This window comes from Heptranchias perlo, chromosome 25 (genome assembly GCF_035084215.1).
Source record: "Heptranchias perlo isolate sHepPer1 chromosome 25, sHepPer1.hap1, whole genome shotgun sequence".
In the NCBI taxonomy this organism is placed as follows: domain Eukaryota; kingdom Metazoa; phylum Chordata; class Chondrichthyes; order Hexanchiformes; family Hexanchidae; genus Heptranchias; species Heptranchias perlo.
In genome coordinates this window covers 30,848,673-30,920,761 of record NC_090349.1, presented here as the reverse complement: position 1 = coordinate 30,920,761, position 72,089 = coordinate 30,848,673, and the positions used below count along the sequence as shown (strand labels likewise).

Genomic DNA, 72,089 nt, shown 5'->3' with positions numbered 1-72,089 from the left:
GAGTTTGAACCCAGGATCCTCAGACTTAGAAGCAAGAGTGCTCCCACTGAGCCAAGGCTGTCAATAGCACAAGAAAGTTCCAATTTCACTTTTAGGTAACACTCACAGACATGCTTCCCCAGCGAGCACTTTTTTGGGTTGTGGAGGGTAAGGAAGAAGAGAGCAGATAAATCAAGGTGGGGAGGCAGAAACAATACCTTTTGGTCAATATGCCAGGACCAACTCATGACAGGAATCCCGAGACGCAATTGCCGGGTTCCCAGAGGTACTTGAATGGGAGGCTGCCTCAAACTTCCAACCGTACCGGGTTGCTTAGATACTGGGGTGGATTGAGAAAGAATGAAACAGGAGGAAAATATTAAATTAAGATTAAATAAACAAATGATTAAGGCCCACCACCCCGTGTATCAGTGTCTCCTGGTCCATTCTATCCCTTTGTCCTGTACTGACAGAGGTTAATTCTTCTAAGCTGCATTATATGACTGAAAATATTTTAATAGCAGGAAACACATGGGGGTTAAAAAGCTGGTTTCTCTCCGTCTGCTATTGAAATGAAAATGCAAATGAGCAGGTAACATTGACCTCTGCAGTGTACTCTGAATGTCAAATGTCAGTTTAACATTTTGATGTCAAAGTCTCCTCTGTCTCTGTGCCTGGTGCCCTGGTGCATCCTCGGAATATTTAAAGGAAGAATAGATAAGAATGGGAGACGACGGAGGCCTGGGCCCAACGGAAAGGAAAATACACAAACAAATTCACATTAAAACTGAGCGTGGCTGAAAAAAGTCTGATGCTCAGTGAAATGTTACTTGATGCGAAATTGTGGGTGCGTTTACTCTGCAGCTTTTGCGTCACTACGAAACGGTTGGCACCACTACATTTTCAGAATCAAGGAGAGAAGTACTGTATGACTCAGTGTCATGAGGTGTCAGACTCGGTTGCAAAAGAACCCAGGGGCCTCTTGGAGTTTGAGGGAATGTTTTAAACATAGCTGGAGTAAATTTTAAATGTAATAAAATGCAGATATTCCTACCACACTCTCCTAAACATTTAATTGTGAAAGGCAGGGTGAGGAGCTCTGTGCATGTGTGTAACCATGCATTCTCCTGGACAGGAGAACTGGAGTTCCAGCAGAAGTATAAACAAGGTATTATTGGATTGGAACTGATATTGCAGCTACCAGGCTGACACCAGTCGCTGCAGTATAAATGCAGCATAACATTTACAATATTGCAATTGGCAATCCTTCCGTTTGCCACTTTCATCCATTGCTTTCTGCCCTCTTAAGGTTCATTTTGCCTCATCTTTCTTCCATGCCCACCCAAGCCAGTTGCAGTTGTCCCATTTCTAGGTACGTGTTAGTTCCTCTAATGGCTATCAAGAGGGTTGGCACGATTCGAGTTGCTTTGACTCAGGACTGCAGTGTGGGAGAACAGCAAGAGTGAACCACTAACATATTGCTCTGAAGCATATTTGATCAATGTACTTATGTGCCACCAAGCCATCCCATGACAGTTTTTAACTATAATATACAAACAGCAGCGGTCCTGGGATTAATTCCTAATGTACACCGCTAGTTAAACTCTCTGGTCAGAACCATTAACCATTGATCACTTGCCTTTTGTTGCCTGTTATTTAAGGAGTTTATTATTCGATTTACAACACTTTTCATTTTCTGATGAGTTTTCACTTTAGTCACAAGCCTTGGAGAGAGACCTTGTCAAATTCTTTCTGAAAGTAAAGATAGCCACAATTTACCATATTGTCAGCATCCATCAATTCTGTTACACCCTCAAAGAATTAGTTAAATTTGTTAGGTGTGTAAGATCGCAGGTCAGTTTGGTGGGAGTATGTAATCACAATGTTAATTTGGGGTGTATGATAACACAGGATCAGTTTTGGGCATTGTATGAGGTGACAAAGAGCAATCTAATCTGCTGTAACTGTGGTGCCTCAATCTTTGAAATGGTCTTCTTGTGAGACTTACCATAGACTTAATTTTCTCAGCCGAATTGATTTGGCCCTGAAACAAGGTGACTCCATGTTTACATCTGTAGAATGAATTGCTGCTGACAGTACCCCTTTAATGATATCCTGACTCATTTTTTGGGTGTAATATTAAAAAAAAATTCCTTTGCATCTCTTTCAATATGATCTTCGAGATTAGCTTCAGATCTTGAAAGTCACCTCTTTGACTCTGCCTGAATGAATCAGTTTAAAACAGCAGCTCCCTGAAGCTCAATTACGGGCTCTCTGCAGAGCATTCTACCAATCCAATCAATACATTCATCTATGCACAACAGTTTCCAGTCTTTCAGACTGATATTTTCCTTTTCTTGCTGTTTTTTTAGGTTTCATTATTTTCCCCTCAGTGTACGGAAAAGATCTGCAGATGTTACAGTCTCAGAATGCCAGATTATGAAATGACGATCTGGAATTTCCTGAAAACTTGCGCCAAAACAACAGCGTAGGTATAGCGTAATGCTGATTTTCGACCTAAAAGACAAAGGAAATTCGGGCATAGTGTAAAAAGGTGAGATGAGGAGAAGTTCTTTTACGCAGCGAGTTATTATGATCTGGAATGCACTGCCTGAAAGGGTGGTGGAAGCAGATTCAATAGCAACTTTCTAAAGGGAATTGGATAAATACTTAAAGGGGAGAAAATGGGGTAACAGCAGGGGAATGGGACTAATTGGAAAGACCTCCTTCTGTGCTGTAAGATTCTATGATTCGATGATTCTATAAGTCACCAAACTTAAACTTTCATGCGTAAAGAAAGACTTGAAGAAAGACTGTGGTGTAAGTTCAACGCTGTCCTCACGTGGAAATTTTGTTGTTACTCGCTGGTTCCATTGCTTCAGGAAACTCTAGGCCGACATCTCAATCATGAGGATGAGCACATGGTGCTGAGGTAACAGGAGGACGGTAACAGTGAGATCACATCCAGCCAGTGGGCTCTATCTGTCCAATTCAGTGGATGCACATTCCAAGCAACATCAGGATAAAATGATTACCACTCAAGCTTGGTTTGTTGTGTCTGAGCTGCGTCCGCCGCAATAGCATCAGGATGGGTTACCAATGTTAATCATCCACTGGCAATCTTCTGATCGGCAAGAGAGGCAGTATTACTGGGAACTCAAAACAGCCCCGAGCCCCAACTGACAACGTCACTTCATCTATTATTTTCCCAATTGCCCCCTTCCTCATAAATGGGCACCAGCATGTCAACAACAACAACAACTTGCATTTAAATAGCACCTTTAACGTAGTAAAATGTCCCAAGTTCAGATAATAGGACTCAGATTGGGCCATTTTCCCTTTCTTGTTTTTGAGACTGCTTGCAGTCCATGCCTTGTCTCTGAGATAGATGTCATGCCACAAATGGCAGGCTTTGTGCATTTTTATAGGAACCAAACATATGGGGATTGAATTCCCTCTATGTGATGGTTTTACCAAATTGGTAAGCACCTTCATGTTAACCTCCTGTCTGTGCTGCTTTAACACAATTCTTAAGCTGTTTATTGTAAAGTGAAAGAAACAGAAAGTTAATATGAACTTGTTGCCCATGGCACCAAAAATAGTCCCCAAGGGATTAATTTGTTCCTGGTTCACCAGTTTGTTCTCCTATTTTGATGCAGTTGATAATTTATTAAAAATAAATGGGTTAATGATTTTATTAAAGGAATTTGACCCAACCATGTTAGCCAGTGCACTACCAGAGGATAATTAAACCCCTTTAATGTTGACAGTCAGAAATCAAAATATTCAAACTTAGTCCACTTCATCCCGACCGAAAAATAGCCAGGGCACAGATTCTGGCTTTTTATGTGGGGAGCAAGACTTCGTACACAAATCTTCACCCACCATACATGGAGAAAAGAGATGCTATCAGAAACCTTGAATCTTTTAATCTTAATTCATTCGGCTTTTTGCAGAGGTCTGATGGAAGTTTTGTTCAAATCAGTCAGGTTAACAGCCAGAACATTTCACTCGGTCTGATTTTTGTCCGCTGGTGTAAGTCATGTCTTAATAGTTACGAACTTGTATTCACCCCACCTGGATCGTAATGTGCTAATATTCACAGACCCAGACTTGGGCTGGTGTAGGGTGTGCACCCATGGTGGAATTGAAAAACTGTGTGTAAGTGAAATTTCAAGGGCTGGGGACAATTAAAAGGAAGTGTCAGAATGTGTGGGCAGGGGTTGCGGAGGAACTAAAATTCTGAAAGCCTTTAGAAAGGCCCAAAAGGCATCTCAATCCTTTGGCGGCTATTGCCAAGGCTGAAGCGATAGGGGATTAAGAAGTGATGGCCAAAAATGAAGGAAAAGGAAACCCCATGTTCAGGCTTGAGGCCACAGCTGACGGTTACAGTCACTGGTTGTGCCATCCCTATGGTGCATGTTACCAACAGGTGTCCTTACAGCAAATGTTACGGTTCTGCATCTGACTCAAACCCTGTGATACTTTCCCACTCATGTTGCCACTCATGAAAATGCCTGGAAATATGATTGGTAGCCTCTTGGTGAGTGTGGTCAATCAGGTTTTGCCGGCTGACGATCGCCCTGGCGTGCCTTCCATTTTGTAGTACCACGTAAAGTATGATATGTTGTGATTGGGATGTTTCTGAAGGACCATCCAGGATAACAGGTATTCAGGCCTTCTCACATATCTGTGCCATTGGACATGCTGTCACAGCCTATCTTCAGAGTTGGAGCCTCCACGTGCACTAATCTGCCAAAGTGAGTTTGGTCACCTCTGTCTGTAGATACGGTTGTGTAGCTACCAGTGAGTGGGCAGGGAGCACCTCACATGCAGCCCAACACGCGTGGCATCCTGTTCTTCTCACAAGCATCTCAGATAAAGCGATTCTTATTGGGAAACCCAATGATGCCAGTAATGGTGCTGGGGGCAAACAAAAAAGTTAATAAACAAATGGTACAAAAGCTCCTGAGCACCTAAATGTGAGGGGAATAAAACACAAAAAATAATTAAGAATAATGAGCCAGAGATGTCCTCAAAGTCATTGAACTACTTTTAATTTTGGCACTTTAAAGTTACTTTTCATGTATTCCTCAGTGCCGAGCAATCCTGAGCACCCATTTATATAGGTGTTCGGTAGAAGTGCTTTTCCCTGTGATCGCTATGATGAAGCAATCTGTTAGCAAGTTGAATCCTCAGGGTAATTTTTAACATCATCACCGTAATGTGATGGAGCAGATTGTGCACCCATTATAGAACATCCAATTTTCATCCCACTCTACCACATTACTGCCCAGGTGGTGAAACTACCCCCTCTGCTGGTTTAAACCATGTGCCAGTCCACAGGCCACGTTGAAAGTATTTGTTCAGGAGCAGTTTTTTAGATACTTCATTGAAACCAGTGGAATTGTTTTCGCTTTAAAGGTTAAACCTCTTGTGACCCCTGTCTGATTCTTTTACTGAGCCTATATATAAGTACACTGGTTATAGGAGAGCAGAAAGAACTATAGAGGGTTAGGTGGCATTATTAAGACATCAGAATTGGGCATCGCTCTTTACCATGGAAAACCTGGGTTCAAATTTAGGTCAGGAAAGAGCATTGAACCCATCGTTGATACTGGCACCACACAACACTTGTGTCTATAATTTGATGCTCTTAACTCCAAGACACCTTTGGTCCTGAGGATGGAGAAAGGAGCTGTGAGGCAGTTAGCCAGCTTCCTTTCATTAAGAATTTCAAGCTGAGCGGGTCGCTAACTTCAACAAAAGAATGGAAAGGTTGGATGAAAGTCCCATTTCTTTGGTGTTACTCGGACAGGTGGGGTGGGACAATTTGGAGGAACCTGTACCGCTGGATCACTGCCCGTCTGATCCTTCGTGATTGCTTCTGCTGGACACCGGAAGCATCCTTATTGAAATTAGGCTGTAATAACGGAGTGGCATCATGCATCATATTTTCTATCTATATCGCCTTAGGAAAACTAGGTGCTCATCACATCAGCAACTTAATGGTGTCCAGTGTTGCTAGGGCTGGAAGAGGGGGTTTAAAATTTAAATGTTCCACCTCTGACACTGAGCGACAAAAGGAACTGTCCCCCAACTTTGGATTTTGCCAGAAAATAAGGATTGCCCACGATTCTGTCTGTCTGTCTGACTCGTTGAAGCAGCTGTAGGTGCCAAACTCGTGTGGTGGCAGTGATTTACTGTCCCATTGTCAGGTCCCCTGGCACGGGCAGAAACACCGCCAGGCGACGGCCAAAATAATTTACATAAGGCTGACCCTGGGAAACTCACGAAGGAGGGGTCAGCACTGGATCAGATGATGGGCAGAAGTCCTGCTGGTGGCATTGCCACCATAACAGAGCTTCTTGGCTAACATCGTGCACCCCACACTGCCAGACCCCTGGACTCATGATCATTGCGTGCTGTTACTTCCCTCTTTAAACTTCAGCAGCTGAGGCACAAGATTCAGCTCAGGCAAGACGAACAAACATGCCGCTGCAAAGGGAACTCTTTCTTTGGCAGGGGTGTTGTGTTTTAGTACCTGACCCATGAGGACCTCAGGGCTCGGCTGTCTCACACGCAATAATGTCCTCGCATGTGGTTCTGATTTTACTCAAATCAACATGGAACATTCTCTCCCGTCTGAATCTGTGAACCTTTAACCCATTCACTGCATGCTGGCATGACCGCTACATGCCAGACTCAATATCCACCTTGTAGTGTTACATTGTTTTAGGTGGAAAGAAAGAACTTGCATTTATGTAGCGCCTTTCACGACCTCAGGATGTCCAAAAGCACATTACAGCCAATGAAATACTTTTGAAATGTAGTCACTGTTGTAATGTAGGAAACGTGGCAGCCAATTTGTATACAACAGACACTTACAAAGAGCAATGAGATAATGACCAGATAATCTGTTTTTGTGAATCCCTAGCACTAGATATGTGGAAAATGATCAAATAGCATAGTCATGGTGCAAAAGCAGGGTATTTTAGTAGATGATTAAATTGGAGCTTTTTGAGTTTATCATTGTCTTTGAAGACTGTGGTTCAGGCTGCTTCCTTTGAAGAATTTAATGGATCACAGCACAGCTTGAAAATGTGGAGTAATGGGCAGTGCAGTGGGTTAAACACTGGCCTTTTACTTCTGAGACCTAGGTTTCAATACAATCCATATTAATGGGTGATGTGTATGTATTCATCCTGGTTACACCATGCTACTCATTGCCTGCACTAACCCTTCTTCCATTGTTGAGCACTTCAGATGGCTTCTTTTCATTTCTGCTCTGTAGAATATTTGAAAATGTTTGAGCAAAGATGATTGCTAGACCTGGAGGTGAGTATTTGCCTGTCATGCATGTGAGCATTGAATTTATCTGATACGCTGTAAAAAAGAAAGCCACCAGTGTGTCAGCTTGGCTCAGATGTTAATGTTTTTGCATTTATCACAAAAGGTTGTTGATTCAAGCCGACACTAGCATTTAAGCACAAAATTTATCTGACAATCTGTTGCGGTATTGAGGAAGTGCTGCTTTGTCAGAGGTACTGTTGTCATCTCCCAAATCCATGCCCAATCAAGTTTTCTCCCCTGCCATAGCATTGAAACGGCCCTAATCAAAGTCACAAATGATACCCTCTGTGACTGTGACCATGGTGCACTATTCCTACTCATCTTTCTTGACCTCTCTGCAGACTTTGACATGGTTGATCATACCATCCTCCTCCAACCTCTCTCCTCCATTGTCCAGCTGAGTGGGACTGCTCTCGCTTGGTTCCACTCTTACCTATAGAGTCATAGCTAGAGAATCTCCTGCAATGGCTTCTCTCCCCACCTCTGCACCATTACCTCTGGAGTCCCCTAATGACCTATCCTTGGCCCCCTCCTATTTCTGATCTACATGCTGCCACTCAGTGACATCATCCGAAGACACAACATCAGGTTCCACATGTATGCTGACGACACACTGCTCTACCTCACCACTACCTCCCTCGACCCTTCCACTGCCTCTGTGTTGTCAGCCTGCTTGTTCGACATCCAGTCCTGGATGAGCTGTAATTTGCTCCAATTAAGCATTGAGAACAACGAAGCTATTCCTTTCGGCCCCCGCCACAAACTCTGTTTCCTCGCTACCGATTCCATCTCCCTCCTTGGCCACTGACTCAGGCTGAACCAAACCGTACGAAACCTCCTATTTGACTCTGAGCTGAGCTTCAGATCCCATATTCTCTCCATCACAAAGGCCGCCTACTTTCACCTCTGTAACATTGCCCGTCTCTGCCCCTGCCTCAGCCCAACTGCTGCTGAAACTCTCATTCGTGCCTTCAGCTGCCTATGCCCTAAGCTATGGAATTCCCTCCCTAAAACTCTCCCCCGCCTTATCTCTCCTTTAAGACCCTCCTTAAAACCTATCTCTTTGACCAAACTTTTGGTTACCTGTCCTAATATCTCCTTATGTGGCTCAGTGTCAAATTTTGTTTTGTAATCGCTCCTATGAAGCCACTTGGGACATTTTACGACATTAAAGGCGCTATATAAATGCAAGTTCTTCTTGTTGTTGTTGTTGTTTGTTACCTCCAGACTCGACTGTTCTAATGCTCTCCTGGCCGGCCTCCCATCTTCCACCTTCCATGAACTTAAGCTTGTCCAAAACTCTGCTGCCCGTATGCTAATCTGCACCAAGTCCCACTCACCCATCACCCCATTTAATATCTCCTCCTCTGGCCTGGTGTCAAGCACTTTAGGATGTTTTACTACTTTAAAGGCACTATTTAAATGCAAGTTGTTGTTGTTGCCATACTGCTCTTCAGATGAGATGTTATACTGAGGTCCTGTCTACCAGTTCAGGTGGAGGTTACAGATCCCACAACACTATTTGTAGAAGAGCACGGAGTTCTTCTGTTGTCTCAACCAAAATCCCTCCCTCGCCAATGCCACCAAATGACAGATTAACTAGTCAATCATCTCACTGCTGTTTTCGGAATGTTGCTGGCACAGAACGGCTGTTACATTTCTCTATATAACAGTCATTGTACTTCAAACTAATTCATTGTATATATGAGGTCCTTTGAGACATTTCAATGATGTGACATGGTTCTACATAAATGCCAGTGTTATTATATTATCTTGTAATTCAAAAAGTAATGTTATCAGCGCAATGGCAAGAAATTTTCCTCTTTTTTTAACGCCTGGTGGTTTTAGCATGTACAAGCTGACATACTGAGTGTTCACCTTTGACCCTGTCGGTTGCTATAGCGACAGTTGCATGCAGACAATTTTTTTCAGACAGAACAATGAGAAACAGGGAGAAGGGAGGCCACGCTTCCTCCACTGCTATAAATAGCACTTGTTTTGCAGTTATCTGTCCATCACACAGACTGAGGAAGAAAAAAGTGTCTGAGGATTTTTTTTTTGAAAGACTCGTACAGTGTGTATTGATCAAACAATGAGCCTGTAAAGCTGTTGGTTGGAAATCTGTGTGCAAATGTGATCAAAAAAAACTAACCAGAAGTGTGTGGAAACTGAATAAAAATTAGCTGTGTACTAGATATAGCCAATAAAGATCAGAGAAAGTAAATACCTTCAGTTGTGTTCCGTGTGAGAGGACTAAGAAATGTATATGATTTCTGTGTACGTGAATCAGATTTTTGAATGCACAGGGAGTGATCAGGAGCTCACAGCTTAATGCTGAACACTGAGTGAAACATTGATTCTCAAAATCAACTGCTCCTTAAAATATTGGCTTAGTGGGGAGAGGATCTGGCTGTTTGAGAGATGCAATGTGTGTGCCATGGAGAGGAGAGATGAAGGTTTGTGCCTGTGAGTCCCCACACAGCAAGTCTCCAATCTCAGCCATGTGCTCAGTAGTGGGTGGGTGGGTGGATTTACAGGTCGATGAGAGACATTGCTCACAGCCCTCCATCAATGCTACTCCACAATGAAATCCAGCTCAGAACACCAGAGAGGTGGCTACACTTCACTTTGTCTTCTCCCTGCCTGCTCGTTGCCCTCACTGTAGATAGCCTTCCCAGTGAAAATGCTCCCAGATGGAATGGGTTGTTCAGAGTGTTTAGTTGTTACAGTATTTCACAGCTCAGCACTAGGGTAATGTGTCCAACCTGGGACCGTGTTAACTAGGAAGCAAAGTCAACAGGTGGAGCAAGAGCAGAGGCACAGCCTAGGCTGTGAGAATTCAATGGCATGCTCTGAGCTACAAACTCCACAACACAACTGCACGCAACATTAAACACAAAGGGGGCACACCACCGTATTTGCAAGGATCAAACCATTAGTGCCGGCAATTTCCTCGGGTGGTCTCCCAATCAGCCACCCCAACTTCAGCGGAAGATCAGTAAAAACCCTGGACAGATGTGAAAGCGGGCTTTCCGCCCCATCCTTATGAACTTACGGCGAGAAATGTCGAGGGAATTTCTGGTGTAAATTTGTAAAGAGGACAGAGGTTTTCCAGATTTAATTTGAATTCAGGTTGAAAAACTTGGTTTTAGATAGCGCCTTATCTCATAGATGTCTCAAAGTGATTTACACACCTCATCAGTGACTCTTGTTATGTAGGAAAACAGCAGCCAGTTTGCACTTCGAAAGATTCCATGAACAGCAATGAGATGAATAGCCAATTTATTTGTTTTTGGTAGTATTAGTTGAGGGAGAAATGATGCCCAGGACCCCAGGAGAATTACCTGCTCTTCTTTGAATAGGGATGTAGGATCTTTAATATCCACCTGACGCACCAGAACAAGTAGATAGGGAGTTGATTGAATAGCTGTCTGAAGGAGGACACTGCCAACAGCAGGGCACCCCATCAGTACTGGACTGGAGTACCGAGGCAACCATGTGATAGGACCATCCACTTTTATTGTGTTTCTAGGCTCCCAAAATGCAGAGTGCATTTGATGGCACCCACATGCCTTTGCAAGCTCTTATGGTTAACTCTTCAAGGGTAAAGAAAGGGATACTTTCCAGTTCTCCTGAGTGCACGACTTCCATTTTACGCAGAAGTCACGCTACTGAACTGCCAAGGGATATTTAATTGAGTTGACCCGTGATTTGCGATGGGGCCAGAGCTGGTGGGGATTGTCAGTGGAAGTCCGGCCTCAGGTGTGTAACATCGGAGTGAATTGCACGGTGCAATTTTGGGTTTGTGATATATTTGAATCTCACCATCAACATCGTGTAAAGTAAGGTTTTTTAAAATTCAAATCTGTATTCTCTGTTACTTGGATTAACATATGAAATATTGGGCCGGAATTTGCTTTTAACATAACAGTGAGCCTAATAACACTCACAATGGTGAAATCGAAGAGCAAGTTCTGGCAAATGCACATGCACAGTCAATCGCCGAAATCCAGAACTTGTTCTTCCTGGTTCGCCGGTGATCTGCCAGCTTCACATTAAAGAGACCTCACCAGCTGTAATCAACAGACCAGCGCCAACTTGCTCTCCTGAACAGCTGGAAACAAATTAATCTCGTCACAAAACAGGTACACTAAGTTATTTAGGTCTAAACTAAGTTTTAACAGTGTGGTAAGTATTAGTGACTGCCAAACAACCTCTCTGGCACTAAAAATTAACTTTTAAAAATGTGGACTCTCATCACTCCTGATTTTAATAGTTTTTGGACATATTAAAAAAATTAAATTAAAAAATGAAAAAAATGTTTTCACTTTTTCAATCCATCTCTTTTATCTGAGTCTTTTAATCTTATCCTCTCTTTATTTTGCTTTCTCTAGCTAATGCTACAGTACATTTACTAATCTTTTCTGGCTCTTCCTAGTTCTTAGTTTGCGTGGTTTATAAATGAACTGCACTTCCTTGTTCTCACAGTCTGGCTTGCTTCAAGCTGATTGGTGGAGGGGACAAAGAGATCCTTTCTTCGTCTCACCACTCAGAGAAGCCCGGGATCGACTGCTGCAATTCTTGTAGCTCTCAATTAAAGCAAGTTGACGCCTAGAAGAGGGCGAAACGTTTGTGGGGTGTGTTAGTTACTTATCAGTGGTGGACGACATGTGTTCGCCACTCAGGGTAATTTCCGGCCCATTGTTCCATTTGATCTAAGGAACAATGAGGCCAAAGTTCCCTAAGAGTTCTGCTAGTCTCCCACCCTAACTCTGGTGGGAGATCAGCAAAACCCCCCTTGCCAAAAAAAAAGGACACCCGGTTACATTGGGTCTGAGAGTTGCCTATTTATTTTGTAAGTGGCAGAACCTCTGTCCAACCCTTACAAACCAAATGACAGCAAAGGGGTGGAGTCAAGGGCAGGGACTCCGTACGCCAGGAGTTCCAGCTCCTTTGCCTCTGTCGGTACCCAACGTATCAGTGGAGGCCAGTCCGCCAAGTGAGTTCAGGTGTACCGACCTCTAGAAGGATGAATATGAGCCTCACCCATGGGGTCCAGGTCAGGAAAATGGCCTCGCTTTTTCTGATTTCTTTTTTAACCTATCAGCCTCTGTTCACAATTGGCAGCGGAGACAATGGCTGGAGTTAGGGGGTGGGGGTCTGTGTATGCCCCCTCCACCCCAGGGCTGATGGGCACTGGAGTTTCTGGCCGCCATGGGTAGGCACCCACCAGCAATGCGCCTTAAATGCCACTTGCACCCTCTTGTCCAATGTTAATAAGGTGCCCTCTCACTGACCCCACCTACTCTGGTGGAGCAGCCCTGAAGGGCAGTGGCGGGATAAGGGCCCGTGGATTTTCAGCCCCAATAACAACAACTTGCATTTATATAATGTCTTTAACATAAAAAAACTTCTCAAGGTGCTTAGCAAGGGAGATACAAATGGATGCCAGGTAGGAAAATGACCAAAAGCAAGCAGGAATAGATATAAAGAGCGCCTTGAAGGTGAGAAGTTTCAGAGTGTACAGATGACCAGAAATGGAGAAATGGAGGGTACAGGATGGAAGATGTGGAGGGTTGAAGTCTGTGATTAGTCTTGTGGATGAGGGTTTTCAATTCAATGTATTGGGGGTGGGGAGCCAATTGATGGGGACAAAGGAAGACACAGTAGAGAGTGTTGTTTTGGCACCTGGGGCTGAAATTCCTCTTTTCACAAGAAATTCAGGAGATCATGAACCATTACAGAAGCACAGGAACACGTGACTTTCTAACGTGTGATTCCAGTGAAAATGGATTCATTAGCTATATCGAGCATCTCTCAGCCAATCTCAACACACCTGCATTAATGATCCTTTAACACTTCTCAAGCAGCTAATGAACCACTTAAACCAGTATAAATCTCCCAAATGTCAGTGTGCAGCTCTAGAATGCTAGAGGGAGTGGTGTCTACATTTGCAGATGATACAAAAATAGAAGGAGTGAATAATTCAGAGGATGAAAGGAATCTGCAAGGGGCAATTGATAAGATAGGGGGTAAAAATGTATGTTAATGCCTTTTGCTTAAAAAAATATACATTGAATTGGTGAAACTTGGGTGATATGGAAGAGCAGAGAGATTTGGGGGTTCAGGTTCAGAAGACATTAAAAGCAGCACCTCAAGTGTGTTAAGGCTATAAAAAAAGCTAATGGAATACTGCGTTTTATGGCAAGAGGTATTAGAATATAAATTTGTGATGTAATGGTGAATCCATGCAAATCCTTAGCAAGATCACAGGTTGAGTACTGTGTGCAGTTTTGGGCAGTATGGGGAAATACTAGTATTATAAAAGACTTGAAAAACTGTGGCTATTTTCATTAGAATAGAGATTATGGGGTGATCTGATAGAAGTGTTTAAAATTATGAGGGGATGGGAAAGAGTAAATAGAATCAGACTGTTTCCAGTGATTGAGGGATATAGAACACGATGACGCAGATACAAGATTAAATGTAAGAGAATTAGAACAGACAGTAGGAGAAGGGTTTTTACACAGAGGGCTGTGATGCTGTGGAATGCACAGGCAGAGTTAGTGATCAAAGCAGAGACATAAGAACATGAGTAGGCCATTCAGCCCCTCGAGCCTGTTCTGTTATTCTATTAGATCATGGCTGATCTGTAGCTCAACTCCATTTACCCGCCTTTATTCAATATCCCTTGATACCCTTACCTAACAAAATTCTATCACCTCAGTTTTGAACATTTCAAATGACTCAGCATTCCTTTTGGGAAAGAATGGTTCAGATTCCCATTATCTTTTGTGTGAAAAGTGCTTCCTGATTTCACTCCTGAATGGCCCAGCTCTAATTTTAAGATGATGCCTCTTTGTTCTTGATTCCCCTGCCAGAGGAAATAGTTTCTCTATATCTAATCATGTCAACATTTAAAAATAGGTTAGAAAGGTAGTTGAAGGAAAAAGGGAATAAAGGAGATGGAACTACTGCTCATGTGGAGGATAAAAACCAACACCTGTCTCCATGTTATAATTTCTATGAAATTCTATGTAAAAGAATTCTATTGAAATTACATAGAAAGCAATTATAAGAGAATAAATGCATTTCAGCAGAGGTCAGCATGTTTCATCTTTGAAACACTCCAAGCTCTAGTGGACAATATAATGGGGGCATTGTTACGACATACCTTGTGAGTCAAGAAGGGCCACAAATAAGCAGAAAATGAGGCATGCATTGAAGTACCTCACCTGGATGGCAAACACAGTCTCCAGAATGAAAGGAACCTGAAGCAAATAAGGAAATAACTGCAAGACTTATTGAATAGCATCAAGGTTAGACCTGAATATTACTGTAGCACAGAGATAATATGCATCTAATGGAAATGTGCACTTTTAAATGTATATATATATAGAACTCAAAAAAACTGCTGACACAAAAGAGCATAGTAAGGTCTAACAAGTTATAATAGCAAAAATGCAAATCACATTATACATGGTATGATGGGATAAGAACGTACTGCAGGAATTAATTTCCTTGGGCCAAATCACCATATCTCACTTCCACTGCTCTTACATTTAAAGACAGATCTGCCATTCAGTGGAAGAGAGCGAAGTGCAAAAGGTGGTGGAGCCCCTCAGGAGAAGCCTCTAATGCAATCTGAGGAGACTATAATTGGTCTGTTTGGTAGAATGTTTGGCAGGCATGCGTTCTTTGAAGGTTGAAGGAAAGTACAGAGCTCGTGGTATGTGATGTGTCGCAAAACTGAAATTTAGATATTCATCCAAATAAGGTTTAAAAGCAATTGACTGTTTTTGTTAATCGAAAATAAGTTTCTGGCCTTTGTTCTTTGATACCTAGTTTAGTTAGATAATTCAGTTGATGTGCTATGTTTAAATACCAGGCCCTGCGTTAACAGGATGGGACTCTGTAAATTGGTCAAATTTCATCATCATGTAACATCAGATTCAAATGTGGTTTGGCTGAGGTTGTGTGTTGAAACTGGCTAACTGGTTTTTGTGGAAAAGGTTGCTGTCTGTCCTAAAGTTACATTGTGATATTTTATTGTACTTTTCTTTGGCAATATTTTTTTTAAATCATATTTCGTTCTTCAGAAAAAATAAGCAATGTCTGCAAACTCAAATTCTTACTGAACTCAGAAGGGCATTCAGACAAAAAGGTTTGTGAGTGTGTGGCTCACAAATTTCACATGAAAGTTACCAATCCTAGATTTCTTGTACTCTGTTACTATTCCAATCCATAATATTTTATAATCTGCATTTATAAATAAATTAGATTTACTATTGAATCTCACGTCTTATGTATAATATTTTGCAACAAATCTGAGTGAGGGCAGGAGCTGGCATGAGATAATGCTTCACCCAGTAACAATTCTACAGTTGGAAAAGCTGTTAATTTCTGGGTTTGTGTGCTCTACAGAGCAGAAAGTGAGAAGATGTAGATTTCAGGTCATAAGGGACACGGGTCGTTTATAGAAACCGTCGTCAACCCATTGAACAAGAACAATGTGCAAAGGAACCTGGAAGTGAAACATATTATTCAGATGTTGTATAATTTGCACTATGTTAGGTGAATGGGTTCACATCTAGCGATTGTTGCATTAGTTCTCACCAGAGGAAAAGAAACCTCAAAGCATCAAAAGGTGCAGCAAGTAACAAAACCTTTGACAGGTACAAAAAAAATTAAAAAGGATAATTAAATGTTAGCCTTTATCTCAAGGGGGCTGAAATACAAAAGGGTGGAAGTCATGCAACGGTTGTATAAAGTTCTGGTTAGACCGCATCTGGAGTACTGCTCTCAGTTCTGGGCAACACACCTCAGGAAGGATATATTGGCCTTGGAGGAGGTGCAGACTCACCTGAATGATACCTGGGCTAAAAGGGTTAAATTATGAGGACAGGTTGCATAGAGTAGACTTGTATTCCCTTGAGTATAGCAGATTAATGAGTGATATAATTGAGATGTTTAGGATGATTAAAGGATTTGATAGGGTAGATAGAAACTGTTTCCCCTGGTGGGGGAGTCCAGAACAAGGGGGCATAATCTTAAAATTAGAGCTAGTCTGTTGAGGGGTGATGTCAGGAAGCACTTCTTCACACAAAGGGCAGTGGAAATCTAGAACTATCTCCCCCAAAAAGCTGATGAGGATAGGTCAATTGAAAATTTCAAAAACTGAGATTGATAGATTATTGTTAGGTGAGAGTATTAAGGGATATGGAACCAAGGTGGGTAAATGGAGTTAAGATACAGATTAACCATGATCTAATTGAATGGCGGAGCAGGTTTGAGAGGCTGAATAGCCTGCTCCCATATGTTCCAGACAATTTAATTGTATCAATGCTATACATACCTTGTGATATTTGTAAGTCATTGCACTTCATATTACTATTAGTTTGTAAATAATGTTATTATTAGCTATAGCCTGTAACCCTTTGGTATATATGGTAACATCCATCACTTCAAAGAATATTGGGCAAGGTACCATGAGACAATGTTAAATCCAGTAAACAGATTATTGCAAGTGGAGTAATTGCTAGCCTTTAGGTAGACACCTCTCTCAGGGCAAGGCATTGAACAGAGTACAGCTTCTTGATCGTAGAGCACAAAGATCCTCTTACAGAAAATGTGCTGTTCGACCATTGAGAAATGCAACAGTACTAAAACCCCGAAACTTTTACCATTCTCCACAATATCAAGTCGAATAAAACTCAGCTCCAACCTAATGCTTAATGCCTCCATAAACTGCAGAAGACATGCTGAAATGGCCTGGATTTTGCGCTGAGCGGCGAACAAACGGCACCCGTTGCTTGTTAGATTTAAACTTACCCACAAACTAGCCACAGATTTTTGGGCGTCAACTTCCTGCAACGGGGAACCGAGAAAAGTGCAGCGTCCCCTCCCGGGCATCTGTGAGCTGTGTGAGCGGGGAAAGGAACTGTGTATCCTCTCAACCAATCAGATTGAAGCACGTTAACAAGCCGCATAGACACAGAACCAGGAAGTGTTAGTTGAAAATAGTAAATTCAATGTAAAATCAGTTACAGAAAGCGAAATAAAGAGAGGGTAAGAAATATTGAATTAAAAGACAGAGAAAAAAAAACAGAAAGATAAAGTAAAAAAATTAAAATTTACATTTTTTTAAAAAATCCAACAACAGCAAAATTTTGAAGGAATGAGACGCCATACTTGTGAAAATAAATTTTCAGTGGCAGAGATGTTGTTTGGCAGTCATTAAGACTTACCATGCCGTTAAAATTTTGGTTAGACTAAAAAAAACTGGCCATACATTTTTCTGGCAAAAATAATTTGTTCCCAGCTGAGCAGGAGAGAAACTTCACACTGTTGCAGTCATTTGACCGGTGAGTCAGTTGGCGAAATCTCCTTCCCGTGAAGCTTCTGGAGGAGCAGGGCATCCGGTAGAGGAGCTTCTGGATTTCTGTGTTTGCACATGTGCGCTCGCTGGAAGTTGCTCTTCCATTTGTCCTGAAATAATGGTGAGCCTGTTAGCATCGCTGTTATTTTCAGGGCAAATTCTGCACAGTTCAGTAAATTTTCCCATCAACATCATTATGTGCCTGGTGTTTATAAGCTGTGGCTTTATTGTGGGGACTGTTTTTCAAGTGCAGCGCATTTTGAATAAAATGATTGTTTGGAAAACCTGCCTGAAAATTAAAAAGTAATTGGATGTGGGAAACTGTGCAAGTTAGTCTGTGAATGGGCCACTGTAAATATTTACCTGGGTCTGTGTGTGGCTTCATTTGGCTTCACTAATGACGAGGAGTTACAATAATAATCGTTATTAATTTAGTTACAAGCCAGTTCATATCAATCCAACCACATGGCTGTGTGTGGGCTCCGTAAGAATTAAAGGGGAGGCTTTAACTTGCTCCGCCCAGCAGAAACAGTACGGTAGCAAAATTAAAATCGAGGGGGTTGACTTACAGCCCCATTCCCACTCCACTGCCATTTTTTCTAGGGCCTTCAGCTGGGCAGCCCAGGCACCTGCCTGAATCAGGTGGGAGCCTCGTCAATCTATGCAAATTGGGGGCCTATCACGCACATGGAACTCTGATGCAACTTTAACAGTCCACTGGGTAGAGCGTACGCTGTGAATGCTCTGCTCTGTAAAACCTGACAGTGAAAGCCCGATCAGGTAAATGTTAACATTTTTGTAGGGCCATGAGGAGCAGGAGTGCTCCTTCAGGCTCCACAAGAATATCGTGGCTTGCTATTGCCTGGGCACATTCTCACAACCCTCCCCCAGACCTAATTTGCAGCTAGCCAGGTGGGCCTCTAGGCCATCTGATATTGCACTGGCCCTGAGCCGGTGAGCTGCAGCAGGATGCCCGTTTGGGGCGTGCAATTCTCCGGTGGTATGGTATTAGCCCGGCCTTCAAAATGGACCGTGCCTCCCACCAGAGGGATCAGCTCTGCCAGCCAACTGCCTGAAGGTTAAAATCTATCCTTAAATGTTATCAGCAATAGTTTGACTCTGAGTAGTGGCAGCGTTGGGTAAATAGAAGGGGGCTCACCACACAATCTCACTGCAGATCTTGATTCACCCCATTAAGTTTGTGCATATGGACATTGTATTGTGTTGTGTTGAGTGTCATTGGATGACATCACATGATATTATGCAGCAGGGTTGCACTGTATCACATGGTGTCATGTTGTTTGATTTTCCATGATATTTCAAAGCATTACATCTGGCAGGAACTTATATCAAGCTTGCACTTACCTAGATAACCTGTTTGGAAACCTTCCTTTTAAACTTTAGATTCCTCCAGTTTGTCATTATTTTGTCCCTTTCTGGCCCTTCCTTCAGAGCACCATTCCCAAATGGGACAATGAAAGTATCTTACTCCCAGGCCTATGCTGGCTCTGCACTTGATCTGACCAATTGGAAGTGTGTCAAGCATCTAAAGTTGGCTTGTCCTTGAGATTTCCCTCCTTTCAATATCTAGTCTGAACCAAAATTTCCAGATTGATGGCCAGATGCTCATTGACCTCCTGCCAGTTTAAGAGATAATGGGGTGTGGGTGACAGTGGGGCAAGCAAATAGGGTACTGTACTTGTCAGAATTGCACCCAAAAATTGATGCAAAATACTGGAAAATATCAAACAGATGGCAACATTGCCTGACTCCTGAATAGAATCTTTTATTCATTCCCTTGTTCAGCCAAAAGAACACAAAACCCTTGTCTCAGATCAAACTGATATTTCAGCTCAATTTTGGCACTTTTGAAGATATCCTTGAAATATGTTTTTTAACCTTGTGTGTCACCAGCCTTTCTACAGATCGCAGCACCTGAAATTTAAGGAAAGAGCAAAAAACCCGGAATAAGGTTTTCTGTGGACTCCAGGAGTGAAATATTAAAATCATTCCTTGGAGCCAGAGGGGTAGATTTTCAACTTTCTGCTTGGAGTGGCAGTTCAGTCGCCCATATAGAAACCACCTGATTGTCATTTCCATTGATTTCAATGCCTGAGAGACAAGTTGAAAATAAACCCCCAAAGATTTATTGCATATTGGGTAGACTGAAACCATTGCTTTTAATCTCCGCCAAAAACTCCTTGCCATTGGCTCCATTCCCCTCCTTAGCTGTTTATTCATGCCAAACCAGGCTGTGTGAAATCCAGAGCTGTGTTTCCGACTCCACATCCTATCCATCGCCAAAACTGCACACTTCTACTTTGCAACATCACCCACCTCTGCCCCATACCACATCCCCAGTACTGCTGAAACACATATCCAACATGTACTAGACCCAATTCCTCAACTACCCTATACACTGAGCTCCTCATAGTCACCGCGCACAAATTCCAACTTGTCCAAAACTCCACTGCCCCATCCTGTCCTGCACTGTTCCACTTACCTTACACCCTATCCTTGCTGGGTGCACTGACTCCTCACTTTCCTCTACAAACCACCCCCCCACCCCCCCCCCATGGCCTCTCCCCATCTTACCTCTGTGACCTTCTCCGCCCTTATGTTCTCTCCTGTGCCTTCCTCTAGCTCTGGCTTTCTACGCATTTTCCCCTCCCTCTGTTCCCCAGAGCCTTCAGCCATCTTAGCCCTACTCTGTGGAACTCCCTCACTAACCCCTTTGTTTCTCTATGCCTCTCATTGCCTTTAAAAACCTCTCAAAACCCATCTCTTTGACCAAGCCTTCAGTCACCTCTCTTAATTCCCCACAAAGGCAAGGCATCTATTCTTCTCATCCTATGTTCAGCACCTTGGTACGTTTTTCTACCTTAAAGGAGCTGTATAAATGCAAGTTGTTGTACTGTTCAGAATCCCAGTAGGCCTAACTATAACATCTTAATCGTGTAGAAATTCTAACTCAAGCATAAAGTTGTTGTAATTTTAAACTCATCCAATCCATTACCAGATTTCACTCAGAGTGCCTCTCCAGTACTTTAGTTCCTAGTATTTCTGCTGCTTTTATTTTAGTTGAATTATTAAATTGGCTGTGATATACAGATATGCCTGTTTTTAATCAGAGTTCGGAGAAATCAAGCAGAACATGAATTGGAGTTTGGTTGTAAGGAGATTGCCCCAGATGTTTTGAGTGAATGCTGTTCTCTTTACACATTTTTCAAATACACAGGTGTGCAAATCCTTAGATCGTCCCCAAAACTACAGAACCAATTTTGAAGAAAATATGCTTCTCTTCTCACAGCCCAGTGACCAAAGGTTGATGTGGGATGGGTGAGTTCAGTGCTACAGGTGGGAATCAGTGAGAGGCCGATCCAAAGAGACAAGAGGGTGAAAGATATACCATAAATGCAGTGCATTTTTAAGGTCTTTTATAGAGGTTCCTTGGAGATTTGTGATAAAACAAGTGGCCCCAAATCTGATCAGAGATCAGCACAAAAAACCATCAATGCCCCAATTGATGGGGTTCAATATGATGTAGCTGTTCACCAGCCAGCACCTCCAGAGCCTGAATGCTGAATCTTCTAAAATGTGCAGTGGGTGCCTGTGGAAGCCCTGTCCAGTTTACAAGGTGTTTCCAACATGGGAAGCACATTGGAGATGTGTCCACTGCCTGTCCCTTTTGTGCATGAGTTTTCTTATGTTATCCTCATACCTGCTGTTTAAACCAGTATCAGCTATTTCTCCTAACATGTCGTGCTTTGCATTGTGTAACTGCAGCATCTTTCCCATTATTGGCTTTTTCCAATCACCCACCTTCACATCAAGCAACAAAACTTAGTGAAAAACTTGGTATTGTGGATACATAAAGGGTAATCTTTTGAGAGATTCACAAACCACAAAACTGTAATTTAAATTTCAATCATGCTCGTAAAGGGATGCTGTGATAATCATCTGATTGATGACTATAGTGTAGATCTAGGCAGATTGTAAACTGCAATAGAGGTCCCAAGCTATTAAATACATTTGGCAAGGTTTTACAATTGTCTTTTTAGTTAGCTTAACCTTTGCATTTTGCATTCTGACAATTTTAGAAACATACAGAACTAGACACAAAGAAAGTTCACTGGAAATACTGAACAGTGTCAACCCACAAAGGCACTTCGAAATGTTAATAATTCCTCTCACCCTCCCACAAACTATACACAGAGGGTCACTACCAAAGTGGAAGAAAACTGTTGAGTAGGAGGAATGGCAGGATTGCTATCACCTCTGCATAGAATTCAAACAGATTTCAACAAATGGTGGCAATATCATACACAGCAATGCCTACTTTTAATGGGAGGCTTGGTGTTGGGGGGTGGGAGCGAGCAGGAATCACCATGATACACTTGTCCAGGCATCCATCTTTATACACCCCACCTAGAAGAAACTCCAAAAAGGTATAAAGGCACAAAGAAGGTGGAGCAGATTTTCCTGTCCCTGTATTTGGGCATATTGGATCATCTGGACAGTGCATAGATGAAAATCAGGCAGGGAGGATTGCACGTCCCTAATAGAGCCCGCCTGATTTTATGTCCATTAATTTAAATGGATAGATTATTAGGCTGGCTCCCTTATGGTGTGCAGCCCTCCCTGCCGGTTTTTCTGTATACGCTGCATCCAGGTGATACAATACATCCGGGTGATACAATACATCCGGGTGATACAATACAACTGGGTGATACAATACAACTGGGTGATACAATACATCCGGGTGATACAATACATCCTGGTGATACAATACAACTGGGTGATACAATACAACTGGGTGATACAATACACCCGGGTGATACAATACAACTGGGTGATACAATACATCCGGGTGATACAATACAACTGGGTGATACAATACAACTGGGTGATACAATACACCCGGGTGATACAATACAACTGGGTGATACAATACAACTGGGTGATACAATACACCCGGGTGATACAATACAACTGGGTGATACAATACAACTGGGTGATACAATACAACTGGGTGATACAATAAATCTGGACGATACAATACATCCGGGTGATACAATACACCCGGGTGATACAATACAACTGGTGATACAATACAACTGGGTGATACAATACACCCGGGTGATACAATACAACTGGGTGATACAATACAACTGGGTGATACAATACATCCAGGTGATACAATACAACTGGGTGATACAATACATCCGGGTGATACAATACAACTGGGTGATACAATACACCCGGGTGATACAATACAACTGGGTGATACAATACAACTGGGTGATACAATACACCCGGGTGATACAATACAACTGGGTGATACAATACATCCGGGTGATACAATAAATCTGGACGATACAATACATCCGGGTGATACAATACAACTGGGTGATACAATACACCCGGCTGATACAATACATCCGGGTGATACAATACATCCGGGTGATACAATACATCCGGGTGATACAATACATCTGGGTGATACAATAAATCTGGACGATACAATAAATCTGGACGATACAATACGTCAGGGTGTTACAACACGTCCAGGCGATTCAATACATCCGGGTGATACAATACGTCCGGGTGATACAATACGTCCGGGTGATACAATACGTCCGGGTGATACAATATGTCAGGGTGTTACAATACGTCAGGGTGTTACAATACGTCCAGGCGATACAATACATCCAGGCGATTCAATACATCCGGGTGATACAATATGTCAGGGTGTTACAATACGTCAGGGTGTTACAATACGTCCAGGCGATACAATACATCCAGGCGATTCAATACATCCGGGTGATACAATATGTCAGGGTGTTACAATACGTCCAGGCGATACAATACATCCAGGTGATACAATACGTCCGGGTGATACAATTCGTACAGGCGATACAATACACCTGGGCAATACAATATATCCGGACGTAGGAACAGGAATATCTTCCACTATGTTTGCAAGTTCACTGGAAATACCAAGCAGAGAAAATCTTCACAAACACTTTTACAGTGTGTCTACTCTCCACAATTGGGGAATTTTACCATAAAAGCTCTAAAAGTTAGCTTTGATCCCAAAGTATATATTACAGTTAATCAGTACTGCTACAGCATTCTCAACTCCACTCAGTGAAGCAATTGATGCTTGTTTTGTTACGATATTGAGGTTAATTTCTGGTTCTGTATGTTTCTTAAATTCTACTGTGAAATTGTTATTACAACATTTCTCTTTTGAAATCATTATCAAACCAGGTACATGAGTAGAAAGAGATGTATATTTTGAAAGCCACAATGCTCTTTGAGGATATGATGGGTTAACATATTTTGTGTGGTATTTGGTGAGGTGAGGCTGAATTAATATCATGAGACCTTCATTCCATAGTGCACCTCCATCTCACATTCTTCAGAACTTATTGCAGACAGCCAGTTCAGTGTAAACCCTGCAATAGTATCAGGCCAGCATGCAGAAGCCTTGCAAGTTGTTAATAGGAATGGGTGTAAAATAAATAGGTTATTGATTGGCACCAAGAGTAAGCAGACCCTGTGTTTTCTGCAGTGACCTTGCCATGCGCTCCTTGTTTCTGCAAAGTCCTCAGCCACTGCAGTTAACAACCTATTAGTAGTACACAGGGTGGCAGCTCCCTTCGGCAACCTGCTGCTGTTGAGGGAAATTAGTCTTAAATATTGTCCTGGAGGATCTGGGAGTGACTGATGGCTTGTTGCAATGTCAAGGCTGAGGCCATTAACGAACACTCTAGGTTCCTCATAATGACAAATATTCCAAGACTGTCCCCCACTGAGTGCTGTATTGGTGCTGATTCTGTTTCTGGGATATTCTTTATACAGCTCCTCAGTGGCTCATCCAGATATATTTCACATAGTCTGATTTTTGTATGTACTTCTGTTTTTTTCTATGACAGTCACATGTTGCTCTGATTTCACTGAATTTCCTGATCTTGTTGAGAATTTTTATTACTGACCTCACATCCCCAAGAAACATATCAGCATTCCACTGTTGAACCAGTCATTCTCTTCCCCCCTCCCCCTACTGTATTCCCTCCATTGCCTACCATCTCCCCTTCATTGTGATCTGACCAAGTCTCTCGTCCCCCCTGCCTCCCACCACCCTAACTCATTTTTTACCCATCCTACTCTCCATCAGGACCCCTTTTGGTCTCCTCTCATCCCTCCTAACCTAAATTTATAATCATCAGATTTTGCAGCACACAAGGAGGCCATTTGGCCCATTGCAACTATGGGACTCTCTGAAAGAGTTATCCACTTAGTGCCATTCCCCTAATCTACCCCTTTCTCATGCCCTTTTAAAGTTTTCCTTTTCAAATATGAATCCATTTCTTTTTTTAAAAGCTGGTTCTGCTAGGGCATTCTATGTCCAAACAAACCTCTGTGTAAAAAAAACAATTCTCCTAACCTAAATTTTCGGGGTGGTTGAATACTTGTATAGCAGGAATTAACCTTGGGAGCTGGACAATTAATAACCAGATTTATTGATCAGTAAAGTGGTGGAGCAGATCGATCGCCTGTTACAGAACCCGACCGAATTTTATTTCCATTTTATCCCCATAATCTTCCAAAAACAGATAGAGGTAATTCAACATTGGTCTGTGCCCCTGAAGAATGAGGTTGAGGTGATGTATGACAATGGCAGGAAATAACTGGGGAAATCTAGCAGGGATGGCAATGGGCTACAATGGAAACTTTTAAGGGCCCGGGACACAACAAGCTGAAAATATTTAGGAAAATCAGAATGCGACATATTTCTTTCCCAGGCTGCGAAAAGCACATCCAATTAGGGAAAGTGTTATAAAAGTGTTTGTAAAGTTATTTATAAATCACTGAACAGCGAGAACCTGCAGGGTTGGAAGCAAGAGGTTTGTGCCTGTAGTAATATTAGGACCTTCCCTGCACCCGACCTAGAAACATCTATCATCTTATAATGTTGTTGAAATTATTCTCAGTTTTCACTGTCATTGAGCAGTGCAAACACTGGACCAATCATAGGTGCTGGGGTACACATAGAGCTTCAGGCACCTTTGGGTCCAGGTGCCAGCTGCACACAGTTCACATACCAAAAAATACAGCCCCATAGAGCTGGGAGCAGGGCTGCATGAGGAAAGTAACTGAAGGAGATTCTGAAAAAAACACATGGGAAAAATATCAGACACCAGCACAGACCTGACAAAACTCGACTTTCTCATACCAGAGGGTCTGAAACAGTCAATCAGTAAACACAACACTGCTTAGAGTAGTGTTATTCTGCCATCTGCTGATCATTTTGCCATAAGCTGTGAGAAGATGTAATGTTAGTTATTGAATTTAACTTTTCACAGCTATTACTAATCTGACGTTATTCACAACACCTAATAGGGGAGTTCCACGTCCATTGAAATCCCACAGATTATTTTATCACCAAATTGCCCTCATTCTACTTTTAGTTATCTTCAACTTTTTTGTGATGAATTTTTGTGCTCAAGCTGAGGAAAAGGGAATAATCCACTTTTCAAAATGAATGTCAAGATACAGAGTAATGCTCCTTCTATAATGTCCCTCAAACATCCCTGGGTCAGGTACAGCACCCTGAGATGCAGAGAAAAGATCCCTATAAAACAACCATCAAACACTCTGAGGCCAGGCACATCATTGATGTCAGTCAGCGTATTTCCTTGACTAAGGCTGCCCATAATGCTAAATTAGATGTAATTTTGCTTGGTGTGCCTGCATCCATTTGGTATAGGTTTGAGACTGCCCCAGTAGAAGCCTTATAGCCAGCAGAGAAAAGTGATGTTCAGTCCATCAGCCTCAGCTAGATTCAACACCAGGACCCAGAATTGAAAGGTCAGTGTACATGAAATGTTCCACTAATGAACAGTAGTTCCTGCTCCCATAGTAAGGAGGAGATCTTCATCCCATTAGTTAAGCTCAGGTTGCCTTTATTATCCTCCTCCTTATGGAGGGCTTTGCAATAACTGCGGCTATCTGGTTCTCCTGCACACACTTCACATACCTTGAATAGTTCACCAACAACAAAAGCTAAAGAAATGACTAGCCAGATGATGCCATGAATCTAATCGGTGTAAAGGGCTGGGAGCTAAACAACCATCCACGCTACAACAGCCTACCAATGTCTATCAGTGGATACTGGTATTAGCCAAAGACACCGATTTTGTAGTTGTCTGGGTGAGGATCTCTATAACCTCTACGCAGTCACGGCCTGTAAGCTGCACCACTTCATCAAGTTTAAACACATCAAATCAAGGTAACTAGATGGCAGAGAAGCTCTTACAATTATTTTTGTACTTTTTTTGATTGTTCATATCTGCTAATAATGACCGTTATATTCAGAATGAGATGCAAAGAGTGGCCCAAGACCTGCTGTTATAATGGTAGGAACTATACCCAAAGACAACCAGGTAAAGATAGAATTTTATTTAGATAGTGTGGTGTTTTATACCATGGCCTAGATTTTCTTCCTGTTTACTGCTCATTTTCTGGTGGTTTCAGGGCGGCTGGAAAAGAAAAATTGGTTGGGGAGGCTTTGTCCCACCTGCCTAAGAACCCTCAAGGCCCACTGCAATCTTACCCGCTGCATTCAAATGATATTGGAATGCCCCAAAAAACGCTATAAACAGCTTTAGGAGTGACAATACCATCTTCCATTTCTAGGTCTGGCATGCCCATGCCCGTGGCCTCCATGTTGCAGTGCCCGTGATCTGTGGGTGCGGAAACCCCATGCCACCAATGACATTGCTGAAGTCCCTGTTGATAGGTCTCTCCATTGAGATAATGTGATCAGCAATGCTGTCCAATGAGGTGGCATTGAAGCAGATGGTTTGTATGGCAGCAGTCTGAATTTGGTGGGAGATGCATAGATTAATATAAAGGCATGAGATGCTGCACTACAGAGGACCATGGAACTGCCATTCACTCCAAGGCTGACTCCATTGGAATGATTCTCCTCTCCTTTGCATCCAGGAATGCTCAGTTCCTTGGAGCAAAACAGAGGAAAAACTTATACCAGGCTTCCGCCTCCTTTACATTCCCCAGGGATTCCCAGGGAATCTTGTCTGAGGGGGAGGCAGAGAAGTTATGCTCCAAGAACATGCAGCTATACTAATGAGGTGTAAAAGGGCATAACCGGCCCCATCGCCTTGTTCCCTATCATAATGCCAGAAGAGCACCATTTTGAGGGGCACCCAGAAGTGGGCCTGAGACTGTGTATCAACCCCTTTCCGACTGGAACATTGGAGAGCAATAGGCAACAAGAATGGAGGCCAGATAAAAGGTAAGTGCCTTTCTTTTACAGGTACTAGGCTCCGTGTTGGCAGCAGGAATCCTACCCCGAGCCCGCTGGGCATTAATAACGATTCTTGACCCAAGGAAGTAGGTCATAAATGGGGTGAATTTAGAACTGCGGGAGGAAGTCCCACCCTGCTGGAACTCTGCCCTGAAGATGATAATTTCGGCTAAGTTTTTAGTGATACTATAAACATAATAGGAACATTTCCTACGTAAATTATTTCTAGCAAATTGTAAAAACATTCTTTTCGTAAAGATTGGTTTACTCACTCCCTACAAAAAGTGACCAAAAAAAACAGTTCTACCATTGATAGGGCTGTATAGAGGGAGCTGTACTTTGCATCTAACCTATGCTACACCTGACCTGGAAGTACTTTATGATGCATTGTAAATGGAGCAATTCTTTGCATTGAATAATTCTTTATGTGAAACCAAGTACAGAACAGATTCCAAGGGTTAAGGATGAATGCATCGATTTTTATTATTAAACAAAGACCTTTAGCGTTTCTCTCACCAAGAAGCAAACATTCAGCTGGAGCCCTGACTATTGTCTGCCTTTTGGACTCTAACATCATCCGCGCTTTTTGGAAGTAATCTTCATGAACGTGTAGTCACCACAATGACACCTGCTGTACTACAGCTCATCTCGCGGAGATTTCAATGGGAAATGCTGGAATTCTTTTGGGACTTTCTCCCCCTTGGCTGATTTTTTGTAGAATCCCAATGATTCGAGAAGAGCAGAGAGCTCGTCGGCTGTCATATCCTTTACCAGGAACCTCTGCGGGAGGGAGAAGCAGAAATGGCTGAAAACATAATTCTCAACAGTGGACAACATTGCTGTGTCACAATGAATCGTTGGCTCAATACAACAGGCAGCTAATCAGAACAGTTATCTTCAATTGATGACAGCAGCTTTCGGTAAAATTACACTGAGCTTAAAAAAAAATCTAATTATTATTATCAAAGTCTAGAGAAGCTGGGATTGTTCTCCTTAGAGCAGAGAAGGTTAAGGGGAGATTTAATAGAGGTGTGCAAAATCATGAGGGGTTTTGTTAATGAGTAAATAGGGAGAAACTGTTTCCCCTGGCAGGAGGGTCAGTAACCAGAAGACACAGATTTCAGGAAACTGATGAAAGAACCAGAGGGGAAATGAGGGGAAATGTTTTTACGCAGTGAGTTCTTATGATCTGCAATGCACTGCCTGAAAGGGTAGTGGCAGCAGATTTAGTGATAACTTTCAAAAGGGAATTGAAGGGGAAGAGCTGTGGGGAAAATACTTGAAGGGGAAGAGCTATGGGGAAAGAGCAGGTGATTGGGACCAAATGGATAGCCCTTTCAAAGAGCTGGCACAGGCACGATGGGCCGAATGGCCTCCTTCTGTGCTGTATGATTTTATGATTCTATTATTTGTAACTGTTAGCTTTGTGGTCTGAGGAGTTAAAAGCCATCATCTCAATGAAGTACTGTTCAACAATCCTTTTTTCTTTACAAGGGGAAGAGACGTTCTAGGCTACAAGGGTCGGACACAGATGCTCCTGTATTAATCAACCTATCGACATCACCTTGAAAAGTGGGTTTCTACAGTGTCACAGGAACACCAGAGATCAGATCCCTAGCCCATCTCTGAGATCAACAAGAATTTCTTACCCTCTATTAAATTGTTCTGCTCCACATACTGACTGTAATCACTCACTGCAAGGCCTGTCCTTACACAAGGGTCAGTGTATCAGTGGCAAACTATTCAGCTCTGGCTCTCGCTCCCTTTTCTTTCTTAGGGATAATGTATGTAACACGTTCATCGACCTATACCCTTTGTGCATACTTCTCACTCTGTCTCTCTATTCATCTCTTTCCATATCTATATCTCCATCTTTGAGATATAGATACCCTGTTTCTCTCTCTTTTTCTTTTTATCTTTCTTTCCACATATCAATTTTTTATATCTATCTTTGTCTGTCTCTCTTCCCCTCCCTCAGTCTGTAATGTAGGATGTATATAACACTTTTACTTCCTGATCTATATTGTCTTGCTCCGTTTGCTACTATCTGAATAAACAGTTCAGAATAAAAAGAAAAACCCCCAAGCTTTCACTAGTTGTGACTCTAGATGCTATGTATAAATCCAAATATAAGCAGAAAGCGACCTTAACAACTTCATCCTTCAGGTTATAGAAGATGAGCTGAGGTTCTTTGTCATCCTGTAAGTCGTACTGCAGGTTATGACTGAAGGATGGATTTAAGGAAACTGGTTCAGCGAGCTACTGGCAGTGAACGTGGGACATTCTGAGGACTCATTGCAACTGAGGCTAACAGCCAGGGCTGACAGTGAAAGTAAGTGAAGTAGACCAGGCCAGGGAAGGCGGTGAGAGCTGGGAGGGCAAATAGCCGAGGCCTAGGGAGAATATGTGTTGGGAGTTAACAGTGCTGAATCTTTGGTGAGGCAGATAATACAGACACTCTGTTACAATGGTGTCACATGTTAGATAAGTTGGAAGGGAAAGGAAGGGGAGGGGAGGGAAGGATGGATGGATAAATAGATGAATGGATGGAAAATGGATAAATGAATGGATAAATTGATAAATGGATGAATAAATGGGTGGATGGATGAATAAATGGATATAAGGATACATGGATGGTTAAATGGGTGGATAAATGGAAAAATGGATGGATGGATTAATGGATAAATGAATGGATAAAGATACATGGATAAAGGGATGGATAAATGGAATGACGGATAAATGGATAGATAAATATATAATTGGAGGATGGATAAAGGGGTGGATGTATAAATGGATAAATTGATCGATTAGTGGATGGATGGATAAATGGATAATTGGATAGATGGATGGATGGATTAATGGATGGATGAATATATGGATGGATAAATGAATAAATGGATCAATGGATGGAAGGATAGATAAAACAATGGATAACTGGATAAATGGTTATATATGGGTGAACAAATATATAAATGGATAAATAAATAAATAGATCAATGAATAAATAAATGAGAGACAGCTTGTTTCTCCATTAAGGTAATACAAAAGGATACTATAATGCCAATCGGTCTAGGAGGAACTGGTACAGCTCTGGCATCTTCTTAATTGATCATCCAACCAAGCTAGGAGCCTGTAAAACAAAATCAAAAATTTAGGATTAACACAGTGCAGAGCTGGTGATTTGGTCTTAACCTGTTGTGGAGTTGGTCACAATCTGTTGTGGAGTTGGTCACGGTAACGGATGTGTATGGACAGGGCCCTTAGTGTTGCAGGATTCCACAGCTTTGCAATTCACCATGGATTTCGCCCCTGCCATTTTTTTATCCTTTGTAACAGCTTTCCCCATTATAGCTCTATTGGAACCAGTGCCTGAGGCATAAATATTCGGTTTGTATAATGGAACCAGTGGCTGGTCTACCAATATCCGATAACTGTACTGAAACCAATGTTGGATGTATCAATATCCGGTAACCATACTGGAACCAATGCCTGATCTACCAATATCTGATAACTGTACTGAAACCAATGCCAGGTGTACCAATACCTGGTAACCATACTGGAACTAATGCCTAATCTACCAATACCCAGTAACTGTACTGGAACCAATGCCTGTGTATCAATACCTGGTAACCATACAGGAACCAATACCTGGTGTGCCAATACCCAGTAACTGAACTGGAACCAATGCTCGGTGTACCAATACTCAGTAACTGTACTGGAACCAATGCTTGGTGTACCAATACTCAGTAACTGTACTGGAACCAATGCTTGGTGTACCAATACCCAGTAACTGTACTGGAACCAATGCTTGGTGTTCCAATACTCTGTAACTGTACTGGAACCAATGCCTGGTGTACCAATACCCAGTAACCATACTGGAACCAGTGCCTGGTGTACCATTAAACAAGGGGTGGATGCTGGGCTGCACCATCGCTTGCCTGCAGGTCTTATGCCTGAATCTTGGCTTTCTTTCTTTTAATTTTTGCCAGTCTCTTATGCGCCTGCCCCTTCTCCCTGGTAAAGGTAGTTAATGGGTTGCAATGCCTTCTGAGGCTCTGCAAAGGCAGTTAGAATTTTTGTCACCTAATTGTGATGCTTCCCTTTAATTGTCCCCATCCCTTTACGGCTGGTCTTCGCTCAATTTTCCTCTCCCACCACTAGTCTGTTGTTTAGAACTATTGAAACATTCATCAGAAGTTCTGCGAATGAGCTGATCCAGGAACATTGAGTGTAAACAGCTCTCTTCCATTTAGCGTGTTAAAAGAGGAAAATCTCAATTTTTTTTTAGATGCAGTTCTGTAGAGAAAAAAGATCAAGGGATATGGTACAAATGTGGTTTAGTCAGGTTAGGATCACATAATAGGTTTGAATGACCCGCAGGACCCCTGCCCCCTTATGGCATGGAGCTGTTTCTCAAATGAGCCCAGTGTTCTGGTCTCAACTTATCTCCTGGTAACCCGTTCCAGCTGTTGATCCATCTCTGCATAAGGAAATAGTTCCTAACATCTGTTCTAAACTCGCCCTTCGCAACTTGAAGCTATGCCCAGTTGTCCTGCTGCATGGTATATCTGAAAGCATTGTTCCAGGTTTGCTTCCATAAGGTGACCTCTGAGATGTCTCTTTTATTTTGAGTGAACAGTCCTAACTTATCAAGCCATTCCTTATAATTCTTCCCTCTGACACCAGGGATCAAATTTGTTGCTATCCTGTGCACTGCCTCCAGGGTTTGGATCGGCCCCTTCTGTCATAGCAGCCAGAACTGTGCGCAGAACTACAAGTGAGGCCTGACCAGAGCACTGGACAGCTTCGGCATGGCCTCGGGGGATTTGAACTCTAGAATAGTGCAGGACATGTTGAGAAGGCTGTTAAAAAAGCATATGGGATCCTAGGCTTTATTAATAGAGGCATAGAGCACAAAAGCAAAGAAGTTATGGTAAACCTTTATAAAACATTGGTTAGGCCTCAGCTGGAATATTGTGTTCAATTCTGGGCACCACACTTTAGGATGGATGTCAAGGTCTTAGAGACAGTGCAGAAGAGATTTACTAGAATGGTACCAGAGATGAGGGACTTCAGTTATGTTCAGAGATTGGAGAAGCTGGGGTTGTTCTCCTAAGAACAGAGAAGGTTAAGGGGAGATTTGATAGAGGTTTTCAAAATCATGAACGTTTTTGATGGAGTAAACAAGAAGAAACTGTTTCCAGTGGCAGAAGGGTCAGTAACCAGAAGACACAAATTTAAAGTGATCAGCAAAAGAGCCAGAGGTGACATGAGGAAACATTGTTTTCTGCAGTGAGTTGTAATGATGTGAAATGCACTGCATGAAAGGGTGGTGGAAGCAGATTCAGTAGTAACTTTCAAAAGGCAATTGGATAAATACATGAAGGGAAAAAATTTACAGGGCTATGGGGAAAGAGCGGGGGAATGGGACTAAATGGATAACTCTTACAAAGAGCTGGCACAGGCATGATGGGCCGAATTGCCTCCTCTTGTCCTGAACCTATTATGATACTATGAATATTACTTTAAATTAAATTGTAGGAGTAGGACAAGGGACATAGGTCCAAGCTAGTAAAGGGTAACTTTAGAATTGATATCAGGAAGTACTTCATATAGACAGTGATTAACACTTGGAATGGACTAGTGGAGGCAAAAACCCTAGATGCATTTAATAAAACTAGATATGCATTGATGGGACTTTCTGGATGGATGAATTAATATGAGCCAAATGGTCTTCCTCATGCATAATTATCTTGCAATCTTGCAAACTCCACTGGTTTGCCAATATAACTCAGTATCCTGTTCGTTTTCTTTATTACCACTTCATACTGTTTAGACATGATGAGCAACGAGTCAATTAACACCCGAAGGTCTCTTTCAACTTCTTCCAGCCAGCACTGGGATCTGATCAAAAACTTTGCTCATCAGGCTGGCCATGAATCACTTTTCATATCAGTATCTCCTGTGATGCTCATCAAGAAAGGCCACTGTGTAATAGATTGTGGGCAAGAAAAAGCTAGCCTGCTGTGTGATCTTTCTCTCACCTCCAGCCTTCAGCGTCTTATTCATCTTTGCTCTAGCTTTTCTTCTCTTGATTTTATCAATACTACTGTGGTCATCTGAACTTTCCCCTCTTCTTCCTTCTAACCACGAAATACACTGCTCTTTCTCCTCCCTGCATTCTCACTGTGGAAAAACCAAGACTTATCACACCATCTCAAACTTCAGCTCAATGTTCCCAGTATCTTGGGACTGTGGGATTCTTACCTCCTTCAGTCTCCCCTTCCTTCTGCAGTCTACAGGTTACTAAAGGGCAAACACCCTATCACTAGTTTATCAATGATAGAGCAGGTACTTACTACTAGTGTTCCTCGAGCAATTTCCATTTCTTCCTGATTCACCTCTTCTGCTGCGTTCTGTCCATTGATGTGGTGGATGGTCAGTGCCACAGCACACAACAGCAATGCCGGCACCATCTCTCCTAACTGTGGCAAGAGGTAGACTGAGAACCACGTGGCACTATCACACCTTATAAAAGGCTTGGGGCTATACCGTTGCCCATAGGGAGGAGACCCAGTTAGCACTGAATAAAATAAAGATTTACATTTATTTGTGGTAAATAGTACGTAGAAATAACTTTACTGCTTTACTGGGATTATTAATGAGTGCAGTTGGCCACAATCAGCCACTCGGTTTCAGCTTTGTCTGTGTTTGATGCAATTTACCTGTTGGGAGATGGTTTGTTCCTGTCCCACCTGAAACAGGTGTCTCTTCAATCTCTTTCTCAGGGAGGTATTAATGTTTAGTCAGTGCAACAACAACAACACGTCAGCAGTACAACTGATGGGCTATTGAGCTGCCAGTATAAAGACTGCTCCTAAAAGGCAGCTTGCCAATTTGGATGTGGGAAATCAGGCAGTGTGGCTGCTTGCCAAGGGCCTGCAACAGCAGTTTAAAGGGGAGGTGTATTTTTTCATCAGGAAGAGAAAGAAGTAACACTGTGGACCAACAGGCAATATAAGTGCAAAACCTACAGAAGCAATTATAAGAGCTTTCAAATCCATTAAGGTGGAAAACCCACAAGTGACTTCCACTAAAATGTCTCCAATAGTTCTGTTCAGTTTTACAGTTCAGAGGTCATAGGAACATTGGAACAGGAGTAGGCCATTCAGCCCCTCGAGCCTGTTCCGCCATTCAATTAGATCATGGCTGATCTGTATCTTAACTCTATCTACCCGCCTTGGTTCCGTAACCCTTAATATCATTGCCTAACAAAAATCTATCAATCTCAATTTTGACATTTTCAATTGACCTATCCTCAACAGCTTTTTTGGGGAGAGAGTTCCAGATTTCCGATCTTTTGTGTCATCATCCTTGAATGGCCTAGCTCTAATTTTAAGGTTATGCCCCCTTGTTCTGGACTCCCCCACCAGAGGAAATAGTTTCTCTCTATCGACCCTATCAACTCCTTTATTCATCTTAAACACCTCTTTAAGTATCCCTTTGAGCATCTCTGGAAACGGCACCTCCCGACTTGTACTGTCAACGGTTGGCATCAGGGACTAAGTGACATCACTTGACCCCTCATTGCATCAGGCAGCCCCCAACAACCCCATTTCCAATGGGAACTCTGGCTGACAGGATTCAAGTGTGCCCAAAAATTAAAACAAAGCAGCAGAAAGTCGGCGGACTAGCAGCCGTTCCATTTTGGTTCCACTACCGCCTCATTTTTGAGTGTAAACAGGGTGGCAGCAGGACAAAAGTCGCACCCAGTAGCTCCAGACTGGAAACAATGGCTACGCCTGTCATTGTGACTGTGACAGACTCTGAGGAAACTTGATCTTTCCAGAGGCGATTGATTGGCGGGCATTCAAATCATCTGACCTTCCAGAAGTTTATGTGGTGGTTTCAAATTTTGTATCAAGCATTGTTGAAAAATGGTGGGGTCCTCAGATTCCAGTGTCACCACAGCTAGAGAGCTCCATGCCTCCAGGGTCTGATCACTCGCCAGTGCTGTGACAACATTCCTACTGTGATATCTTCTTGTGATGTAGTGACAGTTTTTGTAAACAAGCTCCCTTTTCAATAAATTTATCAAACCCATGAGGAGTTGGGAGTGAAGCCTGAAGGTATAATGCTAGCCCCAGGAAGCAAATGCAGGCAGTGTATGTTAAATAATTAACGTAACTCACAACTCCAAAGTATGCTATATAGTAATGTAATATTAATAACAATTTCACAATAAAATATTGACATCGCTTCAGCTTCTATTCCTAGGAGTAAGTTACAGGGTGCAAACTAATAAAGGGATTCGGATGGTTGAGTATATTCAAGACTGAGATCGATGGATATTTGGACTCTAAGGGAAAATTAAGGGATATGGGGATAGGGTGGGAAAGTGGAGTTGAGGTAGAAGATCACCCATGATCTTATTGAATGTTGGAGCAGGCTCGAGGGGCCGTATGGTTTACTTCTGCTCCTATTTCTTAAGTTCTTATGTTATGTTGTTTGTTGCTAGAGCAACTACTTGTTCAGACTATTTGTTTTCTCATGGAGTTTTTACTCTGTTTCCGAGACACACTTTATTTAGCTCTGGCCTGGGTATCTAGCTTTCATTTTTGGATCAGACAGTACATGTTTTGAATGGGCTGTGCCGACCTTTCTAAATGACGAACCAAGACCACAAGTCTTTTTTTTTAAAATAAAACTTAATGACCGAGAATTTGCTCTGAAAATAATGGCGATGCTGACAACGCTCACCATTATTTCAGGGCAAATGGAAGAGCAACTTCCAGCAAGCTCACATGCGCAGTCAAACGCGGAAATCCAGAAGTTGCTCTACCAGATTCCCTGCTCCTCCGAAAGCTGCAGGGGAAAGGAGATCTCGCCGGCTGATTCACCATTGGAATGAATGGACCAGCGTGAAGTTGCTCTCCTGCCCATCTGGAAATGAATTAATCTACACAGAAAAAGGTACATTCAGCTTTTTAGATCTAAGCTAACTTTTAATGGCGTGGTAAGTCTTAATGGCTGCCAATCACTGAAAATTTATGATTTTAATTGTTGGACATTTATAAAAAAAAATTTTGAATTTTAATTTTTTACTTTTTCGTTCTGTCTCTTTTATCTGTCTTTTAATTGAATATTTCTTAACAGCTCTTTATTTCACTTTCTCTAACTGATTTTACATTGAATTTACTGTTGTAGCTTGCACTTCCTGGTTCTCACACTACGCGGCTGGTTAACGATGTGGCAATCTGATTGGTTGAGGGGACAGGCAGTTCCTCGCCCCGCTTATACAGCTCAGAGATGCCTGGGAGAGAACGCTACACTTTTCTCGACTCCCCATTGTAGGAAGTTCGTGCCCAAAAGGCCATGGATAGTTTGTGGGTAAGTTTAAATCAAACGAGCGGTGGGCACCGTTCATTCACTGCTCAGCGCAAAATCCGGGCCAATATTTCCTGTACCTCGAGATGTGCAGCATTAATGAACTTCTCACATTTTCAATGAATTTTAATCGATAACAAAAGAACCATTAGAACTCAAGCCCAGGTAATATTTGTTTTTACATATCATTGCCCTACAAACAGAGCCATTCTTGAGATCAGGGCCTTTTTGAAGCTGTTGGTCAGCTTTTGCTAGTTCTCCAGGTTGGCTTGAATGGGTATGCCATGCCTTTGATTGCTGTGGCTATATTTGCCAGTCTGACCTCTTCCTTATGTCAAGAACAATTGCAGCAAGTGTCCATTGGGTGGTGCTATCTGCTCATGCACTGAACAGGTCCTGCGGTAAGCCAGTCGAGTAAAACAACAATAACAGTGAAATCACGATCAGCAAAATACAGACTCAAAAATAACACCACAGAACTCTCCCAGATCCACTTAAGAGTGTTCGCATCAGGGGCACCCTAGGCATTAAGAGCAATCCTGTGAAAGCATTTTAGAGCAAATTTTCAGTGCAAGATCGCTAAAGTTCCAATCCTCTGCCTTCCAGCCTCAGTCTCCTGTTACTGCGAGAGGGAAGTCCTCATGGATCAAGTCTGTTGACAGCAAAATCAGCATTGCCTGCATAACTCATTCTTCTCAGGACCTCAAAGCTGTGGGACTCAGTCTTCCTTTCCTCCTACAACCTACAGGCTTTTAATATGCAAGCTTGGTGTCACCTTCTTGTTCTTGATTTACTTTTATCTTCTCTCCAACCTTGGTAGTGTGTCCTTCACATTGGTGATTGGCCTTTTCATTGAGGCTTTTCAACTGAATAAGAACAAGTTCCACTGCCAATTCCCTAAAACAATATAAACTTATTAAAAGGATTGGCCAAACACTATTTCATGAAGAGTGTTCTCCTTTAATGAACCTGGAATAAATCTGACTATCAGCACCCTGCACACACTCTGCTGTTAAATATAGGCCCCAGTGTAGCAGCCTAACCAGTTGGCTGGCCGTGCTCAAATCCAGTAAATTGGGTTCTGTTTACAGAGCCACTGTCTTCAATAGAAAATGGCAAACATTTTTGTTCACTTGCAAGCACACAACCTATTAAAGGGGACACTCCAGCAGAACAGAGACATTTCCTTTATCCAATCACATTAATTAACACCCCTTGGCCCTTTAAAGGGGCAATGCCTTCGGGTGCTGATGGGAAAGATTTGTCGCATCGGAGGCTTCAGCAGGAGCTCATGTGATGTGAGGATGCATTACATTAATTCATGTCATCAAGGTGTGTGTTTCTAAATGACCAAAAGAGACTGTTTACCACATTTTGCTGAAGATAGTGGGCCTTTAACAGGGCCCAATTTACTGGATTTGTACAAAGCCAGCCAGCCCGGTTAAACTGCTAGAGTGTGGGGGGCCCCCCCAATTAATAGTAGTCAATGCAGGGTGCTGGAGTCAGTGAAACTTATTTAAATCTCATTAAAGGAGCATAGCCTTCATGAAAAAGCATTTGGTCAAATCTTTGATACCCAGGGTTGTGAGATGTCATGCAGTAATGGGTTTTATATCCGTGTCCTGCGACTGGCAACAAACGAAGGTCGTGAAGCCGGTGCCTCTTTAGGACTCAGCTGAGAGTCTGTTTGATTTGCAGCTTTGCCGATGTGACTGGTGCAGGCTGTCAATCATCGCCCTGTTGTGTCCTCCTGCATTTTAATACATATTTTTGTAAGGTTTCAAATCTAGGCCTCTGTTTCCCCCCCCACCCCCATCCAATATGCAAATTCCATAGAAATCCGACAAAACTCTATCATCTTCAGATAAATCAAATACCTCAGCAAATCTTTGCCCTGAATGGCATGGTGCTTTGGGCGTTGGACGGTGGTGGCTCCCTATGTGGACACCAGGTTCAACACTTTAAACATCCCCCAGCATCGCTCTCCGAGCCCGTTTGATTTTCTTTTCGGATGGATTATGCAATCCTTTAGAAACAAACTGATCCTTTTTTTGGTTTGAAGACACATGCAAATGTGAAAACGCCCTTGAAGTTTGCCAACACTTTCAACTCTCTGTTTCTATCACCTATTTTTTTTCTCCACCTGCTGACAAATTGCTCTAAATTAATTCATTAGGCTTTTTGGTTCTGAGCTATCGGAGGGTCCTAGCTGCCCATAGCTAGAATATGTGCCTCACGGCTGAAGATTTTTTAAAATTCAGTTCGGCTACAGACGGCAAATAGCAATGATCATTAAAGAAACAGGACTTAAAAAAATAACACAACACGTGAACTCTCATCTGACGGGCTCCTCACCACCCCCCTCCCCCCACCCTGCTTTCAAAGGCATCTAAATACCCAACACTCTCACAGGCAAATAATTCCTGTCCCCACTCTCACAGGCATCTAATTCCTGTCCCCACTCTCACAGGCATCTAATTCCTGTCCCCACTCTCACAGGCATCTAATTCCTGTCCCCACTCTCACAGGCAAATAACTCCTGTCCCCACTCTCACAGGCAAATAACTCCTGTCCCCACTCTCACAGGCATCTAATTCCTGTCCCCACTCTCACAGGCATCTAATTCCTGTCCCCACTCTCACAGGCATCTAATTCCTGTCCCCACTCTCACAGGCATCTAACTCCTGTCCCCACTCTCACAGGCAAATAACTCCTGTCCCCACTCTCACAGGCATCTAACTCCTGTCCCCACTCTCACAGGCAAATAACTCCTGTCCCTACTCTCACAGGCATCTAACTCCTGTCCCCACTCTCACAGGTAAATAACTCCTGTCCCCACTCTCACAGGCAAATAACTCCTGTCCCCACTCTCACAGGCATCTAATTCCTGTCCCCACTCTCACAGGCAAATAACTCCTGTCCCCACTCTCACAGGCAAATAACTCCTGTCCCCACTCTCACAGGCAAATAACTCCTGTCCCCACTCTCACAGGCATCTAATTCCTGTCCCCACTCTCACAGGCAAATAACTCCTGTCCCCACTCTCACAGGCATCTAATTCCTGTCCCCACTCTCACAGGCAAATAACTCCTGTCCCCACTCTCACAGGCAAATAACTCCTGTCCCCACTCTCACAGGCATCTAACTCCTGTCCCCACTCTCACAGGCAAATAACTCCTGTCCCCACTCTCACAGGCAAATAACTCCTGTCCCCACTCTCACAGGCAAATAACTCCTGTCCCCACTCTCACAGGCAAATAACTCCTGTCCCCACTCTCACAGGCAAATAACTCCTGTCCCCACTCTCACAGGCAAATAACTCCTGTCCCCACTCTCACAGGCAAATAACTCCTGTCCCCACTCTCACAGGCAAATAACTCCTGTCCCCACTCTCACAGGCATCTAACTCCTGTCCCCACTCTCACAGGCAAATAACTCCTGTCCCCACTCTCACAGGCAAATAACTCCTGTCCCCACTCTCACAGGCAAATAACTCCTGTCCCCACTCTCACAGGCATCTAACTCCTGTCCCCACTCTCACAGGCAAATAACTCCTGTCCCCACTCTCACAGGCAAATAACTCCTGTCCCCACTCTCACAGGCATCTAATTCCTGTCCCCACTCTCACAGGCATCTAACTCCTGTCCCCACTCTCACAGGCAAATAACTCCTGTCCCCACTCTCACAGGCATCTAACTCCTGTCCCCACTCTCACAGGCATCTAACTCCTGTCCCCACTCTCACAGGCAAATAACTCCTGTCCCCACTCTCACAGGCATCTAACTCCTGTCCCCACTCTCACAGGCAAATAACTCCTGTCCCCACTCTCACAGGCATCTAATTCCTGTCCCCACTCTCACAGGCAAATAACTCCTGTCCCCACTCTCACAGGCAAATAACTCCTGTCCCCACTCTCACAGGCAAATAACTCCTGTCCCCACTCTCACAGGCATCTAATTCCTGTCCCCACTCTCACAGGCAAATAACTCCTGTCCCCACTCTCACAGGCAAATAACTCCTGTCCCCACTCTCACAGGCATCTAATTCCTGTCCCCACTCTCACAGGCAAATAACTCCTGTCCCCACTCTCACAGGCAAATAACTCCTGTCCCCACTCTCACAGGCATCTAACTCCTGTCCCCACTCTCACAGGCAAATAACTCCTGTCCCCACTCTCACAGGCAAATAACTCCTGTCCCCACTCTCACAGGCAAATAACTCCTGTCCCCACTCTCACAGGCAAATAACTCCTGTCCCCACTCTCACAGGCAAATAACTCCTGTCCCCACTCTCACAGGCATCTAACTCCTGTCCCCACTCTCACAGGCAAATAACTCCTGTCCCCACTCTCACAGGCAAATAACTCCTGTCCCCACTCTCACAGGCAAATAACTCCTGTCCCCACTCTCACAGGCAAATAACTCCTGTCCCCACTCTCACAGGCAAATAACTCCTGTCCCCACTCTCACAGGCATCTAATTCCTGTCCCCACTCTCACAGGCATCTAACTCCTGTCCCCACTCTCACAGGCAAATAACTCCTGTCCCCACTCTCACAGGCAAATAACTCCTGTCCCCACTCTCACAGGTAAATAACTCCTGTCCCCACTCTCACAGGCAAATAACTCCTGTCCCCACTCTCACAGGCAAATAACTCCTGTCCCCACTCTCACAGGCAAATAACTCCTGTCCCCACTCTCACAGGTAAATAACTCCTGTCCCCACTCTCACAGGCAAATAACTCCTGTCCCCACTCTCACAGGCAAATAACTCCTGTCCCCACTCTCACAGGCAAATAACTCCTGTCCCCACTCTCACAGGCATCTAACTCCTGTCCCCACTCTCACAGGCAAATAACTCCTGTCCCCACTCTCACAGGCATCTAATTCCTGTCCCCACTCTCACAGGCATCTAACTCCTGTCCCCACTCTCACAGGCAAATAACTCCTGTCCCCACTCTCACAGGCATCTAATTCCTGTCCCCACTCTCACAGGCATCTAACTCCTGTCCCCACTCTCACAGGCAAATAACTCCTGTCCCCACTCTCACAGGCAAATAATTCCTGTCCCCACTCTCACAGGCAAATAACTCCTGTCCCCACTCTCACAGGCATCTAACTCCTGTCCCCACTCTCACAGGCAAATAATTCCTGTCCCCACTCTCACAGGCAAATAACTCCTGTCCCCACTCTCACAGGCAAATAACACCTGTCCCCACTCTCACAGGCAAATAACTCCTGTCCCCACTCTCACAGGTAAATAACTCCTGTCCCCACTCTCACAGGCAAATAACTCCTGTCCCCACTCTCACAGGCAAATAACTCCTGTCCCCACTCTCACAGGCATCTAACTCCTGTCCCCACTCTCACAGGCAAATAACTCCTGTCCCCACTCTCACAGGCATCTAACTCCTGTCCCCACTCTCACAGGCATCTAACTCCTGTCCCCACTCTCACAGGCAAATAACTCCTGTCCCCACTCTCACAGGCAAATAACTCCTGTCCCCACTCTCACAGGCAAATAACACCTGTCCCCACTCTCACAGGCAAATAACTCCTGTCCCCACTCTCACAGGTAAATAACTCCTGTCCCCACTCTCACAGGCATCTAATTCCTGTCCCCACTCTCACAGGTAAATAACTCCTGTCCCCACTCTCACAGGCAAATAACTCCTGTCCCCACTCTCACAGGCAAATAACTCCTGTCCCCACTCTCACAGGCAAATAACTCCTGTCCCCACTCTCACAGGCATCTAACTCCTGTCCCCACTCTCACAGGCAAATAACTCCTGTCCCCACTCTCACAGGCAAATAACTCCTGTCCCCACTCTCACAGGCAAATAACTCCTGTCCCCACTCTCACGGCCATGGCTCAGTTGGTCGCTCTTTTGACTCTAAGTTAGAAGGTTGTTGGTTCAATCCCCACTCCAGAGACTTGAGCAGTTAATCCAGGCTGATAATTCAGTGCAGTACTGAGGGAGTGCTGCACTGTCGAAGATGCCATCTTTCGGATGAGATGTTAAATTGAGGCACTCTCTGATGGGCGTAAAATATCCCATGGCACTATTTCAAAGAACAAGGGAGCTCTCCCCGGTGTCCTGACCAATATTTATCCCTCAACCAACATCACTAAAAAACAGCATGTCTGGTCTTTATCACATTGCTGTTGCTGGGACCTTGCTGTGCGCAAACTGGCTGCCGTATTTCCTACATTAACTACACTTCAAAAGCACTTCATTAGCTGTAAAGCACTTTGGGTCATCCTGAGGTCATGAAAGATGCTATATAAATGCAAGTTCTTTCTTTTTTTTACTCCTGTCCCCACTCTCACAGGCATCCAACTCATGTCCCTACTCTCACAAGTATCTAACTCTCTCAATGTCTAAGCCTTCCTCCATTTTGTGCCTAATCCACTCCTTCTCATGGGTATTGCAGTGTCTAATCTCACTGCACCTGCTTCCCATTAGTTTAGAATCTTATAACCCCCCTCCCGCTTTCCTTCCCACTCTCACTGTCAACCCCCCTCCCCCGATCCTTAGCACGTAGGTTTTTCCAGTCAGAAGTAAGTTGAGCAGCGCAGGAAAAGCAGGGTCAGAATCCTGGAATTCCCTACCTAACTCCATTGTGGGAGCACTATGACAAGGACTGCAACAGTTCAAGGAGAAGGCCCACCTCCACCTTCATAAGGTATCTAGGGAGGAGCAATAAATATGGCCTGGCCAGCCTCGGGCCACATTTCAAGAGCAAATAAAAAAATTGTGCTACATGCAGTATGTATTGGAATTCATGCGATTTGTTCTAAGATGTTTTGCTGCGTCAAATCACCTGCCTTACTTGCTGTTAAAACCAGAGCCCGTAGTGTGAGGCTGGGGACTCCAGCAGGGGGTGCCACCTACAAACACATGTATATATATATATATACATACACAGACACAGACCACACACACAGACACACACACACACAGACATATACAAGACATACACATACATATGCACACAGACATACATATATATACACACAGACATAGACCACACACACACAGACACACATACAGACATATACAAGATATACACATATACACACAAACATACGCACACAGACATACACATATATACACACATAGACCACACAAACACACACAGACACATACACACAGGCATACACAAACATACACACAGATATACAAATACAGACACACACATACACACACAGACATATATGCACACATACAGACATATACAGACATACACAAGACATACACATACACACACAAACATATGCACACAGACATAGACCACACACACAGACATATACACACAGGCATACAAATACATGCACACAGACATACAATATAGACACACACAGATACATACACACACACAGACATATATACAGACACAGACATAGACACACACACAGGCATAGACACACACATGCATAGACATATACACACTTGTACACATAAGGTGCTGGCTGAGCTGCACAAATACTCAAACACCCAACCTGACAGGAATTTTTAAAGTGAGATTTTTGTGAACAAATTTTACCCATGATCAAACAGAAAAGCTTTTTGTTTTAACTTCAGTCCTACGCGGCAATGAAAGAAATACTGACAGAGCAGGCAGAGCTCCTCACTGCTGCAGTGCGACACTGCGATCTAATGAAAGGGGCCCACGGTAATCACAAACCTCCACACACCATCTCCTTTAAACCTGCTTTATTTTGCTGAAATAAATGATCACAATGGATTTCTGCTCTGTCGTGGAGACAGTGTGTTAAAGGGGTACAGTACTGCCTTTGTGGGGGAAAAAAAAGTGTTTGGCAGATCTTCATTTTGATTATTTCCAAATGCATGACCTGATAGCGTGAATCGCATCAAAGTAAAGTGTCACAGTGATAAAAAGGCGCTGGAGTCTTCACACTCCCCAGATGAAAAAGAAATTGTTACAACTTATTTTCATGAATTAGTGCCGTTTAAATAGAAACAGTGTTGCCTTTTAATTTAAAGATGTCTGTGACCCTGCTCTTCAGGCCCATAAACAAACAATAGGTTTACCACCACGGTACCCATGCCTGCCTCTGGTAGCAAACCCTGCGCACTTCTGGAACCTTCTGTGCTTGTTTTACTCCCCACACCCATTTCCCCCGACCCTCTGCACCTTCAACATAGGAGCTACAATCCTAGAACAATTACAGTGGGGTGGAGTTACACTATACAATATTAAAAATATTAGCATGTGAATGCCTTAAGGTATTTGTATGAAATCCCTCTGTCAGTTGTTTTAACCACTTTATATGTTGCTGTCTAATATCAGACAGTGTGATTTCTCCCTTGGAATTTCTCCCTTGGAGCTCATTTGTAATTACTATGTGTTGCCACTAGATAGAGCTTCAACAGCAGAGAGCCCATTGAACGAATGAGGTTAAGTGTGAGTCAAATAATCTGCAACTCACCGCCTCTGATTCTTTAATCAAACTGTCGTTAACTCTACTCCTTCAACCTATGATCCTATTTCACGTCATCAGGGGAGCTATGTAGGGCTAGATTATTGGGAGGATGCTCTGCTTTTGTTGATATTATATCCCTTAATGAAATCCTTTTCCGCATCTCCTGTCCTAATTATCCTGCAAATAAGGAGATAAACTGGCCTTGCTGGGAATGACTGAAACACAGCTCTCTGCCTCTCAGCGCTCGGTGCTGTAGTGTGAACTCCTCCATCAGGAGTTCCTATCCAGGATGGAGCTCTGACGTGTCCCACATCCCCTCTGATGGTCCACACAATATCTGACTGGGTTTGGACTTTTGCGATTGGGTTGCTTTCCACAGTTTGGACTGGAGCTCAGTAAAATGGAATCCAGCCATCAGAGCATTTCTTTGTGTGCACATGAACCAGTCCCACTGTAAATGAGAGCTGTCTGAGGGGGTTAAGTATTTTTCTGGTCACAGTTTGCCCTGGACTGAGGCTCTCGACACAGGGTCTTCCCTGCGAACTGAGACCCTGATAACAGCGCCTCCATTGGAAGGGAATCCCTAGACACTGGAGCTTCACCACATAGTAAGGATCTGTACCAAGAGCTGTCCCTGTAGAATGAGGCTCTAAAGACAAGGGCTTCCCCATGGAGCATGACTGTTCAAAGGTTCTCCACAGACTGCGGCCCTACATTCAGGGGCTTCCCCAAGAAGTTAGTCCCTAAACCAAAGGTTTCCTCGCTTTCAGTAGTATCTGGCCCCTGGGTGAGATTGCACTGTAATTACTCCTTCATTATTCATTCTTTCATTGGTATTTTGTGCTGATTTTTTTCTAACAAAAGAAATTCACATTTAATGAAGCCCTGCTCTTCTCCCCTAATCCCCAGGATGGGGGCGGGGGATAAGTTTAATGGAGGATGGGTACAGTCCCCTGATGAAAGTGAGATGGTTCCAGGTGATTCTCAATGGGTGGCTCACAGTTCAATGGCCCCTCCCACCGGAGCAGAGCAAATAAGGCAAAATAAAAATGTGATTGGAAAGCGAGTAAGGAAAACACAAACCAGTTCAACTCTGGCCTCGCAGCGTGGTGGTGAACACGGACTCTTGATCACTGAGGCACCCTGACTGGAGCTGAGTGACGGAGCCCTGAACTACAAAGTGTGGGGTTGAGAAGCTTCTGGTCAGCTGAATAATTAAGACTTGCATTTACATAGCACTCAGAAACATGTCAGAGTGTTTTACATACATTGAATTACTTTGAAATGCAGTTGGTGTTGTTATGAAGGCAAATACGGCAGACATTTTGGCACAGCAAGATCCCACAAATAGCAATGAGATGAATGGCTAGTTAATCTGTTTTTTTGGTATATGAGAGAGGAATATTGGCCAGCAGAAGTCCTTGCTCTTCTTTGAATACTGTGATGGGATTTTTCACATTCACCAGAAACAGCAATAAGATGAATAACCAGGTAGATGCGCATCGATTTAATGTCTCATCCAAAGATACCACCTCCAGTAATACAGCGCCCCCTCAGTATTGCACCAAAGTGTCAGCCTAGATTATCTGCTGAAGGCCTGGAGTGGGGCATGAACCACAACCTTCTGACTCAAAGGCAAGGGTCATACCAAGAAGCAGCAGTGTTCGCTATTAAACCAGAAGATCTCCCTGGTCTTCTTTGAACATTGCCATGAACCACAGGAACAAGTAGTAAGGCCCTTGGTTTAACATCTCACCCAACAGATGACATCCCCGATAATCCAACACTCTCTCAGTACTGCACTGGGGTGTCAACCTAGATTGTGTGCTCAATTCTTGGATAAGGTGTCAATTTGGCTCAGTTGCTGGTATTCTTGCCTCTAGAAAGTTTTGGGTAAGATCCCCACTCCAGGATTTAAGCACATAATTCAGATTGATACATGTGCTACATTGTCAAAGATGCCACATTTTGGATCAAACATTAAATTGAGGCTCCATCTACTTGTTCAGGTGGATATGAAAGTTCCCATTTCCTCGTGTCCTAGCCAACATTCCTCCCTCAGTCAATACAATAGAAAAAACACAAATAAACCTTTCATTTATCTCATTGCCATTTGTGGGACCTTGCTGTGTGCAAAGTGGTTGCTGTATTTGCCTATATAATAGCAGTGGCTTCACTTCTAAAAGTAATGAACCGGATGTGAAATGCTTTGGATGTGCTATATAAATGCAAGTTCTTGTAATTCTTTAAGCCTCTAAGGTGAGTGTTTATATCTATCTGACTGAATGGGATTCACAGTGACAGACCTGAGGCCTCTGGATCCTGCTTCATACAGAACAACAACACCACCTTGCATTTACATGGTGCCTTTAACATAGTAAAACGCCCCAAGGCTCTTTACAGGTGCATAATCAGACAAAAATTGACACCAAGCTAAAGAAGGAGACATTAGGACAGGTCACCAAACACTTGGTCGAAGTGATAGGTTTTAAGGAGCACTTTAGGGAGGAGAGACAGGTGGAGCAACGGAAAGGTTTAGGGAGGGAATTCCAGAGTTTAGGGTCTCCACAGCTGAAGGCACGGCTGTCAATGGTGGGGCAAAGGAAGTGGGTGATGCACAAGAGGCCAAAGTTGGAGAAACGCAGAGTGCTCGGAGGGCTGAAGGAGGTTACAGAGATAGGGAGAACATGAAAATTAGGGTTCTAATGAGCTGAGCAGCAGGCAATTGATGTGCTATTGTTTACCGTCTCGTGCTTAACTGTAATAAAATTCTGAGCCGAGATCTGAGGTCAAAATTCCAGCAGAAATAATAACATTAGCATTCCACAGCTGGGAAAGCACTATCATAAGGCAAGGCAGGGCCTTGGCTGATCTACACTAACTGGTCCCACTGGAATTAACTGTCTGACTGTCTTCCCTTCACAGGATTCAGAACTAAGACAGAAATGGAAAAAACCCTTTCAGACCCCTGGAAAATGCTTCGTTCCTGAGTGATTCTGAACTCTGACACCAAACTAACACCAAATACATACAGTTTTAAAGAGATGGACACTGAGTCCGTTCAGTGTTTGCGTAGAGCTGTCAAAAACTTAGCAGTGCACACCAAGTAAAAGAGACCGATTGACTCTCATTTGGTACTGTACAGCTCACATGTCTCAATTTTAGCTCCTCTATATGTATAGTACACACCAGGTAAAGGGTAGCAATTCAGTCCCAGTTGCTGCAAGTACAGCTCATTCATGTAAGGTCAGTTCCTGATTTGTACAGTACATACTAGGTGATGGGGAACAGTTCATTCCTGGTGTGACTTGTGCACTCGGTATCAGTTCCTGTACACATAAGGGTACAAAGCCACTTCCGACACTAGATGCGGACCTTAGGACTAATGGGCAAAGGGGCTCCAAGTCCTGTGTGGTACACCTTCCATGGATAAAGAGGCAACGAGTGTGAAAAAGGGGAGCGCACCTAACTTGGCACTTCCTCAGATACCTGAGAACCTCTGCTGAACCTTGGAGACGATGTAGACCTACTCTCCCACTTCCATTCACACAGCTTGAGCTGCGCCCTTTGCTGGAGGGTAGCCCTCTGCCTCAACATGCCATCCTCCTTTGCTGCACTTCCCGCAGCAGGACTTCCAGGGCTTCATCGCTGAATGGGATGGTCTTCTCTACACCGCTTCTTCCATAGAAACATAGGAAGGAACACAGGAACAGGAGTAGGCCATTCAGCACCTCGAGCTTGTTCCGCCATTCAGTTAGATCATGGCTGATCTGTATCTTAACTCCATCTACCCGCCTTGGTTCCGTAACCCTTAATACCCTTGCCTAACAAAAATCTGTCAATCCCCTGTTTGGAAAGTTTCAATTGACTCCCAGCCTCAACAGCTTTTTGGGGAAGAGAATTCCAGATTTCCACTACCCTTTGTGTGAAGAAGTGCTGCCTGACATCACTCCTGAACGGCCTAGCTCTAATTTTAAGGTTCTGCCCCCTTGTTGCAGCTATGATTCTGAAGCTGCCACGTAGTTTGCTGCTCCTTTAAGGGCTAGCATGCTCACTTTAAATGCAGCTGGCTGGCCCCTTCATGGCCGTTACTGGCGGTCAGTAATTTGCAGGCCTGAGTCCTTGCACACATTTCCCATCCGCACGGAGTCTCAGCAAATCAGGAGATTGACCTTATATTGCAAAATTCAGTACAGCCATCCTTACGTTATTAGTCTGCCTGCACCACAGTGTGCTCACGCTCAATCCTGTTACCTTAGTGCAAAATCAGGCCAAAATACAACCAGTTAAAAAGGAATGATTCAATTTTGTCTGGCAGTGCACAGCTCCCATACCTGTACAGCACAGAAAGGAAGACTTATATTTATGTAACGCCTTCTCAGGTCTATTAGAAATATTCACATATGATTATAGAATCATAGGATGATACAGCACAGGAGGCCATTCAACCCATCGTGCCTGTGCCAGCTCTTTGTAAGAGCCAACTAATTGGTCCCACTTCCCTGCCCTTTCCCGTAGCCCTGCAAATTTGTCCAGTGTCTCTTGTTATGGATGATGTGGAGATGCCAGTGATGGACTGGGGTTGAATGGAGGCAGATGCAGCTAATATTTTGCACGGAGCAAAATCCAACAAACAGCAACGAGACGACAGGCCAGTGAAACTGTTTTCGGTGCTGGTGGTTGAGGAAGGAACATTGGCTGGAACGCCGGGATAGTCCGTCCTCTTCTTCAAATAGTTTGACAAATGTAAAGAATCTTACAACACCAGGTTATAGTCCAACAGTTTTATTTGAAAATCACAAGCTTTCGGAGATTATCTCCTTTGTCAGGTGAGTGAGTGCGATTCCTTGAACATTTCGCATTTATAGTCAGAGAACAATACCTGGTGATTACAGATAATCTTTCCAACTGCCCGTTGTCAAGGCAATCAAAGTGTTCAGACAGAGAGATGTTACCTACAGGACCACCGAATATACAAACGGCCAGAACAAAAGACAGAGAGAGAGAGGGAGAAACATCCGAAAGGAAGAGAAAGACAGAGAATGACCCGTTGTATTAAAAACAGATAACTTTTATTCGCTGGTGGCCGAAAGCTTTTGATTTTCAAATAAAACTGTTGGACTATAACCTGGTGTTGTAAGATTCTTTACATTTGTCAACCCCAGTCCATCACCGGCATCTCCACATCAAATAGTTTGGTGGGATCTTTCACATCGACCTGAAGTGGCAAACAGGACCCCAGTTTACATCTGGACCTCCTGACAATGCAGCATTCCCTTCACTGGGGTGTCAGCTTCGATAATGTGACCAAGTCCGAAAGTCGAATTTGAACCCACTGCCATTAACGGTTCATTTCCTTCTGCTGCTGTACAGCTGGTGTATGGCTTCTATACAGTTCTTCAATTTTATGCTGTGGACTGGTAAGTTACAAACCCACTGGAACAGAGAAGCTGACCGAAGGACAAGCTGTGCGGGTATTTTCATCTGAGGGAGGTCGAGAGAGCTGTATAGATGTGTATTCTGGAGGATTCTGGTACAGTTTCAGCTAGCAGGCTCTGTACCTTGGAACAGTCATAGAGTCATAGAGTTATACAGCACGGATAGAGGCCCTTCGGCCCATCGTGTCCGCGCCGGCCATCAAGCCCTGTCTACTCTAATCCCATATTCCAGCATTTGGTCCGTATCCTTGTATGCTATGGCATTTCAAGTGCTCATCCAAATGCTTCTTGAATGTTGTGAGGGTTCCTGCCTCCACAACCCTTTCAGGCAGTGAGTTCCAGACTCCAACCACCCTCTGGGTGAAAAAGTTCTTTCTCAAATCCCCTCTAAACCTCCCGCCTTTTACCTTGAATCTATGTCCCCTTGTTATAGTCCCCCAACAGTGACAATATCATCCATGGAGCCCCTCGACCAAAGAGCACTCAAAGCTGCCACTGGGGAGATCAGCTATTCCTCCCGTACCCCACAATTCCTTCAGTTTGCCCAAGACCCCACCCACACTGTGTCCCCTCCCCCTTCCTCCCCCAAGGGCTGTACACAGCCCCAGGATCTCAACCCACAGCCCTGCTGCATAGACCCTGCTACTCAGTGTGCTGGATATTGATGTGCTCGGTGCCTCAGTCCATTGGGCCATCTGCAACGTGAGAGTTGCACCAGTAGGTTGCATGTCAGGCTGAAGATGAGGATGGTCACAGAATCACAATCAGCTGACACAGCCCCAGTGCCGTGACTGGCCTTTGATTGTATTGCTCAGTATAAGGAAGACTACAGATGGTACACCTACTGTTTCTAAATTAACAACTAACAGCAAAATCAGCGGACTTCACAAAACTCTGTGTTTATTTAGCACTGGATGATGCAGTAGGTTAGCAACCTGCCCTTTGACCTCTGGAACCTGTTTGCATTCGGTTCAGATGGAATGAATGGCTCCCCTCTTTGTTGACTGTGAAATTAATTGCTGTAGTTTCAACCAAGGTCTTAAAGTCACCAACACATTTCAACGTTTGGAACAAAGTCTGTCCCACTCAGGAGGCTACAGGAATGATGCAGTGGATGCATTTTTCTGTGTTGGGATTAAGGCTTGTGGTTGGGACAGTATAGAAGGAGTGTTACTCTGCATCTAACCCATGCTATACCTGACCTGGGAGTATTAGATGGGACAGTATAGAAGGAGTGTTACTCTGCATCTAACCCATGCTATACCTGACCTGGGAGTATTAGATGGGACAGTATAGAAGGAGTGTTACTCTGCATCTAACCCATGCTATACCTGACCTGAGAGTATTAGATGGGACAGTATAGAAGGAGTGTTACTCTGCATCTAACCCATGCTATACCTGACCTGGGAGTATTAGATGGGACAGTATAGAAGGAGTGTTACTCTGCATCTAACCCATGCTATACCTGACCTGGGAGTATTAGATGGGACAGTATAGAAGGAGCGTTACTCTACATCAAACTAGTGCTGTATCTGATCTGGGAGGGCTGAATACTGGCACTGATTCCATTCCCAGCACTCAAATCTTTTTGTTTGTGAGAACAAAATTAAAGCAAACTAAATTGTAGAAAAGAATGAAAATGATAAGAGATGCAGTGAATGTTGAGAGATCTTAATGTAATCTACAAATGGACAGTGGTGCATTTACCTATCTGCACCACCAGATGAGCACTGGTGAGACAGCACAGGTTGTCCCAGTCAGATTGGCACCTGCCTGGAAACTGGACAGCAAAACCTTTTTAAATAGAAGCCATTTTTTTCCATTTACTTCTTTATTTCAAGGAGTGGAAGTTTTCAATAAATTTACAGCAGCAGCAAATAAAACATCAGAGCTCTAGTCATGATGTCACCCCTCCAGCCATTATCTTGCCCACTGTGCAATTTTTCGCACCAATTTTCTCTCCCCTTCCCCCAATGATGCTGAGTCTCCCAAGTACCAGCCATTCGACTTTATCTCACTAAAGTGCCCATTCTTTATGTGTGAGCCCAGACAATGAATATTATCAGGATATTCTACCATGGGGGGGATCACAGCCAAGTCAGTCAATGTCCACACACACCAGACTTTCCAGCAGGGCGGGAAGTCTGGCTGATTTTTCCTCCCTAGCCTGGGAGAACTGAGGCCAGTTGTAACAACACCGTTGCTACCCCAGCTAAGTTGAGTTAACTGAGTACAGGCCAAGAAGGGTACAGTTCCTTGCGACCAGTCACGGAGTAACACTGACGGAGGCCATGCCCCAGGCCGCTGCACCCTTTGGGGCCGGAGACAAGAGCTTGGGGATGGCGTGAGGGGCAGCGAACTGAGAATAATAATCCACAGCACCGAGCTCCTCCTGCACTGAGCAAAACTTCTGCAGGTTTCTCATCCTGACGAATTCTTGATGTGGTTAAAAAAAAAAGTATTTTCTGGGAGCTGTTGAAGAGCCTGCGCACTCTGACTGACTCAGGGCAACAAGAAAGCGAGAGAGCCTTTGCTGTTTCCTCCCCAGCCAGGCCTCACTGTAACCGAAGCCATGTGTGCTGGAGGCCTGTGGGTCCGCAAGCATGGGGCGGCTCGGCCACATGACAGGGAGCCGACAAAACTATTTGTAGGATCAGGAAATCAGGCAGAGATCTCAATCTGTGCAGTTATCCTCTCAGCTCCGCAGTCAGGCTCGTGTGTCTGAACACACAGAGAACCATTCTTCTCCTCCACTGCTTTAACCAGTTCCTCCTTCAGAAATCAAACAGCAAATTGGAAAAATTGCATTGGAGAAAAAACATTCTCAGTCCCTTTCCTGTTCTGTTTCTTTCCAATCATCCACAGCTGTCCTGAAGTCGCTGACTGTTGCTGAGTGTACAAGTTCCACAGGTGCTGGGTACTCTCTGGTACTTTGCCGGAGTATGCATATTGTACCATTGGGGGCCATCGCAACTGATCCTGCCCTCACCCGATGTCCACACATGCGCCCTGTCAGCAAGCATCACTGGATACTAGCCAGGAGCATGATCTTTCCACTCCCTCGCCCAGTACTGGTCAACTGAAGTGCCTCTACTGCAACTCTAGCTGCTATCAGCTAACACAGCACGGGTTGGGGGATGGATCCTGTGACTGTCTATTTATCCACTAGGTCACTGGGGAATCCTGCTGTTTCTTTTTCTTACCCGACACGATGCATGGCTGTCAGGCGCTATGTGCATGTGGTGATGTACGGTGTGAGTTCTGTCTTTAAATTACTGAAGTGTTTCCTGTCTCCAGTTAAGTACTGGTGAAATTCACTCAGGAGCGAGTCTCGGGTTTAACATTGGGTATAGATTGTGACACAGGAGAAGCATTTGTGATAGCCGAGCATATTTAAGATAATTGGTAAAAAAGCTAGGGGGGAGATGAGGAGAATTTTTTTTTACTCAGCGAGTTGTTGTGATCTGGAATGCGCTGCCTGAAAGGGTGGTGGAAGCAGATTCAATAATTACTTTTCAAAGGGAATTGTTCATATACTTAAAAAGGGAAAATTTGCAGTGCTATGGGGAAAGAACTCCAGGGGAGTAAGACTAATTGGTAGCTCTTTAAGAGAGCTGGCACAGGCATGATGGACTGAATGGCCTTTTTCTGTGCTGTATGATTCTATGATATTCCTGATTAAACTGCCTTGCCTCCAATGGTGTTGTCTACACATCATTAATTGCCACAGTGTGACTCAGTGGTGCAGCTCATGAGCCCACATTTTGCTGAAAAAAATAACAGCGTCTGAAATACGCACGCCATTTTTAATGTACAAATCGGCCAGCAACTTGTGACGAGGAAGAGACACCCAGTGAATTGCGAATCGCCACAAGTTGCTGGCCGTTTTGCCTTTAGCTTTGTGAAAACGACATCTTGCCCTTAACCTCCCCGTGAGTTTTATGAAGTTGCTGCATTTGCAGATTAATTGCCCCTTAAACTTACCGCAAAAAGTTAAGTCTAGTAATTAACAGCATAAGTACCCTTTTAATGAAGTGATAATTGTTAATGACTGCCAAACAAATTTTCTTGCTCAGAAAGTGAACAATTATAAGTGTAGAGTCTCATTCTTTCAGGTAGTGAATTGTTTTAGGAGATTTTAAAAATGTCAAATGTTAAATTTTAAAAATGTTTTTCTTACTTTTTCTTTCTGTCTCTTTTCTCTCTCTCTCTTGATCCAATCTTTCTTTCCCTCTCTTTATTTCTCTTTCTGTACCTGATTTGACATTGAATTCACCCACTCTAATTCATCCTCCTTCTCAGTCCTTCCTCTGTTTATTTCTCAATCCTTAAATCTCATTGATTAAAGAGGTACACAGTTGCTTGCCCTGTTCACTCAGGTCCCAGACTCCCTGTTTCTCTCACTGCGATGTTATCAGCTCGCACTTCCAGCAAGTTAGCAGGCAAAAATTTTAAAACCTAAACGTGCAGGAACAAGTTTAGTAATAGGGCAGGCCGCAAGATGCCCCACTCCAGCAAATTCTGGGCTAAGATGATTATGATCCCAGTGAATACATCAAAGTCTCTTAACTTGTGTTAAGAGGGAACTGACAAACTATTAACGCAAATTGTTCACTATGGTGGAGACTCCTATCACCAGGGGACACAAGTTTAAAATTAAGAGTAAGTGTAGAGGTCAGATGGGATGTTTTGACCAAACAGTGATAAAGTTGTGGAATAAGGGTTCAGGGAAGGCCATTGAAAGTCAATGAGAAGTGTTTGAGGGGCTTGGCAAGAAGGAGGGGTTGATTGATCAAAAAATGAAGTGCTAATTCCTGTTCATAATATTCTCCTGCATGTACCCTACAGTTCAAGAATAACAGCCTGTTTTGTGTTTTCTGAAGTGTAGAGAATTGCTGAATTTTCAAATGAATTTCTCACCACAAGTGAAAGCTGATGGATCTCCTGCAGGGGCTGAGTACGCAGGAAGCCATTTTGTTTGATGACTGGTGAACTGATTCTCGTGGGTCCATTTGTATCTCGCCCTTAAAGATGGCTTCCCTGCAACTGCAGCTAACACTCTTGCTCTTTGGTGCTTTGGCATCTAAAGTCTGGTTAGGATGGTTTTGTTGCTGCCACTGGGCTTTGGGATTCTTCCTAATGCCGTCAGTTCTGTTGCTATTGCATTTATTCCTGTTTGGGGGTCGAGGGGGAGGCGGTGGGTGAGAGTTAGTCATTGTTCTCTGCAGTCAGGGCTTCATGCTATCCGCACTGTGCAAATTCTTACCAGCTGGCTTGAGAGCTCGATATAAACAGTCCACTAATTGAATTGGACAATTCTGGAGCAAAAATGTTGGTTTAAAACCCCTTTAGTTTAAGCTGAGTAGACTAGAGTTGGTGTGTTTACACAAACAAGAATAGATTGATGAGAACTTATCCCGCCAGCAGGGTGGGAACCAGAGAGCTGCCAATTGTCCATACAACAGCTGTGTTTTTACTCCTGACAGCAGCCTGTCCCATGGTGCACCTCAGCTTCCTCTCAGTGGATTAGAATTTTATATTTAATAGCTAGGGATGTTGCTCAGCTCTGTTTCTTAATCTCGATGACTCTCCATGCTGCCTACCGAAGGAACTAAAGTAACAGTTGAGACTGCAACATGTTTCGAAGAGAGAAAATGGTCAATGTTACTGAGCAACAGAATCACACACAGTTTGAATTCCAGTCAGGGAGTACAGAAAGAAAAGCCAGGGTCTCTCTTGCTCCTCTCTGCCCCTGTCTGCCTGCCTCGTCTCTTACTGTTTGTTTCTATCTCTGTCACATTCTGCCTCTCTCTTTCTCTCTCTGTCTCTCTCTCTCTCTGGCTGTTTCCCTGTCTCTCTGGCTGTTTCCCTGTCTCTCAATGTAGCACACACTGGAAATCTTGCCCCACCTATGTCATTCTGTCTCTGTTTTTCTCTGTCTGTCTCTTTCTCTCTCTATGTGGGTTTCTCCATCCTCTTTCTTTGTCTCTGTGTCTCTGCCTTTTCTGTTTCTCTCTCTATTTCTTTCTCTCTCTGGCCCTGTCCCTTTCTTTGTGTCTGTCTGCCTGTCTCTCTCTATCTCTCTCCATTACACTCTGTCTGTTTTTATGTGTCCATCTCTCATTCTTTCTCTCCCTCTCTGTCTGTCTGTCTCAATTCTTTCCAGCATAGACAGTAATAACTGTGCCTGCAGGACATAAAATCTGTTTTGAATGAAAATGTCATAATTAACATTCCCCATGTTTAAAGAAAAGCTGCAATTGCAATGAGTTACATTTTTATACCCCACAGATTTTGCTGGTATGACCTGTGGTAAAACTTGTACAAAATCATAAAACAACCAAATTGCAGATTGAAAAACGCTGTTTCACATTTTGAAGCTACCCCAATGCTGGGCGACATCAGACACAGATATCTATCATAGTGGAACTATACTCCTGGGGATGGAGTGGGAGAGGGAAGGAGTCTTACAAGTTCCTCTTAAAAATTATTAACTTTCTTCTGAGAGGGTTGTACTTGCTGATGGAGGCCAGGTCCTTGTCACATATTTATTCACATGGAAATACTTTTGCAGTGTGCCTCTTTACGGTCCCACCTGTGAATAATCTCGTGTCTCTTATCTTGTGTCACTCAGATATATTGTAAACAATTTTACAACACCAAGTTATAGTCCAGCAATTTTATTTTAAATTCACAAGCTTTCGGAGATTTTCTATATACCCCAATTCACAAGCTTTCGGAGATTTTCTATAGATACCCCAACTATATATCAGGCACAGATATATAGTTGGGGTATTTGAGCAGTGGAATATTGTGAAACTGACATTGTCCTTTCTCGGTTCCACCTCATATTCTTTCTTTGATTTGAATAATGAACAATATGATTGGGTACTGGCTCTTTCAGTTTAAAGCCACCTCTGTGAAGCGTTAACAGGTTCCCAGTACAGGTTGATGCTCAAGTTTGGCAGCCAGGTTTGAGGAGGTGTGTCTCTCCTCAACTTGGACACCGGAAGTTAGAACATGGAAATGTTTTACCACAAGTAGCTATTGAGGTAGAGGCTTTAAAACAGGATTGGATAAGAATTTAAAAAGGAGAGAATGTAAAAGGAAAGGGCAGGGAAATGGGATTAGAACAGAAAGCTCCAGTGAGCCAAATGGCCTCCATCTGTGCTGTAATTTCTATGATTTTTATGTTGCCTATTGTGAAGCCAGCAGTAAGGGCAATGGGCACATCCTTCATCACACCCTCTAATAACTGTCCTGTTCACAGATGCTGGGCTCAGAACTGGTAGAAGAGGCCCTCACCCAGTCACCAGTTTTTTTTGTTTGAAAAGGCAGAGAAGATTGAAAAAGACAGGAAGTAAAAATTCAATAAATTAGTCAAGAAAACATTTTAACTAAAAAGAAAGAACATTGCTCTGTTTTCTCAATTAAAACGTTGCAAACCTCTTCCTCCCATGTACGTCAGCCAAAAGCTAACAAGTGAGGTCACAGGTCAGCAGCAGGAAACCAGGATGCAGCAGCTCGAGTCCTTACTAAATACCATCGGGATTAAAGGTCAAAATTTGGCTTCCAGGCTTATCTTGATGATCGTTGTTGGAAGTTTTCATTGGCCAGGCCAACTTCCCCTTGAGGTCCATAGCGCAGGTACTCAGCACTAGGATCGTGGGATAGAATGAGAACTCCGCTCAGTCTTAAGCATCCAATTAATGGCAAGAATGCTTCCAGCAAGCCTTTTGGCAGTGGCAACTTTCCCCCAAACTGGGAAAAAAGAACCACAATATCATCCACAGACCAGAATGTCTGATGTTTTGCGCTTTGAATTACAGTTACAATATCCACAGAGACAAAATAATCCCACAAACGCAAAAAAGTATCTTTGCCCACCAACTGCCAAGATGAAGGGGAGGAGGAGAATATACGCAGGACACAGAGAAATGTGGCACGTTGCTTGAGAAGACATTTTTTCATCCTTGAATGGAATTCTGTCTCCACTAAAATTGTTATCCCACCAGAGACCACCAGTAAGCAATGATTTCAACTCTACTCCAAGGTGAAAGTTAAAGGTGAAAGGGAAAAGGAGGAGGAGGGGGGGAGGTGGGAAGTGGGACTAATCAGATATCCTGCACAGGCACGATGGGCCAAATGGCCTCCTTCTGTGCTGTAAGATTCTATGAACCACAGCAGTGTGGCAGAAAGCTGGAATACTGCGCTGTGCTACAAGTGGATCATGTCCCATACAGGGAGTTCCTGACTGCAAGCCTCACACTGCCAGGCGAATGCCCCTCCCCCCGCCCCCATAAGAAAAATGTAGACAAGCCATGTTGAGCTGCTGTGGTGCAGTGATGAATAGCAAGTCTAATCAAATTGCACATCAGAGGAAATCCTCTGCAATTTTAATTTTTAAGCATTCTTTTTTCTTTGCTGATCAGTTTAAATGAGTTTTACTGCAAATTGAATCGACATTCCTCCTGTGCGACTGAAATTGCCAAAGGAGACCAGTCTGTCCTTTGTTTGGGTGGGTGACTGCAAGCAATCCCTCAGTCATCTATGAGAAGTGGCTTGTCCCTTTTAATTTTTTGCTCACAGCAAAAAGCCATTTTGGCTGGTTACACAACAGATGGAAAGAATCACAGAGTTTGTCTGTTTGTTAGATGAGTCAGAAAGGTATTAATATTCCAATGTATTAACTGCCAACCTGCATTGTTTTGTTCAGGTGGATGGTCAGTTAAGCCAACTGGATTTTACGACTAAGTCACAAATGAATTCATCTTCAACCTCAATTGGATGGACAATGCTGTTACTCCAAGGGATAGTCCTTAGAGCTACAGACATTTTCTGCATCTTTAAACATTGGTATGATTGACAGGTTTATTTGATTTTGAAAGATATACTTTTGACTTTCTTCGTTGCTGGTTGTACGAGGGGCATATCTCAGAGAGCATGCTCCCACTTCAGTTCTACTGAGGTCATCAAGAGAAAGGCTGGAGACTCCATGGAAGAAATACAATGAAACTCATGTAAAGCTGTTGTTAAGAGAAGCTACCACATAGAATCATACCGCACAGAAGGAGGCCATTCAGCCCATCGTGCCTGTGCCGGCTCTTTGAAAGAACTATCCAATTAGTCCCATTCCCCCGCTCTTTCCCCACAGCCCTGCAACATTTTCCCATCAAGTATTTATCCAATTCTCTTTTGAAAGTTACTATTGAAGCTGCTTCCACCGCCCTTTCAGGCAGTGCGTTCCAGATTATAACAACTTGCTGCTTAAAAAAATTCTCCTCATCTCCCCTCTGGTTCTTTTACCAATTACCTTAAATCTGTGGCCTCTGGTTATCGACTCACCCGGCAGTGGAAACAGTTTTTCCTTATTTACTCTTTCAAAGCCCCTCATAATTTTGAACACCTCTATTAAATCAATGGAATTAGTGAAGATGTGAGTTTATTTATTGTTTTCTGCATTTGAGGGGGAACAGATATGCTCTGTAAATTATTGCAATCTGGTGTATCATTTACTGATTATCTCTTATTTGTAATAACCCCATTCAATAGTTTATCGTCCAAGCTACAGCCTGAAAATATTTGTTCTACCACTTTCCCAAATTTGAGAGGGCCTATGACCTTTCCAGTAACCTAAAGATTAGCAAGGGTTAATGCTCAACTGAGATAATGCTATAATACCAGAGATTGTGCATAAAAAGTCACACTTCTGCTCGTAGGGAGTGAGGGCTTTGGCACAGAGCACAAAAGAAATATCAAGGTAAAGCCTAAACATAACAAGTTCACTTCTGACACTGGCAGAAATCCAGGAGCAGGTCGGCCACAGCTCAGTCAGAGATGAGTATGTAGTGTGCAAGTTGAGGACCTGATAAGTAAAGAACAAACGTGATGGAAAAATGGGGGACAGAAAATATGTTTTGCAGCTGTCGATAGACCCGCCATGTTGGAAGCTGGACGATGGTGCTCTTTTGTTGCAGGTGTGTTCATGAGCTACTGTCTCTTTGGCCTTTCTGTTGTCCAGTGCGAATGTTGCATTTTGACCACTGGCAGCTTTAGTAACATTTAACAGGAGTGTTTTGCTGGTCACCTCCAGTATTTTGACCAAAGACACCCAAAAGACATTGCTTTGTCACTTTGATGGGTCACTTAATAAATGCATTGCCCGGTGTAGCCTTAGCCATGCAGAACAGTATGGTCTGCGCCATATTAGCTGATCTTAGCCTGTAGTAGTTGAGGTGCTGCAAATGGTCTCACTACCCTTGGGCTAGGGAGGGAAAGATCAGACAGGATTCCTGCTTCTGATCACCATTCAGTGACTTCTGTTGGAAAGCACACATGTGGATCTCAGATTAGGATGTGAACAGGCTCAGTTGTAATGACCCCATGATTGAATAGTCTGTTGCCACTCATTCATACCATTGGGGAAGCTGCTGGAAGGCAGCCAGCAACAATGAAACCAAAACCCAGCAAAAGTTAGCACATTCTGGAGAGAGGAGAGAATATTAAAGGGGTGGGAGAGGAAAGTGTTCTCAAAGTTAATTTCTAAAATACTTTTCTACTTCAGTGTTGAGTGTTATGTTGCCTTGGCCTCAACATGTTATGATATAAAGTCCTTTAGACGTATACAAGTCCCTATCATCACTCATTCTAAATGCACAGGAATAGTTAGTTATGTCTGCTGTTTCCCAGCGAGCAGTCACTGGTGTGGTCTGGGACACTGCCAACTCCTCAGCACAGAACCCATGTTCTCCAGGCTTCTCCTCAAACACTGGGGGTTGTGTGATTTGAGTTAACATGTGTGTGCATTGATGGAGCGTGGAGGTTCTGACCTGATGGTTTAATATCAGCAAACCTCCTCCGCAGAAAAGGCCCAATTCACAGTTAATATTTTGTTTGAACAATTGCCATCTGTAAACTGGCATACTGTGTGTGCACAAAGACCAAAGGGATTGCAGTATTTAAAGCCAGTCCCTGCCATTTTCTAGGTCATTCTTGTGTTAACAAAACCTTGACTGCGTTCTTTGTGCTAATTTCACTTCAGAATCGCTGTTTGATGTTCAGCCTTTTGTTCTCTACCGCACTGACCACAGCTCTTGGTACCTGAATGCCAGTCAGAGCGATGCAGTTACCAGTTCGAGTTTCAGGTTTGACTCTACACTAGGAGCAGCCTCTGCAGCTTCAATTCATTATCCTATAAACATTCCCTGCACAAAAGCCCATACCATCCCCACACTATACCTGTACTTCCTGGATACAACATGGGGAATTAGCTCTGGATTGAACTGAGCATCATAAGAAGTTCCATTTGGTCCAATACCTAATTCGGTCCTCATAATCCATCAGATTCAGCTGCGCAGCCTCTCAAAGGAGCACTGTTTATTTAGACCTGTTTCTGGTACTCCAGAATTCTCCAAAATTTGTGTGATCATCTGGGAAAAGAAGCTCTGTAGCTCTAACTTCTCCTCACCATCTGCTGGTTAATTATTCAATTCCTGCAAGGGCTTAGATATGATTAATCATTACAGATGCTCGGTGAGCTGGACTCTAGCCTAGATTTTCCACTATGAAGAGTGGCAGGTTTTACAGAGACTCAAATGGAAGTGTGCTGTTTGTACCAAGTTTGTCATGGTCAGCTCATCTGTGCAGTTTCAGGTGCAGATTTGAATGAGCACTTAGAGAACACCAGTGGTGGGAGCAGAAAATAGCTTGAAAGTAAAATTTGAAGGGAAAGGAACTTTTAAAGGGGAGAAGCAAAATGAGGGGACAAAAATGCTGCAAGCCTTCGGAAAGGCCCAGCCTTAGCAGCGTTTGCCAAGGATAAAGGAGGAGGGACTAAGAAGTGACAGGCAAAAATGAAGAGAAGGAAATCCAAGGTACGAATCTGGAGGCAAGTGACAGAGCAGCTCAGCACTTGACCCCGTTTGATGGCTGCGGATGTGGAAATGGTGCTGCCTCGTGTGCTTGTGAGGAGTTTTCCCTCTGCGCCATACTATGGTTTCATTCTCATGGCATGCCTACAAGGAATTGGAGCCAAGTTTCAGGCCACATTTGACCGTTACTGTCCTATGCTGCCCTGCTAGCAGCTGGTGTTCCTGCAGCAGATGGCACTGTTCTGTATCTGCTTCTCTGCTGACTAAGACTCTGAGAAGATAATACGCCACACTCACTACCAAGTGGACACACCAGGACCCGCAGATATGGTTGATGGCATCTTGGCGGGTATAGTCAATCAGGATACACTTGCCATTGACCATCCTACCAATGCCTTCTTTCATGCTGTGCCACTAAAGGCATGACATACTGTGACTGACATGCTTCCAAGGGAAATAGGTTGAGGTTGGGGTGGAGTTGGTGGGTAGATGTACTGTACCGCAGCTACTCTTCCCCAAAGAGGAGGATCCTGCCTTGAATCTGTGGAGTAGATAAGGTAGATAGTACCTGAGCTGTGGAAGGAGTGGGCTTGTTAGGTCATATGGCATTTTCTTGTTCTGTGATTTATGTTTCTGTTCAATCTGGGAATCCGAGAGTTATTACCAATAGTTTCCAAATGTATTTCTACTTTTTGAACTGAGTTTAAAAAACATGTACATAAACATCTAAAGTGTTTGATTACAGTGACCTGGGAATGCAAAACACAATTGACAAATGGAAAATATAAAAAAGCTAAGCTTTTTAAAAAAGTCAGTCTGCATGATATTAGCAAAACCACAACACAGAGATAGTTAACAGGCATGACATCACTTCCCACAAATAGCTATTTTTAAATGGCTAACATCAGCACCCTACATTCCACACAGTACTGACAGTCAGTTCTTAAAGGTTGTATAACATAACTCCAACTAAAATCACAATATTCAGTGCAAACTATATTAATCCCTCTGAAATGTGTATGTTAGTAAACGCTTTAGTGCCTGATATCTCCATTCAAAGAATTAGGATGACCCACTGGGACATGTTCCTGTCTCTGTGATTTTTTTTACATGTGGAGTTTAGCCGTTTATCTAAGTTGAAATTTCAAGCTCCCTCTACATTGGCCCATCAAACACTCCCAGGACAGGTCCAGTGCAAGTTAGATGGAGAGTGTAGCTGCGTTGGTATTGGAGAAGAGCGGTGGCCCTCAGGTGGAAAGGGCGTGAACGCACTTATCATAGTATCATGGAGGCCATTTGGCCCATCATGCCTGTGCTGGCTCTTTGGTAGAGCTACTCAGTTAGTCCCACTCCCCTGCTCTTTGCCCATAGCCCTGTATTTTTATCCCCCCCCCCCCTCAAATATTTATCCAATTCCCATTTGAAAGTTACGATTGAATCTGCTTCTACCACCCTTTCAGGCAGTACATTCCAGATCACAACAACTCACTATGTAAAAAAATGTTTCCTCGTGCCACCTCTGGTTCTTTTGCCAGTCACCTTAAACCTGTGACCTCTGGTTACTGACCCTTCTGCCTCTGGAAACAGGTTTCTCCTTATTTACTCTATCCGAACCGGTCATAATTCTGAACACCTCTATCAAATTTCCTGATAATCTTCTCTGCTCTAAGGTGAGCAACCCCAGCTTCTCCAATCTCTCCACTTCACTGAAGTCCATCATCCTTGGTACCATTCTATTAAATCTCTTCTGCATCATAAGCATGGTCCCTTTAAGGACTGCTGGTTAAGCTGCAGAAGGAACCAGGAAAACTGAGGCCACATTCTAAAAAGGATTGAGAGTCTGGTGTATATTATGCAGAATACACTGGATACTGTGCATTTACTCCTGTGCTAATGCATTCCAGTGGACCAAACCTCTTCTTTTTCAATGGATGAAACCACTTTCTATTCATTACGATTATACAGAATCCCAAATTAACCAAATTCTTTTGCATTCAACCCCCTTGTACACATTCCCTTTCTCAATTACTCATCAATTGTCCCCAAAATGGGCAGTAAGTCAAAGGTAAATCCAACCCTATACCTCTTGGACTTTCTTTCCCTTTCTCTTTTTTCCCTAGAATATTTGACAACTGTTTGACCAGCTTCCTGTAAATTCATTAGCTGAGTGGTATACAGTGTATTACTTAACACACACTCTCCTTAACACGCTCAGTTATCGTTTGATGCAGTAGGCGCTAAGGTAAATACTTGCAGCGAAGCTAAACATTGGAGACCAACAAACAATGGCATAAATAATTACACTCTCATTCTGTTTTATGGCAGCGTGATGTCAAAATGTGAGCCCTGATTTTAACTCGGGTGGCGGGTGCGGTGTGGGGTGGGTGGTGCGAGTAACAAGCTCGCACGTCCGCGCCAACGTGTGGCCTGGGCCATTTCAATCCCTGGGCCTCGTTACCATTTTCCAGGAGAGTCTCCCGTCCAATCTCGGTGGGAATGGTGAGGAGGCAGCAGGCGGGAGCAGGATTTTGTGGTCGAGGTTAGGTGGGGAAACTTGGGGCGGGGGAGCCCCAATGATTCCTTCTGGGGCCTGGAGGAGCACACCTGTTCCTCCTGACTCACAAGGAGACCATTAAAACTTTGCGACCGGCACTGTGCGTGAGTCACCAGGACTGTGGTTAAAATGGTGTCAGGGTCCAAATTATGTCATCGGACCTCTAAATATTTATGAGGACCTCGCCTGCCTGCGGTATTAATCAAGGATCAGCTGTGTGGAGGCATTACCAGCAACGTGCTGACTTGGTTTGCCTGGAAGTCATTTCTACTTGAATGTGACTCTAGGGGGGGATCTGTGGATGCTAGTCCTGCTCCTGGACATGTGCCCCCTATGTGTGTGTGTGTGTGTGTGTGTGTGTATGTAAATATATAAAACACATCGGCCTAGAAATTCATTGGCACCTTGCCCGTTTTGCAGGCGTAAAACAGACACCTAAGCATCCAATATGGCGGGCGGTGTGCACATGCACATTTCACACCCGCACCTATGTGTATGAGGTGACCGGCTGCTTTATTGCACTAATTGGGATTGAGGTGGCCCTCATCTCATGGCAGCTAAGGCTTGAGATGGACCTGCTGAAGGCAACACCGTTTCATAGTCTTGCTGGGGCAGCTTGTCCCTATGCCTTTTCTACCACATGTGCAGACATCAGAGTAGAGTACGCATATGCTGCTATCTGGAGAGGCAGCACCATCTTCTGTGCCTATTCCTGCCATGCCACTAGAATCGGGCACTGGCTCAGCAGGGTCACATGTGTGGAAGCAAATCCAATGGTCCCAATGGGATCAGTGAAGCTTGTCTGCAACCCAGCCCCAATCTTTTGGAGCCAGAAGAGACATTGCTTTCAATCTGGCACTCCAGGCTTCTATGGCAGGAGTCTGGGCATCCATAGAAGAAGCATAAACAGCTCTTAGGACCTCTATCATGGAGGTCTTTGCTGCAGATGTCCCTGGAGCTGGAACATGTCCCATAGTGGACTGCCAAGTTATGAATCCACCATCCAGTATATTGGGTAAGGTACAAGTGGACTCTTCCCATCTGCACTCCATTGTTTGGCATTCCATCCAATGCCTACACCAACACTTGCTGCCCTGGAAGCTTAAAAAGCTGGACCTCAGATCCAGATCTCCAACTGAGCAGCTATGCAAATTGACCCTTCATCCAGCAATGTCTTCCTCATCATGTATCATGAGCAGCTGCTTCTGCTCAGGTGGAATAGAGTGACTGACATTGTCTACTGTGAGTGCTGGTCAAATGTATTGGGGCCTGTGTGTTCTTCCTCAGACACATCTGGAAGAGAAAAAGAGGAAGAGATGTTACAATGTGTCCCAATAAGTAGAGTTTACAAGTAATTTACAGTAGGATGTGTGACATGAGTTACTTCACAATATAGTTAGCTGACAGTTAATGCGGGCCACATTAGGATGAGAAGGTAGAGAAGCAGATGCTCATTACAAACCCACAGCTGGCCTGTACCTTCCTACTTCCTCACCTCTGACAGCCTCGATAGTCTTCCATCCCAGGATTTGCAATACTTCTCCTCATAGAGTGTGATATGTTGGAGATTTCAGGGGAACACTACCTGTTATTGCTCGCTCTCTCACTGTCATGGAATGCAGTAAACTCACACGTCAACATGTCAAACTTAATGGGTATGGTGACAGGTGCATGTAAGAGGCAAATACATTTCCTGTGAGTCTTTTAGTGGGGTAAGGGTGTGTAAGGTTGAGAATGAAGAAACACTTCCAGGTGAAGGCTGCAAGTGTCAAGGGCACCATGTGACCTCATGTGCATTGTTAGTAAGCAATTCAAGTACTTGAATGTGGTTTATGGGGAGGTAACTAAGTGGCAGACAGGCTCAGCACTAGAATCCTTGGGGAGGAGTGCCTGGCTCCTCTTACCGGGCCTGACCTGGAACTTTTTCCTGCACTACATGGCCATGTGTGGAGTGGTTGAGTTAGCATTCATTACCCTGCCAACCTCTTTCTATTGGCACCAGACAGCTCTCCTTGGGTCTGTGCCAATGAAGGTCTCCCTCCTCAACCTCAAGCCTTGAAACAGAATTTCCACTAGTGAACCTACGAAACTGGAGGCCTTTGAAGACCTGCCAGACAATCTTTCAATCCTTCTCTGCTGAACTTTATTTGCTGCACACTATTTCCCATCCCCCACCCCAGCCAATGGACAGGATGCTCATCAGTGGCATTTCTGACGTCTAGACTTCACCCAATATATTATAATGAACATTACGACAGGGTCAGCATTCGTGACGTCAGATGGGCATGAATCACTCTCCGCCTCAGGTCCAGTTGAGTTTGCATTTGATCGTAAAAAAACAGGCTTTCCTTTTATTACAGATGCAGTTAGTCCTGTTATAGATTTATGCACCTTTTTCTCTGTTCCATCCTATTTAATTGAATACCATTCCACTGTATCTGGATCACTAATAAAAACAGAAATTGCTGGAAACACCAAGCAGATCAGCGGTTGAAACAGAAAACAGGTTCACGTTTTGGGTGGAGATCCTTCATCACAACGCAGAACTTTTCTGAAGAGGAGTCCCATGCCAAACATTAACCCATGTTTTCTCTTTTCAGATGCTGTCTGACCTGCTCTCTTTTTCCAGCACTTTTCTTTTCATTTCAGGTTCGTAGCTGATCTTTTTTCCCCCCCACTATTTCTCTTATCTTACATCAGATCTGGGATTGGTGATGTGAACAGGAGCCAGAATGTAGTTGGGTGATTTTCTCTCAAGGTAGTTTTTGTGGCTGGCCCCAGGTTTTCTCTTTCTCTGGTCATTGTGGATAAATCATCAGTTGCTGTTACTGAAGATGTCGGTGTGATTGAGCATAAGTAGGAAAGTTAGTTCCTCGCTGTAGGGATGTAGTTTACTGAGTGCTGGTTTACATCAATCAGGACCTGTTGCTTTGACTGGCCTTGACTGCCACTCTACGCTAATCATGCAGCCGTCCTGGAGCCAGTCACACTTAAGTGTAACTACTTTCTCGAAGGCGTCAGCTGTAGGATTTGAAACTGAGAGCCCGACGTTTTCGGATTACAAGATTGGTTACACGCGTGCAATCAATTACAGAGCGTCCAGAGCTGCTGGCGTTGGCTCATGGGGAAAAGATCAGCACCTGATCAGACAGCAGCTTCCATTCTGAGCTGAAGAAAAGTTTGACCACGGGGACCAGCATTTACTCACTTGGTGTCGTTCCAGTAATTTCTCTTTGTCTCCAGCTGCATTTCCACTCGGAAGTGAAATTGTCTTTTTGTTTCACCCTCCAGGACTGCACCCCACATGATGATCCCCTTTTCAATGTAATCAACAGGCCGCTCCAATTGCTCAGTTAGTGTGTGCACTGTGGCACAGAGCAGTATAGACCTGGAGGGTCCCAGGTCCAATGTGCAGTCTGTGCTGCGTCGGCTGATCTCAGTTAGTGGGGGCTACAGTTAGTCTCAGTACACTAGGCTTTTGAGGGCAAAACTTCATTAGGGCTCCTGTTGCTGATTGATATCTAGTAACTCCTCCTGGAAATTGGGTGAAGGCAGGATTGACCATAACTGTGATGCCCTAGATGGTGCCAACTGCACCCCAGCAAGAGTGAGCACGGTCAAAAGGAGGGAAAAAAATTAACAGAAAAGTATAAATAAAATATGGGGCCAGATTTTGCTGGAGTAATTCAATACAATATTGGAAAATGTGAGGTTATGCACTTTGGCAGGAAAAATCAGAGAGCAAGTTATTATCTTAATGGCGTGAAACTGGAAAGTACTGCAGTACAAAGGGATCTGGGGGTCCTAGTGCAAGAAAATCGAAAAGTTAGTATGCAGGTGCAGCAGGTGATCAAGAAGGCCAACGGAATGTTGGCTTTTATTGCTAGGGGGATAGAATATAAAAACAGGGAGGTATTGCTGCAGTTATATAAGGTATTGGTGAGACCGCATCTGGAGTACTGCATACGGTTTTGGTGTCCATACTTAAGAAAAGACATACTTGCTCTCGAGGCAGTACAAAGAAGGTTCAGTCGGTTAATCCCGGGGATGAGGGGGCGGACATATGAGGAGAGGTTGAGTAGATTGGGACTCTACTCATTGGAGTTCAGAAGAATGAGAGGCGATCTTATTGAAACATATAAGATTGTGAAGGGGCTTGATCGGGTGGATGCGGTAAGGATGTTCCCAAGGATGGGTGAAACTGGAACTAGGGGGCATAATCTTAGAATAAGGGGCTGCTCTTTCAAAACTGAGATGAGGAGAAACTTCTTCACTCAGAGGGTAGTAGGTCTATGGAATTTGCTGCCCCAGGAAGCTGTGGAAGCTACATCATTAAATAAATTTAAAACAGAAATAGACAGTTTCCTAGAAGTAAAGGGAATTAGGGGTTACGGGGAGCGGGCAGGAAATTGGACATGAATTTAGATTTGAGGTTAGGATCAGATCAGCCATGATCTTATTGAACGGCGGAGCAGGCTCGAGGGGCCGATTGGCCTACTCCTGCTCCTATTTCTTATGTTCTTATCTCACGGTGTGCCCCATTAGTCAGACTTGCATGTTTAAATTTAAAAAATTTTTGCTCACAAGGTTGCTGGAAGTGCGAGCTGATAATGGTGCAGTGAGAGGTAACAAGTCAACTGGGGCCTTGGTGAACAATGGGACAAACAGTCTATCTCCTTAACCAGTGAGATTTAAGGATTGAGAAATAAACAGCAGAAGGACTGAGGAGGAGGGTGAATTAGAGTGGGTGAATTCAATGTCAAATCAGGTACAGAAAGGGAAATGAACAGAGGGAAAAAAAGATTGGATTAAGAGAGAGAGAAAAAAAGAGGCAGAAAGGAAAAGTAAGAAAAAAAATTTAAAATTTAAAATTTGACATTTTTAAAGTCTCCTTAAACAATTCACTCCCTGAAGGCATGAGACTCCACAATTATAATTGTTTACTTTCTGGGCCAGAGAGGTTGATTGGCAGTCATTAACAATTATCAAACTGTTAAAAGAGTACTTGAGTTGATTATTACTCGACTTAGCTTTCTGTGGTGAGATTAATGGGCAATTAATGTGCAAATACAGCAGCATCATGAAAATCAAGGAAAGGTTAAACCCGAGATGCCAATTTCACGAAGCCAACAGCAGAGCAGTGCAAATCGACCAGCAAGTTGTGACGAATTGCAATTCACGGGGTGTCTCTTCCTTACTACATTTGCACATTAATAACGGTGTGTGTCATACAGACACTTTTTTTAGCAAAATCTGGCCCCTGGTTTTATAGATGTATATGTGAAAATTGATGAAGCTGGTCAGGTGTAGGGAACTTGTGAAGATGTGTAAAATGTTGACTGTGAGGAGCTGGCAAAGCTAATGAGCCCATTTTCATTTCTGTACTCCTGGTCTGATGAGTCACTGCTCATTCTTTCCTCTGTTACTTTATTTTGAATGGTTTTAAAATTGCAGAGAGAGAAATTTGATGGGAGCATGTTAAGCATTTGCAGACTAATGTCACTCCCAGTATTTCCTCAGATTCTGCTCTGCTTATAGAAACTCTATCAAGCCATAAACACAAGGGAAGATGTTAGGAAAAGGCCCAAACTTTAACTTCCCCTTATCTGTGATCTAGTCTGTTCCACTTCTGCATTGAATTGGATCAAAAGCCAGACCACCCGTTCTATCGGGAACACTCCTAATTCCTTCTTACTGGCACTTAGAGCCCAACATACTGTGTGCCGCAGGGTAAAGAATCATTTGTCTGATGGATGACACTTGCAGCACCATGTTGGCATTTATTGAACGTAAAGTATACCCTTGATACAAGGGCTCAGGTAACCTAGCAACGCTCCTGCCACCCCCTTCACCCCCCCCCACCCCCCACTATATCAGACAATTGGGAATTGAACGAGTGATGAATGAAACTTGAAACTAGACAGACGGCCCCCATCTTTGAGAATCAAGTGCACCGAGAGGCTTCTCTCAGTCTATTCTGCCACTTTCCCGTCCATTATGCTCTGATGCTCTTTAATCCTGATAAACATAGGAGTTCTTTCAAAGGAATGTTAAAGTCAGATCTGGCTGAGTGCAGACTGTTTATAAACATTGGCTGGAGTATAATATCCATACCTCAGTCCCTCTACTCACTCAGGATGTAACAGAGTCGAACTTAAAAACAAATAAGTCGGTGAATAGACCAGCCAAGCCAACAGCTTCTCCAGATCATCCTCTCCATGAGTCCAAAAGCTGCTCTTTTTGAACAGAGCATGATGTATCGCATCATCCTCGTACCTAATGAAAGTTCACCGAGCAGCACTCTAATCCCAGACAGTGATGGGGGGGGGGGTGGGCTAGGTGCACGT

The 72,089-nt window shown here is 43.6% G+C and overlaps 1 protein-coding gene across 1 annotated transcript; it reads right to left on the bottom strand.

Annotated features, from left to right (window-relative positions):
- Positions 1-28,547: 28,547 nt before the first annotated feature.
- On the bottom strand, positions 28,548-34,522 carry selenoe (selenoprotein e). Its single transcript, XM_068006347.1, has 4 exons — positions 34,406-34,522; positions 31,100-31,176; positions 30,192-30,270; positions 28,548-28,826 (listed from the first exon to the last, which is right to left on the bottom strand). Exons 1-4 carry the CDS (start codon positions 34,520-34,522, stop codon positions 28,683-28,685), a joined length of 417 nt encoding a protein of 138 aa, XP_067862448.1. The 3' UTR covers positions 28,548-28,682.
- Positions 34,523-72,089: the final 37,567 nt, after the last annotated feature.